Source organism: Rattus norvegicus, chromosome 11 (assembly GCF_021556685.1).
Source record: "Rattus norvegicus strain SHRSP/BbbUtx chromosome 11, alternate assembly SHRSP_T2T, whole genome shotgun sequence".
Taxonomy (NCBI): domain Eukaryota; kingdom Metazoa; phylum Chordata; class Mammalia; order Rodentia; family Muridae; genus Rattus; species Rattus norvegicus.
The window spans coordinates 52,929,226-53,001,314 of record NC_141544.1 but is presented as its reverse complement, the minus strand read 5'-3'; the positions used below and the strand labels follow the sequence as shown (position 1 = coordinate 53,001,314).

The 72,089-nt window shown below is 36.5% G+C and overlaps 1 non-coding gene across 1 annotated transcript; it reads left to right on the top strand.

Annotated features, from left to right (window-relative positions):
* The first annotated feature begins 33,206 nt into the window (after nucleotides 1-33,206).
* Snord19b (small nucleolar RNA, C/D box 19B) lies at nucleotides 33,207-33,277 on the top strand. Its single transcript, XR_015633833.1, has one exon. It is a non-coding gene; the product is annotated as a small nucleolar RNA SNORD19B (small nucleolar RNA).
* Nucleotides 33,278-72,089: the final 38,812 nt, after the last annotated feature.

Here is a 72,089-nt window from a genome sequence, read left to right as displayed (position 1 = left end):
CAAGACAAATTTGTGACTCCCACATTCATCATGCTAGAGACAATAGTATTTGCAGGGAGGAATACACAGTGGTTATCCATTATCAAATGCTAATCCCTAAAATCATGCAGAAAAGTCACATTGCATAGAATAGCACATAGCATGTTTGTACATGTGTGTATACATAAATATATATTTACATAATATATGTACATAAATATAAATACATAAATACCTAGTTACAACTAATTATATACCCAATATATCTTAGGTCCCCCAATATAATTATATACTTAAACAACTTGTCTTAGTTAGGGTTTCAGTTGCTAAGAGGTGACACTATGACCAAGGTAACTCTTATAAAGGACAACATTTAAATGAGGCTAGCTTACAGGTTCAGAGGTTCAATCCATTATCATTAATTTGGGAAGCATGGTAGTTCCCTGGCAAGCTAGGTTCTAGAAAAGGAGCTGAATGTTCTACATCTTGTCATAAAGGAAAACAGGAGAAGATTGGCACCCAAGAAACTAAGAAAAAGGTTTTAAAGCCCACCCACACAGTGACACACTTCTTCCAACAAGACCATCCCTATTTTAACAAGCCCACATCTTCTAATAGTGCTTTCTTGGGTGAAGCATATTCAAAACATCATACAATTAATATTTAAAATAATTAACTGTAAGGGAATTTTATTCAAGCAACATGGCTTCTCTGGCAAGGAATCATATCTAAAAGACTTTCTATGTTGTTGTGATCTACCTGGAATGCAGAAAACCACATTTAAGCTCTCTGGCTAGAATACAGACATGCCCTTAGCACACAGAGTTAATCCCAAACAATACGTGAGAGTATAGTTTGTTGTAGGAAATAGCCGTGTGTGAATGTTACATCAACTGAGGTGAGACAGAATAATGAATGAGGGAATGATTCGATAGAATAAGTCAGAGATAGAATACGCCCAATTTTCATAAGAATAGATAGGAAATAGATGCTACTTAAGGGCATGGTAGAGAGAGAGTCTTTAGGGAAGTTCAGTGCAGCTGAATTGAGGCAGTTTTGTGCAGTTCAGAGTGGAGCACGGTTGAGTTCTACTTAGTCATTGCAGAGAACATGAGTTGTTGTAAGTATGGGCAGTTATCTCCAGGTCAGCAGAAGCAATTTTACCAGGACAGTTTTACAGAGACAGGTTTCAGATAAGGATAGAATGAGACAGAATGAAAAGGACCTCAAATATTTGGACCAATTGCCAGAGTTAGTTTGAGGTTGGGCAGAGCAATGAGAAGCCAAGGTAGCGAGATTGAATCCGTCAAACATGAGAGGAGTATGAGACAGAAAAGCTGAGTTGAACCAGCTATTCAGAGTTCAGAAATAACTAGAAAGGGTGAACTTACTCAGTGATAACCATCCAAGACAACAATTATATCTGGCAAATAGAAATTATGTTTACAGTTGAAATTTAAAATACATATTTATAAATATACATACATACACATATACATACATACACACACAGGCATACACACATATTTAATTTAATCTTAGATATCTTTAGAAATGTCTAATTCTTGATTAAAAAGTGGGAAAAGTTGGATAAAAATACAAAAATACTAGTCTATTTTAATTAAAATTGTTTTGAATAAATTATTGTAAAATTTTCGGTTAAGGGAACAATATATTTGAGTATTAATATGTATTACATTCTGATTTTCCTTAAAATTACAGAATATTTTTGGTTATATCTATGCTAGTTTTCTCATTTTGCAATTCGCCTTGCTTTAGATTAATATTTACCTTTTACAGCTTCCATAACTATAACACATGTATTATGTATATTATATGAAATGGTACCAATATTATGACACTTTAAATTGTATTTAATTATTTCATACATAATTCAGGAACGTTTGTATGGTTTTTGTACGGATTGAAATTAAAGAAACAGCATCATAACATAAATTGATACTTTTTACTAATGAGTTATATTTAGTAAAAAGATTGAATAGTAGAACTCAATATACTATTACAAAGTTAGGATTAAGTAAAGGTATTGTGTTGATAAGGAATTTATGACCATATAAGATCCTAGTGTATTAAGTAAGATGCTATGCTAGAATTGTAAACATATGACAAGGACATGGCACAGCTGTTATAAATACCTACTGTCCTATCAGTAGACTGGGTTCATATCTCAGCACTAACATTGTGTACAAATTCAGTTCCACAAATTCTCATGCTACTTTTCAGCATCTATGAGTCTTCATGAACGTACATGTATGCATACACAGAAAAATAAAATTTATAAAAATAATGTTGGGCTGGAGTACAAAGAAACTATTTTAAAAATGATTTTTTATACTAATATTTGAAGAATAATCAAAACAGGTAGTTTTCAGGTTACTCAACAGAGAATACTGATTTTAGTGGTCTAAGTATTCTTATTTTTTAGAACATGAAGTTAGGGGGTAGAGGGGTAGGAAGGATCTGGGATTAGCTTGGGAACAGAAAAAAAATGACGAAATACTTTTTATGAATTTTTAAAGTAAATTAAAGTTTGAAAGAATCTGCAACAAAATAAAATGTACAAATTATGATATTCAATAACTTCCTAATTTTTAATATAGGACCCAGAGATGGAGTTATTAGTATATAATATTAAGAGAAAAAATCATTTATTAGCTGTCATTAGCAATAAATAAAATAATAAGAGTAAATGCTCTCACATTTTTAGTTCTGACTTTGATGTGCATGTGTGTGTGTATATATATATATATATATATACACATACATATACACATGCTATTCTATAATAAATGATGTTATAGAATACTAGAACACAGAAAAGTCTGTAAATTAAAGTGTACATCTTTTTGTTTCATTTTGGTGGATTGGAATATAATAGTTTGTTATCCAAAATAACAAAATTAACCATTCAGCCTTTAAGGAATTATGAACCCACACAATGTGAGTACAAGAGAAGACTATTCTTGCCATTATCAGGATGACTTATTGAATTGGTTGTTTTCAGCTGAGATTAAAGGAAACTGTAAATTAGGTCCTTGTTCTTTCAAAGCCAGGTACTATGTTGTTTATTGTGTTTTGTCTAAGAAGAAACAACATCTTATTTATTTGAAGCATGTGGTGGTTTGAATACATTGGGCCCCTAGAGATTCATTTCAATGCTTGGCATTAGTAAGCAGCACTGTTGGGGGGTATGACCTTATTGGAGGAGGTGTGGCCTTGTGAGAGGAAGGGTGTCACTATTGAGGTGTGCCTTTGAGGACTTTAATGGAGGAGTTAGAGAAAGGACTGAAGGAGCTGAATGGGTTTGCAACTCCATGGGAAGAACAACAATATCAACCAAGCAGAACCCCCAGAGCTTCCAGGGACTAAACCACCAACCAAGAGTACACATGGAGGAACCCATGGCTCCAACAGCATGTGTAGCAGAGTATGGCATTGTTGGGCATCAATAGGAAGAAAAGCCCTTGGTCCTGTGAAGGTTCATTTTCCCAGAATAGGGGAATGCCAGGGTGTTGAGCGGGGCATGGGTGGGTGGAAGTGGGTGGGTGGGAGTGGAAATGTCTGCATGGTATCAGGGAGAGGGTGGAGGGATGATGTGAGAGGGGGAGAAAGGGGGTAATATTTGAAATACATACATAAAATATCCAATAAAATATTTTAAAAATGATCAATGTATGCCCAGTATCTGATTCCATTTTCCTCTTGACTGTCTTCTATTCAAGATATAGAACTTTGTGTTTCTTCTCCAACACCATGTCTGCCTGCATGCTGCTATGCTTCCCTGAAAGTGCTAATGGCCCCAAATAAACATTGTCCTTTATAAGATTTACTTTGGTCCTGATGTCTTCCACAACAGTAAAACCCAAACTACTTTAATAGGTATTTCATTATTATTCTAATATTTAAATTAGTTGACACGTTTAAAGATGCATAATAAACTAGGAGACAGAACCACTAGTAGTAGAAACATGGGCTAAACTACCAACCCGACCATTACTAAGTTAGGATGAAAGAAGTGAAATTGTTTAAATGGAAAAGGCATGAATTTAAACTGAGTATACTGGATTTTTTTGGATAAAAAGTAAATGTCAGTAGATATGATGTTTTGTATATCCATAGGCCATGGAGTAGCACTATTAGGAGATGTAGTCTTTTTGGAGTAGGTATGACATTGTGAATATGGGCTTTAATACCCTAGCTCTAGCTAGGAATTAGCTGGAAGTGAGTATTCTGCTAGCAGCCTTCAGAGAAAGATATAGAACTCTCAGCTCCTCCTGAACCATGGATGCGGCCATGTTCCTACCTTGATAATAGACTGAACCTCTGCACCGGTAAGCCAGCCCCAATTAAATGTTGTCCTTATAAGAGTTGATTTTGTCATGGTGTCTGCTCACAGCAGTAAAACCCTAAGACAGGAGAGAAGAATTGAACAGTAAAATATAATTAATCAGGTTTCAGGGGTTTATTGCTGTGAAGAGACACAATGACCACTATAAATCTATAAAGGAAAATATTTAACGACACGTGCATTACAGTTCCAGGGTTTAGTCTATTTTCACCGTGGTGGGAAACATGGCAGCATGCTAGCAGACATGATGCCTGAAATGTAGCTGAGAATTGTACATCTGGATCAACAGGCCACAGGAAAAGAGAAATGCTGGACCTGGCTTGAGAATATGAGACTTCAGAGTCCACTCAGTAGTGACATACTATTCCAACATGGCCACATGTTCTAATAATGCCACTCTGTACAAGCCTATGCCAGCTATTTTAATTCAAACCACCACAAATTATTTCTGCATAATTGTTCTTTGTAAATAGATTTTGCAATGTGCATTAGACAAGTGTGAAGAATCTGGAGAGCTTTTTGTACCTGTTGTTAAATTATAAGGGGTCAAATATTCAGAATGTATCAACAATGTAAGAATGAACTACAGAGTAACAACTACAATTTGAATTTTCTCACTTTTGTAAAATCAACTGCAGATTTGTTATGATTCCTTGTATAATGAAGAAGAACTCTGCCTTTTTCATGGATAAATCATAAGTGCCACTAAGATCCTTAAGAATATGTATGAATACATATTCATATGTATGAATACAAACAAAAAATGGACAACAAAAAGGTGACTGGATTTTGAAAAGTTTCAATCAAAATTACCTTTCTCAATGATTCCTATACTCAGAATTATTATGTTTTTAACTCACAGAAGATCAATTATCTATAAATAGTGTTTGAAAGAACCTAGCATCTATTGGAGTAATCTTATGATTTAAATAAAAGTAATCACTTAATGCTTTAGATCCAGTGGATCATGAGAGGAAAATATTATATCAGATGACTTTTTTAAAGTAAATTTATCTTACCAATAATATAATTCCTGTGAATTAGTTTGTACTGGGAAATACTTCCACAATATTGTAAATAGTGAAAATATCTGAGATGCCCTGACAAAGGTATGTTGCTAGCTCAAAGGAACCTTCTGAGCCTACATGGTATGTCTTCATTCACTGCTGACAGCCAGGAAAAAGAGAGGTATCACTAACTTACGGCTGTAAGAGCAAGTTCTTCAAGTATTAACTGCTGCTATCAGAACAAGGTGTACAGGAAACTCTCCTACCATGGATTTCAGATAAGTGTGAATTTCTAAGAGAAGTAGTAGTTAATCCTCACTTATAGCTAGCACACCATAGTAACTGACAATATAAATATACTTAAAGAAATAGTTCAAACAACAGAAACACACACACACACACACACACACACACACACACACACACACACACACACGGAAAATTACCAGAACACACTAAATAGGAAAAATAGGAATTTTTTGGGAAGAATGTTCATAAATTAATAATGCTTATTTCAACATTGAATGGGATATAAAAACTACAAAGTAATTCAGTGAAGTTAATGCAGGATTTTTTGATTAATTTTGAGTCAATTTTATGCTCGTTTAGTGAACAGATGAGTTAAATAAAGGACATTTAATTCTGTACCTAATAAAATGTCACTTATATGTTACAAGCATATAACAACCAGTACAGTCTAAAACAGTTAGTATTGTACAGAAGCCAATCAATAGGGTTCTATGACAAGATTTTCCCCTATTGATCATAAACGGGGTAGTTTAGCATTAAAGGCTAACGTTAATGAGCAAATGAAATTTATATGATCAGCTCTGTGTAATTAAACCTACAGCCAGATGTTGATTTGCAGTTCATTTGGAGTGGAATCAAAGTTATAGGATACACTGCTGCTTTCATTATGTGTATATTTATGCCTTAGGATGCTTTGATATTTATGTTTATAGAATTTTATATTATGCTTCAACATGAATTACTGAATAAATTGATTTTAGTATTATAAACACTACATCTAATGTTAATATAACCAAAAAGTAAAATGGCACCTAAAAGGAACGCTATCATCTAGTAATTAATATCCTGAAAATTATTAATGAACATGATTATTTATAGACTTTCCCCAGAGGGTATAGCCATTGATAGGTAATTATTAAGTCATTTGTTTCCACAATAATTATAAATCTGTAGAACTACATGTTACTGCAAATATAAATATATGTCACCTTTTAAGACATTTTCTTTCTACCAATGAGTTCCATAATGAAAAATATTTTCAGAATGTAGGTTCATACATTTATGCTCAAAATTGCTTTCAATAATTTCTTTCACCTTTAAAATAACATTTTGTAAACAAAAAAGAGTTCGTCATTGTATAAATTTTTAATTGAAAAATCAGTAAAGGACAGATATCTCCCACATTTGGTACATTCTTTTATTTTCTTTTAACTTTTATTTGTCGGAAAGCTAGAATTCTTGACAGTTTTTAAAAGTAAACTAGATTATTTGGTAACGTTCTGTAAGTAATTTAACTATATACAACTTTTAAATGTTTTACCAGTCTAAAAACTGAAATATACTCTATTACATCAGTAAATTAAAAAGTCTATTATATCTTTAAATAGGCTCTAACACTTAAATTTGAAAAATAGATATATGTATATATTTATATATTTATAGGCATTCATATATATATGAGTCAATGCTATTATAATATTTTAAATTGAGTGTTATATAAAATTGATTCTTTACCATGATCTCCTCTCAAAATAGATTGAATTCATAGTTTGATATAAAACTTACTGTTATTTAATCTCATTTCTCTTCCATTGTTTCTGAATTGTCCTGGATTAGGTGGAGCAATCTCAAAAGACACTACTCGTACAAATGCGAGCAATTACCATCAGGAAAAGAACCCTGATAGACCAAACCAAACAATATAAAACGTCAGCTCTAACCCTTTAAGCAAAACAGAAAAAAAAACCTATACATTTTTATTTATTGATAAACACACACAATGCCATAATGTGAATATGGATTAAATAAGAGATTGTTATTTTGATAATAGGAAGGAATTGAAGAGAGAAGAGAGATGGGGAGGATGATATAAATACTTACATGAAATTCTCAACAAGTAAATATATTTTTGTGTATGTGGAGAAGCTTTGAAAATTGATCCATATTTATGAACTTTTACAGAGCTCAAGTGCAAGTGGATGAAGGATCTCTACATAAAACCAGATACACTGAATCTAATAGAAGAGAAAGTGGAAAAGAGACTTGAACAATGGCACAGGGGGAAATTTCCTAAACAGCATACTAATAGCTCAGGCTCTAAGATTAACAATTGATAGATGGGACCTCATGTGTCTGAAAAGTTTCTGTAAGGAAACGGACACTATCAATAGGACAATGAGATACTATTCAGCTATTAAAAAATCAAAACAAATAAAAAACATCTTGAAATTTGCAAGTAAATGAATGGAAATCTAGAATTCCATCCTGTAGAAGGTAAACCAGACCCAAAAGCATATGCATGGTATGTTCTCACTGATAAATGCATATTAGTCAACAAGTACAGAATATTTAGGATACAACAGACTATAAGGAGTGTAACAAGCAGAAAAGTTCAAGAGAGGATGATGCAATGTCACCTAGAAGGGGAAACAAAATAATCATGGGAGGCAGAGGAAGGGAGAAACCTAGGTGGGATAGGAGAGGAAAGTGAAAGGGAGGGCAGGATCAGGTATGGAGGGGAGACAAGAGAAAGTCCAGAGGGCCAGGAGAATGACTAGGAATATGCAGCTGTGGAAGTGAAAGGCAGAGAGAACCTCTAGAATGTCCCAGAGACCTGTGATGTGGGAACAATGGTGAGGACCTTAGTCAAAATGCCCAACAATGGGGAGATAGAACCTGAAGATATCATCACTAGTAGATAGATAGAACCCTCAGTGGAGGGATTGTGTCATCAAACTACCTTTAAAATTGGTGACCCAGAGTTGTTCCTGTCCAGAAGAAATGCAGGCACAAAAATGGAGCAGAAATTGAGGGAAGGTCATCCAGTGACTGGCCAACCTTGGGGTCTCTCCCACTGGTGAGCACAAAACCCTCACACTCCTACTGAGGGTATATGGTGCTTCCAGACAGGAGCCTAGTGTTACTGTCCTCTGAGACTCTCTTCCAGCAGCTGATTGAGATATAGATGCAAATATTTACAGCCAACCATTAGACTCAGATCAGGGACCGCTATGGATGAGTTAGGGGAAGGATTGAAGGAGCTAAAGGGGACAGCAGTTCCATAGGAACACCAACGGTATCAACAGATGGTTCACCAGGCAGGTCGCTTGCAGCAGGAAGGTTTGTCTTACCTGTGGTCGGGAGGCTCAAGTTTGCTCGTGGGGTGTTGCTTACGAGCTCTCTGCGGCGGTAGCAACCAGGAAGCTTGCTTGAAATTATTAATACATTTTGGTAAACTGGAACTTGTTTTATTTGACAGGCTAAACTTTAGAACAAATTGTGTGACTAGATTAAAGAAAGGATTAGAAGTTTCTTCTTATTAGACAATCTAAAAGTAGGATCAAGAAGACGATTTGGTGGGCAAAAACACCTGCTGCCAAGACTGATGATCTGAGATGTACACTTGGTAGAAAACTGACAACTTGAAGTCATCTTTTGATATCTACATGAAAGCCATGCTGAATGCTGAATGTGTTAGCATTTTTGTCTAAGCTCAGCCCCACAGCTACCTGGCAACAGCCAAGTAGTTTTGACTCACTATAAAAGGGGCTGCTTGCCCCCTCCTCACTCTCTTGCTCCCACTCTCTCCTCTTTCCCTCCCCTCTATCTCCATGTGCCTATTCTTCTCTTCTCTTCTCTTCTCTTCTCTTCTCTTCTCTTCTCTTCTCTTCCCTTCCCTTCTTTTCCCTTCCCTTCCCTTCCCTTCCCTTCCCTTCCCTTCTCTACTCTTCTCTTGTCTCTCTCTTTCTCTGCCTTTCTCTGCCTCTATTACCCTTTCAGTTCTCCTCCCCATACCCCAAATAAATTCTATTCTCTACTATACTATCCTTTGGCTTGCACCTCAAGGGGAAGTGATGCCTCAGCATAGGCCTGCAGAGGCAGCCCCTTAGCTCATACCTCACCACACATCCACCAAAACATATAACCCCCTCTCTTTATCTTTATGTAAACTGATCAGCATGTGTGTATGTGTGTGTATGTACACAGGAAAATATGTAACACACTAAAAAATATAATGAAATTTGCAAATAATGTTTTAAAATGCTTAATTTACGTCTGAAGACATTACACTGGCTTGAAACTGTATTCATAAAGACAGGTATTAAGGATTTCTAGTTTTTCTGTGAAAGATTTCATAGTTTAGACTTTGTCCAATTGCTTGCTGTAAGAAAAGTTTGGAACAGGGTGGAAATAATTGACATTTTTGTAATAAAATCCATTTGTGCTGTTGTGGGATTTTTCTGGTCTGTTGATTTCTATAATAGTTGGTGTACTCTACTTCCTCTCAGTTTGATCCACTCTTCCTTGGATGATTCTGGGATGACTAGATGCTATTAGAGCAGGCCCATGGACAAAATAATGGAGGCTCAGAGGAGATCCAGCCAGAGAGCTACATGACACACTAGAGTCGGGAAATAGATCCAGAGGAAGAGAAGTCCTGAAAATGCAAAAACAATAGGAATGTTTGAATCATTATAGAATTCTGTAGCAGCAAGAGGAAAGAGTGATAGCATTTTAATATCTAGGATGGATCTGAATAGCAGTCATAGAGCTAGTTAAGATAATGGAAATAATTTGACATTACTCGGTAATTTGCATTAGAATATAATGGAACTACTCTTCTTAGGCTCAAATGACTCCTTGTCAGAAAGCTAAGTACACATACAGGGATGCTTCATTAACTCATATACACTAATGAGCCAACCCAAACCCCGAGAGTTTCTCTTCAATATGAAGTTATATTTTCAAAATATGACCTAGTGTATTTAGATGTAATAACCATATGATTCAAAAACTCTCTAAAGTAAATCAATTTCATATCATTTATTTATAATAAAGTTTTCACATATAAAGATACCTTTTAATCCTTCAAAGTATTCTCAGGTTTCTTAACTTCAGAATGGCAAAACCATACCTTTCACAGAAATCAACTTGCAAAGCAGTATGCCTTTAAAACTCTTATTTAGATTATCTTGCAAAAGAGCATTCAGTTACTAATAAATACATGTGATAATCAAAATAAGTTCATGAATTTATGATAAATGTCTACAATTTATATATGATTATTAGTGAGAAAATCAAGGCAGCAAAAAAAATGGATATGGGCATAAATATTTTTGTAGGGTAAAGTTGAGAATACATTGCAGGGTATTGATATCTGTACAGTTCCAAATTGTTCTAATCCTTTCTTTAATCTAGTCACACAATTTGTTCTAAAGTTTAGCCTGTCAAATAAAACAAGTTCCAGTTTACCAAAATGTATTAATAATTTCAAGCAAGCTTCCTGGTTGCTACCGCCGCAGAGAGCTCGTAAGCAGCACCCCACGAGCAAACTTGAGCCTCCCGACCACAGGTAAGACAAACATTCCTGCTGCAAGCGACCTGCCTGGTGAACTCAGGACACACAGAGGCAAAATTCCTCTAGGACCAGGCACTCCCGGTGTTTTCCTGGAGTCCCAAACCCGCAGATCCCTGCCCACAGCAGCTCTCTGCTCCCAAACCTCGTGGGAGAGAGCCCTCACTGCCTGGACAGGTGGGCACTCCTGAAATTGCAGAGCAGAAGAGACCACCAACACTGCCCACCCCTGCCCACATCCCCGGCCCAAGAGGAAACTGTATATGGCCTCTGGGTTCCCGCAGAGGAGAGCCGAGGAGCAACGGGTCCCCTGCATCTGAGACACCACCGGAACCTGAAGGGACCGACCGGAAAAACAGTTCTCTGCACCCAAATCCCGTGGGAGGGAGAGCTAAACCTTCAGAGAGGCAGACACGCCTGGGAAACCAGAAGAGACTGCACTCTGCTCACATCTCTGACTCCATAGGAAAACACCAAGCACCATATGGAACCCTGGTGCACGGAAGCTCCCTGAAAGGGCTGCACAGATCTTCCTGGTTGCTGCGGCCACGGAGAGCTCCTAAGCAACACCCCACGAGCAAACTTGAGCCTCGGGACCACAGGTAAGACAAACCTTCCTACTCCAAGCGACCTGCCTAGTGAACTCAGGACACAGGCCTACAGGAACTGTGTTACAGCTGAAGACCTGTAATAGGAAAAACTACACGCCTGAAAGCAGAAAACTCTGTTCCTATAACTGGCTGAAAGAAAACAGGAAAACAGGTTGACAGTACCCCTGACACACAGATTATAGGACAGACTAGCCACTGTCCTCTAGTAACACTAGAGATAATCTGATGGCGAGAGGCAAACGCAGGAATCCAGGTAACAGAAACCAAGACTACATGGCATCATTGGAGCCCAATTCTCCCACCAAAGAAAACACTGAATATCCAAACACACCAGAAAAGCAAGATCTAGTTTCAAAATCATATTTGATCATGATGCTGGAGGACTTCAAGAAAGACATGAAGAACTCCCTTAGAGAAACACAGGAAAACATAAATAAACAAGTAGAAGCCTACAGAGAGGAATCACAAAAATCCCTGAAAGAATTCCAGGAAAACACAATCAAACAGTTGAAGGAATTAAAAATGGAAATAGAAGCAATCAAGAAAGAACACATGGAAACAGCCCTGGATATATAAAACCAAAAGAAGAGACAAGGAGCCGTAGATACAAGCTTCACCAACAGAATACAAGAGATAGAAGAGAGAATCTCTGGAGCAGAAGATTCCATAGAAATCATCGACTCAACTGTCAAAGATAATGTAAATCAGAAAAAGCTACTGGTCCAAAACATACAGGAAATCCAGGATTCAATGAGGAGATCAAACCTAAGGATAATAGGTATAGAAGAGAGTGAAGACTCCCAGCTCAAAGGACCAGTAAATATCTTCAAAAAAATCATAGAAGAAAACTTCCCTAACCTAAAAAAAGAGATACGCATAAGCATACAAGAAGCCTAAAGAACTCCAAATAGATTGGACCAGAAAAGAAACACCTCCCGTCACATAATAGTCAAAACACCAAATGCACAAAATAAAGAAAGAATATTAAAAGCAATAAGGGAAAAAGGTCAAGTAACATATAAAGGCAGACCTATCAGAATCAAATCAGACTTTTCGCCAGAGACTATGAAAGCCAGAAGATACTGGAGAGATGTCATACAGACCCTAAGAGAACACAAATGCCAGCCCAGGTTACTGTATCCTGCAAAACTCTCAATTAACATAGAGGGAGAAACCAAGATATTCCATGACAAAAACAAATTTACACAATATCTTTCTACAAATCCAGCACTACAAAGGATAATAAATGGTAAAGCCCAACATAAGGAGGCAAGCTATACCCTAGAAGAAGCAAGAAACTAATCGTCTTGGCAACAAAACAAAGAGAATGAAAGCACACAAACATAACCTCACATCCAAATATGAATATAAAGGGAAACAATAATCACTATTCCTTAATATCTCTCAATATCAATGGCCTCAACTCCCCAATAAAAAGACATAGATTAACAAACTGGATACGCAACGAGGACCCTGCATTCTGCTGCCTACAGGAAACACACCTCAGAGACAAAGACAGACACTACCTCAGAGTGAAAGGCTGGAAAACAACTTTCCAAGAAAATGGTTGGAAGAAGGAAGCTGGAGTAGCCATTCTAATATCAAATAAAATCAATTTTCAACTGAAAGTCATCAAAAAAGATAAGGAAGGACACTTCATATTCATCAAAGGAAAAAATCCACCAAGATGAACTCTCAATCCTAAATATCTATGCCCCAAATACAAGGGCACCTACATATGTAAAAGAAACCTTACTAAAGCTCAAAACACACATTGCACCTCACACAATAATAGTAGGAGATTTCAACACCCCACTCTCATTAATGGACAGATCATGGAAACAGAAATTAAACAGAGAAGTAGACAGACTAAGAGAAGTCATGACCCAAATGGACTTAACAGATATTTATAGAACATTCTATCCTAAAGTAAAAGGATATACCTTCTTCTTAGTTCCTCATGGTACTTTCTCCAAAATTGACCATATAATTGGTCAAAAAATGGGCCTCAACAGGTACAGAAAGATAGAAATAATCCCATGCGTGCTATCGGACCACCACGGCCTAAAACTGGTCTTCAATAACAATAAGGGAAGAATGCCCACATATACGTGGAAATTGAACAATGCTCTACTCAAGGATAACCTGGTCAAAGAAGAAATAAAGAAAGAAATTAAAAACTTTTTAGAATTTAATGAAAATGAAGGTACAACATACCCAAACTTATGGGACACAATGAAAGCTGTGCTAAGAGGAAAACTCATAGCTCTGAGTACCTGCAGAAAGAAACAGGAAAGACCAAATGTCAGCAGCTTGACAGCACACCTAAAATCTCTAGAACAAAAAGAAGCAAATACACCTAGGAGGAGTAGAAGGCAGGAAATAATCAAACTCAGAGCTGAAATCAACCAAGTAGAAACACAAAGGACCATAGAAAGAATCAACAGAGCCAAAAGTTGGTTCTTTTTGAAAATCAATAAGATAGATAAACCCTTAGCCAGACTAACGAGAGGACACAGAGAGTGCGTCCAAATTAACAAAATCAGAAATGAAAAGGGAGACATAACTACAGATTCAGAGGAAATTCAAAAAATCATCAGATCTTACTATAAAAGCCTATATTCAACGAAACTTGAAAATCTGCAGGAAATGGACAATTTCCTAGACAGATACCAGGTACGGAAGTTAAATCAGGAATAGATAAACCAATTAAACAACCCCATAACTCCCAAGGAAATAGAAGCAGTCATTAAAGGTCTCCCAACCAAAAAGAGCCCAGGTCCAGATGGGTTTAGTGCAGAATTCTATCATACCTTCATAGAAGACCTCATACCAATATTATCCAAACTATTCCACTAAATTGAAACAGATGGAGCACTACCGAATTCCTTCTATGAAGCCACAATTACTCTTATACCTAAACCACACAAAGACACAACAAAGAAAGAGAACTTCAGACCAATTTCCCTTATGAATATCGATGCAAAAATACTCAATAAAATTCTGGCAAACTGAATCCAAGAGTACATCAAAACAATCATCCTCCATGATCAAGTAGGCTTCATCCCAGGCATGCAGGGATGGTTTAATATACGGAAAACCATCAACGTGATCCATTATATAAACAAACTGAAAGAACAAAACCACATGATCACTTCATTAGATGCTGAGAAAGCATTTGAAAAAATTCAACACCCCTTCATGATAAAAGTCCTGGAAATAATAGGAATTCAAGGCCCATACCTAAACATAGTAAAAGCCATATACAGCAAACCAGTTGCTAACATTAAACTAAATGGAGAGAAACTTGAAGCAATCCCACTAAAATCAGGGACTAGACAAGGCTGCCCACTCTCTCCCTACTTACTCAATATAGTTCTTGAAGTTCTATCCAGAGCAATCAGACAACAAAAGGAGTTCAAGGGGATACAGATCAGAAAAGAAGAAGTAAAAATATCACTATTTGCAGACAATATGATAGTATATTTAAGTGATCCCAAAAGTCCACCAGAGAACTACTAAAGCTGATAAACAACTTCAGCAAAGTGGCTGGGTATAAAATTAACTCAAATAAATCAGTTGCCTTCCTCTACACAAAAGAGAAACAAGCCGAGAAAGAAATTAGGGAAACAACACCCTTCATAATAGACCCAAATAATATAAAGTACCTCGGTGTGACTTTAACCAAGCAAGTAAAAGATGTGTACAATAAGAACTTCAAGACACTGAAGAAAGAAATTGAAGAAGACCTCAGAAGATGGAAAGATCTCCCATGCTCATGGACTGGCAGGATTAATATAGTAAAAATGGCCATTTTACCAAAAGCAATCTACAGATTCAATGCAATCCCCATCAAAATACCAATCCGATTCTTCAAAGAGTTAGAACAATTTGCAAATTCATCTGGAATAACAATAAACCAAGGATAGCTAAAACTATCCTCAACAATAAAATGACTTCAGGGGGAATCACTATCCCTGAGCTCAAGCAGTATTACAGAGCAATAGTGATCAAACCTGCATGGTATTGGTACAGAGACAGACAGAGAGACCAATGGAATAGAACTGAAGACCCAGAAATGAACCCACACACCTATGGTCACTTGATTTTTGACAAAGGAGCCAAAACCATCAAATGGAAAAAAGATAGCATTTTCAGCAAATGGTGCTAGTTCAACTGGAGGGCAACATGTAGAAGAATGCAGACCGATCCATGCTTATCCCCCTGTACAAAGCTTAAGTCCAAGTGGATCAAGGACCTCCACATCAAACCAGACACACTCAAACTAATAGAAGAAAAACTAGGGAAGCATCTGGAACACATGGGCACTGGAAAAATTTTCCTGAACAAAACACCAATGGCTTATGCTCTAAGATCAAGAATCAACAAATGGGATCTCATAAAACTGCAAAGCTTCTGTAAGGCAAAGGACACTGTGGTTAGGACAAAACGGCAACCAACAGATTGGGAAAAGATCTTTACCAATCCTACAACAGATAGAGGCCTTATATCCAAAATATACAAAGAACTCAAGAAGTTAGACCGCAGGGAAACAACTAACCCTATTAAAAAATTGGGTTCAGAGCTAAACAAAGAATTCACAGCTGAGGAATGCCGAATGGCTGAGAAACACCTAAAGAAATGTTCAACATCTTTAGTCATAAGGGAAATGCAAATCAAAGCAACCCTGAGATTTCACCTCACACCAGTGAGAATGGCTACGATAAAAAACTCAGGGGACAGCAGATGCTGGCGAGGATGTGGAGAAAGAGGAACACTCCTCCATTGTTGGTGGGATTGCAGACTGGTACAACAATTCTGGAAATCAGTCTGGAGGTTCCTCAGAAAATTGGAAATTGAACTGCCTGAGGATCCAGCTATATCTCTCTTGGGCATATACCCAAAGGATGCCCCAACATATAAAAGAGACACGTGCTCCACTATGTTCATCACAGCCTTATTTATAAGAGCCAGAAGCTGGAAAGAACCCAGATGCCCTTCAACAGAGGAATGGATACAGAAAATGTGGTACATCTACACAATGGAATATTACTCAGCTATCAAAAACAACGAGTTTATGAAATTCGTAGGCAAATGGTTGGAACTGGAACATATCATCCTGAGTGAGGTAACCCAATCACAGAAAGACATACATGGTATGCACTCATTGTTAAGTGGCTATTAGCCCAAATGCTTGAATTACCCTAGATGCCTAGAAAAAATGAAACTCAAGACGGATGATCAAAATGTGAATGTTTCACTCCTTCTTTAAAAGGGGAACAAGAATACCCTTGGCAGGGAAGAGAGAGGCAAAGATTAAAACAGAGACTGAAGGAACACCCATTCAGAGCCTGCCCCACATGTGGCCCATACATATACAGCCACCCAATTAGACAAGATGGATGAAGCAAAGACGTGCAGACCGACAGGAGCCGGATGTAGATCTCTCCTGAGAGACACAGCCACAATACAGCAAATACAGAGGCGAATGCCAGCAGCAAACCACTGAACTGAGAACGGGATCCCCTTGAAGGAATCAGAGAAAGAAGTGGAAGAGCTTGAAGGGGCTCGAGACCCCATATGTACAACAATGCCAAGCAACCAGAGCTTCCATGGACTAAGCCACTACCTAAGGGTATACATGGACTGACCCTGGACTCTGACCTCATAGGTAGCATTGAATATCCTAGTAAGATCATCAGTGTAAGGGGAAGCCCTGGGTCCTGCTTAGACTGAATGTGATTGTTGGGGGGAGGGCGGCAATGTGGGGAGGATGGGGAGGGGAACACCCATAATGAAGGGAGGGGGAGGGACTAGGGGGATGTTGGCTCATAAACCAGGAAAGGGAATAACACTCGAAATGTAAATAAGAAATACTCAAGTTAAAAAATAAAATAAAATAAAAAAAATAATTTCTAGCAAAACACATAACACTAAAAGAAAGCAAATCCTACACAATATCTAAACCAATCAAAATTTCTTAGATAAATTAAAAGAACCTCAAACTTTTGAGTCTTAAGAATGTATTTGGATTAATAATTTTGACTGCAACCTCTTTTCAGCCATGTGTGATAGTTCCCTTCAAACTGTTGTCAACAAAATATATATCTGTGTTTTTTTACCCTCTTTGTTTGACTAAATTAAGAGACAATACTTTTCAATATTATTCTTCAGGACAAATAATCAGAAATCAAAATGGAAATGCCATTGTGGCGTTTATTGGAAAAAGTAATTCATCCCATAATATTGGTGAGAATTTATATTAGTGCAGGTATTGTGAAAATAAAATGAGGAATTTTAAAATTTATAGTGTTACACTGCAATCCTACCCCAGTAGATTGTTGGTTATTTCCTGTAATAGTGCCACCATTGTATAGTCACATCTTACCCAGTGTTGTGAATGTATAGAGTATACACTCAAAGACAATAAAATTAGTCTGTCCAAGTGACATCTGTACTTCCCACCTCTATGTCAGCATAGATTTAATATTTAAGGAAAACAAATAAGCTATGTCTTTACCACTTAACCAATTCAGAAAGATTATGTGATGTGCAACCAAGAACTACTTACCTTTGAAAAGAGAAAAGAATTAGTTATTTATAAGAACAAGATACAAGATTAATTCATATTCTTCATCTTAGGTGAAGAAACCAGGACCTAGAAGATATAAACAAAGAGACAGGGAGAGACCAAATAGTCTAAGAAAATGACACTTTCACGGCAGTTGAGAGATAAGTAGTTATGGAGAGTAGAGAGGAATGGTAGAATTGGGGACGTTGGTTCTATGTACCCTACATTACAATTAAGTAGAATGATGACAATATGCATCATCCTATAGGGAAATGATGTATAAACTCTGTGCTTAAAGAAGGCAATATTAAATGTTCTAGGGATGATTCTTAATATATTTCGATAAAGACATAGCAAGTGTTTGAAAAGGAAAATGAATTTTCTTATTTTAAACATTGCATTTGCATCTAAACATAAATTAGTGACCTAGAAAGATGCAATATTTTATGCTTTTATGTATTATTTATAAAAAAATTTAATTTAAAAATAGTGAAAGAAAACCAATTTTAATTATTTGTCTTCGATTTATTACTTTGAGTATCTTAAGTACTACTTAAAATGACTAAATTGTGTTTAGTAACTGTTGTTAGCACTCTCCAAATAGGCACTAAGCAATTAATAACTATGTTAGTTAACATTCATTAAATTGTTTTTAAGACTTATTTTAGAAATCTTATTATGGAGATATGCTCATAGAATCCAGGCTATGGTAGTGTTAAGATGTGTTAAGAGAGGCTTTCATAGCTAGTGCTCAAGAGGCAGTTAATAAACTTTAAAACATATTTTGAGAGAATGATGTATTTTAGTTAAATAACAATACAAAAACTTGATTTGTATTTCTTACTTCTTAAAAGACAGGATTAAAGAAATGGTTTTCAAAACAGAGGGTCTTAAATAAAGGGTTTTTAAAACTCTTTGTAATTAGCATATAATCTCAATGATAATATCCCTTGTAAATATAGAAATATTTTAAATGCTTTATTTAATAAATTTTCATTATACCTCATATTTATAACTTATAGCTTAACTCTGACATAGTTAAGAGAAATAGTAATGTAATGAAATGCATTAATTAACTAAATAACTGAGCACTATTAGAACTCTAAAATAAAAGAACAAATTATGCTTATGTGCAGTGAGTGTCTTTCAAATTTTGAAATGTAAAATTAGTTTTTGGGGATTTGAATTAACAGAAGAAGCAATGAAGGAGTACAGATTATCTGAATAATAATGTTTCTTGCTCAATAATATTATGCATATTTTATATGTATCTATAAAACACTGGAGACAAATTACTTACACTTAAATGTTTTATAGATAAATGTTAAATAATTTATTTTAAATAAAGTACTCAAGATTTCACATTACATAGGTTAGCTCATCTTATTTAGGGAACAGAAACCTAACACATCACACAAAACAGGTTGTTACACACACAAACACAGATGAAATGAAATTCCATCCTTTGGAACTGTCTATCATGCTCATACACAGCAGTTGTGAAATGAAATTGTAAGAAGTTAAGTTTTCTGCCCTGTCTAGTGTTTATTTTTTACTTTTCTAATTTACCAGTCAGTTAGTTATCTGTAGTACTCTTTGCATAGAATACATTTCACTCAAATGCATTTAAAATAAATTCAAAATATTTGTTTCCAGTGCACATAGAGTGTCAAAGTGATGCTTTTCTCAAGTTCAGAAGCGGCAGTCCCAATTGTGGCCTTCTTCCGTGACAAAACCCACAGACTTTTTTGATGCTAATCTAGACGGACACTTACATCTCATGAAAGAATCATCACTGCTAATCAAATCAGAGAGAAAACCCACTACTCTGCACCACCGGAGACGTTTCATGTTCTGAATATTTCATAAGAAGGGGGCTCTAGCTGCCGCGGAAATTCTCAGCAGCTTCAGATTGCGTGCAAATGTTTACTTAAAACATTCTAGCGCCGTTCAACTGGTGTGCTACAACAGCACCAGTGAGCCTGGCGTGATCTTTATAAATTATGGTAATTACTCGTGACACGACTCTTGCTAGGCCACAGCAGCTTGCTTGGTCCCTCTGGCTTTGCCAGCAATTTCTCCACTTGCAAGATTAAGTGGGCAGGGTGCCACAGGAAACTGGATGTGAACACAGTGACAAATGTCTGTTGTGACTGCTTAAAACTGAACTGAATTGTTGAGTTGCAGAAACATCCAAACACAATCAAGGCCTGATACTAAGCCCTGGAGTCAGGAGATTGCAGGCATAGCACTTGAAAGTCTTGGGAAACACTGTCATTTTGACACAATTAGCAACAACAATATTTCTCTTCATGGTGATAAGATGTCTTGCCACTGCATTCTGCATATTGAAAGGAATAATTTTGCTACTGTATGATCAGTAAAAGTCCAAAAATAAAACTATTTGTTGTTTTAAGGATTGCTCTGTGAATTCTTTGATCAATATTTGAAGTGATAATAGTTTCCAAGGTTAAAACATCAAGGTGACTATCAATAAATCTCTCTAGTGAGAAAGGTCTTTAAGTTTAATAAGAAATTAATCTACCTAAGTATGAACAAAACAAAAATATTTTGTTGATGAGCATTAGTGACTCTTTATCTTACCCCTCATAATTTTGTGTTTGATTTTCTTAGAATTAATTGTGGTGACTTCTCATGTTCAAAACATCATATTTCACAAGGAACACATGAATATGTAAATCGCATAAATCCAATTGAACTCATTTAAGTGAATATTATAATTTAAGTGGTTTTGGAACCCAGACTAGAATTATAATTTCAATTGTTAGTAAAAATCTCGTGCAGAATTAATGATTAATAGTAAGGAAAATGATATAGCCCATGTTTTATTGCTTTAAATATTTCTGGTATATGGCTGGACAGAATGCTCAGTCACCAAGAGCACTGGAAATTCTTTCAGAAGATCAATATTCTCACGCTGACATGGTAGTTCAGACGATCTGTGACTCCATTTCCATGGAGTCACACTTTCTTTTGACATTCATGGGCAGTGTATACATGAGATATAATTTTACTCATGTGGAGAAAAAAGTCAAATATGTGAAATAAATATAAAATTAATTGAATAATATAATGTAGTCGTGAGAATAGAATTTTCTCTTTAATTTTGAGGCAGATAATCACCTCTACAGTTGTGTAAATGGTACTGCTTGTTGCTTACATCAATATCCCATTATTTAGAATAGTATGATAGAATGATAATAGTATGATAGAGTGACATTGTAGAATATTAAATAAGAATTAAATTAATATACTAAAATTAATATAAAAGTACAAATCACAACAAACTCACTATATCAAAAGTTGCTAGAAAAGCTGCCAAGAGAGAAAAGCAGTTAATATTCCTAGCCAAATTGAAAACCTGTGAACTAAAATAACAAATGACCGTGAAACTATTCCCAATGGTACAGTGCTGACACTTGTATCTTGGGAGTAACTAACTTGTCTAATTGGACTTAAGGATCACGAAACAGGATTCAGACCTAGTACTATACACCTAAACAGATACTCCTGGCTGCTGAGGTCATGGATCCTAGAAGAGAATCTATTATTGTCACATACCTAAATCATTATAATTTTATATGCATTCTTAATACTTTTGTTTCCATAGAAAATCACACCTCTTACAATCAATCAAGGAAGATGCCCTTTCCACAGAGGCAGCGGTAGAGACTACTGTCTAGTCAAAATGCTGATTAAATTGAGCTGTGCCACAACTGGTACATGTCCAGTCAACACCTACACACAAAGCTCTGGGTTTTTCATTGAAGAGAGGCCAATATCATTAAAAAAGTCAGAAGATCGGATACCAGCATGGAGAAAATGTCTTCTAAAACAACAGGCATACTATACACATGAAATCTCAGCATTAAGGCTATGCGAACAAGATCTATATGATAAGTACATGTGTGAACACGCCAATTTCACACCTAGATGTAGAATAGGTCAATTGTCATTGATGAAGGAGTGTTGAAATTATAACTTCCAGTTGTGTGTCTTCATGGGCAACCTATGTGTGAGGATGAGAGGGTCTTTGTACCTTTTCTATTTCATGTACCTCTTTTGGGGGTAATTTCTTTCTGAAGGTTCATTATATCCTATTCTGATGTTCTTATTTTATTTTATTTGATTTCTTTTTTAATTGGATATTTTATTTATTTACATTTCAAATGTTATCCCCTTTCCCACTTTGTCCTCTGCAAATCCCCTCCCCCATCCCACCCTTACTCTGCTTGTATGAGGGTATTCCCCTACTCACCCACTCCCTCCTCACTGTTCTAGCATTCTTCTACTCTGGGGCATCAACCCTTCACAGGATCAAGGGCCTCCCCTCCCATTGATGCCAGATAAGGCTCCTTCAGCTCCTTCAGTCCTTCCCCTAACTCCTCCATTGGGGTCCCTGTGATCAGTCTGATTGGTTAACTTCAAGCATCCACATCTATATTGTATCAGGCTCCTGTCAGCAAGAACTTCTTGGCATCAGCAATAATGTCTGAATTTGGTGTCTGCATGTGGGATGGATCCCCAGGTGGGGCAGTCTCTGGATGGCCCTTCCTTCATTCTCTTCTCCATATCCCTTAGACTCTGTTTGTTTTCCAATGAGAGACAAAAAGCAGGTGAATCCAGATTAAAGGGGATATGGGGATATACTGGAAGGAGTAGAGGGGGGATCTTAATCAGATATATGAGAATACATACTATTTTCAAGATAAAAATAGTAGGAATGAATATATCATTTGATTTCATTTGGCATAAGACACCATTTTTTGTGGTCCCAGTCTAAAATACAATAATAATTTTCAGTTCATCAAGTTGATGTTTGAATTGACTATTTTTGTTGTAGAAGCCCATATCAACATATGTGACCTAATACATCTCTATGTTACTTAAATCTGTTTAGATATTACCTTAGTTAGGGTTTCATGTCTGTGAAGAGTCACCATAATCAAGGATGATGTCTTATAGAAACAATATTTAATTGGGGTTGACTTACAGTATCATATGTTCAGTCCATGATCATCATGGCAGGAAGCATGGCAGCATGCAGTCAGACATAGTGCTGAAGAAGGAGCTGAGAGTTCCACTTCTTGATAGGAAGACAGTCAGGAGATTGCCTTCCACAGGCAGCCAGAAGGAGACTCTCTTCCACACTGGAAGCTTAAGTACTAGGAGACCTCAAAGTCTGCCTACAGAGTGACTATTTCCTCTTACACAGCCACACCTATTCCAACAAGGCCACACCTCCTCACAGTGTCACTTCCCGTGGGCCAACTATGTTCCATCCTCCATACATATCAATACAACTATTTCTCAAGTATATCTTCCATTGTGGTTTGAATCTGTACTCTCCTAAAACATCGATCTGCTAAAGTCTTGGACTCTGCCTTGAGGTGCTATTTGCAATGATCAAGATATTTAACAGGTAGGGCTCTTGGCAGAGGGTACAGTCATTTGATCCTGTAAATAGTTTTGGATACTGAATCTCAATCTTTCTCTTTTGTCCCATTCTCTTTTGTCTCTGTCACTGTTTTCTGTAACTGTTGGGTGTCTACATCTCTGTATTTCTCTATTGATCTGTCTATCTCAAACACACACACACTTTTGACATTAGATTTTAAATGTTATTAATATTTATTTCCATTGTTTCTTACAAAGCAAGAGTATCACATTAAAATAGTTACAATATAGATTAACTCATTGTAAATAATAGTCCATTCTTAAAATTATTTAATCTGAATCATTTCATGATTAGATACCTATTATCTACATCTATCTTTCTATTTTCTATCCATCTATCTATCTATCTATCTATCTATCTATCTATCTATCTATCTATCTATCTATCTATAGTGTGTGTGTGTGTGTGTGTGTTATATCATAGAGTTTACAATAAAAAGAGAACATAGAATCACCAGGAGAGATGATTATATTTATAAGACACTTACATAAGAAAAAAAGACAATTAATTTATAGCACAAATCTTACTGGCTTCTAATATTTTCATAGTTCCTAACAGTGCTGACAATAAAGCAAAATGTCCCATGGTGACTAACACAATAAGATGAAATTCACTTATGTCATCTTTAGCAATTAATCTGTCTTGATTTTGGTATCTGAAAATGCAGATACATTCAGTCATATTTGAGATTATAATATGTGTTTCTTTCAATAAAATTTTTCATTGATTTCTTTTTCTAGGTTGATGCAGGAGGGTATTCTTTGTCTATAAGTTAGGAACAGGGTAGCACATTGTGCATCTTCACATACACACACACACAGACACACACACGCACTTACACACACACACACACACACAGAGAGAGAGAGAGAGAGAGAGAGAGAGAGAGAGAGAGAATTATGTCTTACAGGGCTGAGTTATTAATCTTAAGTATTCATTCAGTATTCTCTTGAATATTAGAACAGTGATAATTTTATAGAAGTAATAAAGCTTTTTTAGAAATGATGAGTTTATTGTTTAGTGATGTCAGTATGTGTATGTGAGAAGAGATCGTATTTGTATGTGTTTGTGTGTATCTGTATGGATGTGCTTCTCATAAAAATAAATACTTTCATATTTAATAACACATTTGCCTCACTTATTATTTCTTAGATACTGTAACCAATTCATAAGTTTAAATTTAATATCTTCTAAAAATAAAGCATTTAAGCGTTTGTCCTTAATATGGTCTTATTCAATATTTATATTAATATTAATGACTTATGTAAGGCACAAGGTAGGTGATGATGGAATACGCAGATGTCACAGAACATATGTAGCTGGGACAGGTGCAGTAAATTCTGGGGCAGCATAAAGGGGAAAGTGAAGCAAACAAACAAAGAAAATACTAAGACTACAACAAGGAAAAGCTGTCTGCATATGCACAAAAAGAAAAATATTACATTCAACTGAGATATATGAAATAGTAGTTTTAATTGAAATTAAATATTGAATATGTTTAAAAGTATGAATTGAAATGATTGAAATAGTTTTATGAAAAAATAGATGGTTCATAATGCTTTTCAGATTATGAGTTAATCATACCTTATAACTATTTTAAATTTTGCCTTTATATTTTTTTAGGATAAAATTTTCAGGTCCTCAAATCATGACAACAAAATGAAACGACTATTGCCCTGACCTTTGTTATTAATGTACTTATGACGGCCACCCTTCTCATTAATGACACTGCTTACTGTAGGGTGTATACATAGTAAGCATTTTTCTGGAAGAAATCATAGTTTATAGAAGCATGACACATTGTACATTGTCATTGTGCATTATATTGGCAAACCAAAGGAAAAAATTCAAGATTACGTTTGCTGAAAACATACAAAGAAGAATAAATTTATAATAATTATTATAAAGAAATATCTAGATGCATGCTGCAAAAAATGTTATAAATAATAATGTCAAAACAAATATAATGAATCTTAGGCCACACTGTGTCTCTATGTCCTTTCTTGAGAACATTTATTCTTTCCCAAAAGAAAAAAAATATTTGTGGAAAGTGTACAGTCCTTGTATATAGATCTTTCAGATAATTCAGGTACAATGGAAAACCCTTTTTAAAAACTGTCACACAAGAGTTTTCCTTTTAATATTAGAATGAAATTTAAGGTTTCCAAGGCTATAGTTAAGTATTATTTACTAACAATATGGTACTTATTCTGTACATTTTTTTTGTTTCCTCATATAAATTATCGTATAATACATACTCCCTAAAGCGCCAAGATAATGAGTTATGTTGTCTTTTTATGAAGTGTCTTCTACTGAGGAACACATGTTTATAGTGAACAAAAGTACAAAATAAAATGTAAGCAATATATCAAATACCTGAAACATTTTGCCTAATATTTCTCTGTTTATGTGTGTATACATATATGTATGTGATATATGCTTTAAATTTGACAACAATTTGTACTTAAAATGTAAAATGCAAAATAGAGATGATCAAAGATTCATGCTCCCATGCTTTTAACAAGATATTTATTTAGATGTGCTTTATTAATGTTAAGCCACAGAATCGGCTCAAATTAAATTAAAATAAGGGTAAACATAGTGATGTGGTTAGCCAGGTAGGGCTCTAAAACTGCGTGTATATAGAATGATACATATTATTGTTTTCAGAATGTAATTTGGATACAGAGAGTGATTTTTTTCATGCAAACAAGACTATTTTGAGCTTTTGGAATTTAGGCTGCACTGATATTTATGATTTTGATGCCTCAAGCCTTCTGAATGCAGACTTTTCAGGAGTTTGTGCCACACTGGACAATGCTGTGTTTTAGGAATAGAATACAAATGAAAATATTGATAAAAAATATCATAACATTTACATTGTATTTTGTGTTTCATATCACTTATTTTCGATGACATATTTTCAAGCATAATCCTTTATTCTTTTGACAAAACCATGATAGATAATTCAATAGTATCCCAGTTGAAAAAGTTTCCAGTGTTCTAACTAAATTTCATAGTTGCATAGCCACTGTTACTTTGAGCAACATTTGTCCAAAATCTGTATTTGTTTTAAATAGTTACTTTGATCTACTTTATGTTTTGTTTTATATTGATGTTATTTTTCCTTAGCTCTGATAGTAATGCAGTCATTCGTGTGTTTATAGCTCACTGATTTATTTTAATTCTTTATGGATCTTTGATTATGTCCTTTTCATCTCTCTCTGATTCTCTATGAAAATATTAGTGACTAATGAAGTTATTGTACATATATTACAATGAGAAATCAAACATGACCTATAAATGCAGTGGTATTCATGCTATGCAGTGAAATCCCTCTATCTAAATGTTATGACTTCCTCCGCAAAGAGTGTCTTTAAGATGACATACTAGAAATTCATTTGCAGCAAAGTAACAGGAATAAACAGCAATTTTAAATGTAATTTACAAAAGTCATTGAATCCTTATAAATTCACCAATTTCATTACTCTAAATTAGATATAATCACGGTGTAGATAACACATCAAGTAAGTTGAGGTGAAATTTGAGGGTGAGGGACAAATAATTTGTTTTGAAACTAAGACTGGTCAGCTGTTCACTCTGCAGCATTGGCTGACTTTGTTCCGTGCACACACATACCCATATATTTCATAACATTATATCAGTTTGACTTGAATATCTTGAAGACTGCTACAAAGTATTCCGGCCTACTTGTACCTTCAATATTATTTGTGAGTCATCCCTGTGTGTCATGTTCTTACATAATGAACAAAAGCATAGAAGTTTAGCAGGAAACAACTTATACAACACCAAACTATAAAATGCCCAATATAGATAAAAAATGTAAGGGTAGTGGAATGAATTTCAAGGGCAGTTGAAAGCATTTGAGCTTCATTTTATCACAATACATTGTCATGTTTATTTTCTAGGTTTTATGTCAGTTTAAACAACATTATTTTCTGTGTAAACTCTAAGGTCAATTTTCCTATTGAGGCTTTCACTAATCAAATGTGATTATTGAAAGGTCAGTTTAAAAGTAACCACTGTTTGTCTTTGATATGATTTTGTTTGTAAAATGTAGTCTGAATTAGATGTTTTGGATAGGGTAATGACAGAAAATTTTCCAGCCTCATTGTAAGGCAACGTTTGGAAAGATTATACTATTTTAATCACCACGACAAAAGCATATTTGTTAGTTTTCTGGAAGCAGATATGGGACGTAAATAAACAGTCCCCATTTATCTTCAATTTGAGTACAACGCTGAAAGTTGGACATTTTCTCTATATAGTTTTAGTACAAGGTTGAACGCACCCATCACACTTCATTGGTTGCACATTTTATACTTAGAAAAAGTGTTAAGAGTCCTTTTTATTGATTCACAGGCTAAGCAATTTCATTTTTTTGTTTTCATACTTTGACCTACAACCCCAGCATCCATTAGGCACTACGATAGCAAGGTGTAGACACATCAACTACAAAGAAATAGAACGAAAATGACACTGTCTCCAGCTAGGGATGCATTAATAGACCTGAGAATTCAAACATAGAGAAGGCAATTTTTTCCTGCTGGGAAGTGCAGTTCTCTGGAGAGCCATCTCAGACTGAAGAACATGATATGAAAATCAATAAAGGCCCTATTGTGCTACTGATGTGTCCGGTAAGTGTCATTTTATATCTTGCTAGCGGATATCTAAAGGAAGTTAAAACTACTTTACTCATAGTAATTGGATAAATCCTCTTTCATCAGTGGTCTATATTGCTGCTCAGTGGAAAAATAAAATATACTGCAGGGTCCAGTTGGAGAAGAGATCTCATGGAAATGAACGTGAGAGTGTTGAGGCTTCCCACAGCTGTGTTAACAGGTTTGCTGATGCTTTCCCCTCTCTGAATTCCTATACTTACGTGGGAATTTAAGGAGCTAACTGTAAATACTGTGCTAAATGACAGGAATTGTGGTTAGGGAGACATCAAATTGGTTAACCAAGGAAAGCAACTTAAAAGACAGCATTACAAATGCCAGGATGATTTGCAGGAGTTGAGCAGCTGAATCAAATGATTTAATTTCCTCAGTAGGTATTTCATTTGCCTGGAAAAAATTTCATGTTTGAAAATTACATATATGATATATAATATATATATATAGTAATTTCTCACATCTTTATTGTATGTGCTGCTATGTGAAATATTTTTCAGTTTTCTGACATTTAAATTTGTTTTCCAAAACAAACGATACAACAGCAGATTTTTTAACTTTGTTATCATTTTATGCAATGAATTATATGTTTTTGGATAAAAGTTCTTCTATTATGTGTTTACTGACACAAATATGTGAACTACAGTCTGTTAAGGGATATTAGTTCTTGCAACTTGAGGCTTTCATTTGAAATTCCTTTTTTCTTCTTTTTGCAATTTTAGCCTTTGCTGTCCCAAATGTAAAACAGTCTAGGTTATTTAATTTACATTTATATATCTTGAAAATATTTTAAATTTATAAGTTTATGTGCTTACTTAATCTAAATTAGTTTCAGTATTCATGAATGCAAATTTCTCAGTTCAGCAATTAGTGACATACACAATGAAAACATTTCAAGAGTTGCTGTGGAATCATTGCATATTAGACCATAAGATAAGTGCACACACCAAAGATAATATTATTATGGTAAAGTCTACAGGTTTGACAAAATAAGGACATTGATAATTCCTAGAAAAGAAATAAAGATTTTAGTATTTTAATGATAAACGTATGCACCATGATTCTCAGTCTATCTCAGAATGACTTTTATTTGAAAACTTGTGATATATCTCAATCATCTTAGCATTCGTTTAAAAAGTCTTTACATCTTCATGGGTATATTTAGTTTTGTAACTTTGATACCATAAAGACCATGTCCAAAATATAGAGCACATTTCTAAAACTCAACAGTAACAAGAACCAAATGGCATATATATATATATGTATGTATATATATATATATATATAATAGCATTCATGTATATTAGCTAAATGGAAAATTGAGAGTCCATGATTCTACCTCCTACCACTATGATATCAATATCATCAACAGCAATGATGCCAGTTGAAAATAACAATGGAGAGAAGGACTAGTATCCAACACTATGGAACATTAACAGAGATATAAATGATAGGACTACTGTAGAACGGATAATAATATAAAGGAAAAGTGTTCCATGCCAGTGCACAACCATGGTAATGTTCAGGAAAATGTATTAAGTATAAAATCACAAATAGATGTATGTCGATTAATTTGCTCAGTATGTTATAGTTACTTCAGTGAAGTTTAACATGGTTCAAATCAGAGACACTGGAAATAGAAAAGTAGTTTCCGCTAATGCTGGGGAAATGAACATGAGAAGGATTTTTGATGGTACTAAATTTTTATTTATTTACTTTTTCATACAATGTATGAAATGTATTTGGATCATCCTTCATCCCTTTATCCTTTTCACCACCTTTACCACTCAATGTCTTTCTGTATCTCCATTCCTTTCTCTCTCTTCCTCCCTCCCTTCTTTCCTCCCTTCCTATCTTTCCCCCTTCCCGCCCTCCCTTCCTCCCTCCCTTCCCCCTTTCTTCCCCCCTCTCTTTCCCTCTCTTTCTTTATCTCCCACCATGTGCACGATTTCAAAATAAAAAGCTGTATACAAAGAATTTCCATGGTTTGCTGCCTGCATTTTGAAATATAAAAGAGTTCTGTTATAAATGGTGGAGATGGTTGGAAAACATTCTTTGACTTTGTGGTTAGAGAGATGGCTCAATTGTTAGAAGCATTACTGCTTTTGTAGCAGACCCAGGTTCCCATTTCAGCATTCTTTTATTCCTATGATAAACCCTGTATTGTATGCAATATATTATATAACCATTCTAATACTGTGACAAAAAGCATGAAATTATAGAGCTACAACATGTTAATTTCACTGGGAATTGGTTAAAGATACCCACATACACGGGTGCGCGCACACACACACACACACACACACACACACACACACACTGCATTGTATCAGGCTGTGTCTCTATTGTCTTATTTAGAGATGATATTCCTGAAATAATTTTCATATGATTATGCTTTTATTGGTTTCTTCTATTTCTTTTAGAAGAATGGCTACTCTGTTTTCAATTTCATTTCATACATAAATTTGACAAAAAAATACTAGGAAAATTCATTAGCTTCATTCACATTTACAAAGGAGAAACACATGTATTTTACCCTAATTTCAAGCCAACAGAAAAAAAGATGAGGCGTAGTATAATAAACAGACAGCAATATTTGTAAGATTTGTCAGTAGGCTAGATCAGCAACTTACATATTGGGCAAAAATAATCTTCACTGACTCTTCATCAGAAAGAGGGCTAAGATCCAAAGCATGTGAAGGTTGGATATGTTTGACTGGGAAAAGGACCACAGTTTATGAGATGGATAATAATTATTACAAGTATTACTGAAGGATATTTTGCAACAATTGAAAAAAAACTGAAATTTGTATAGATCCACAAAAGATGGCTATAGTCAATTTAATCTTGAGGAAGAACTCAACTGCAGGCAGCAGATATTTTTAAATGGAATATATATTACCAAGCTACATAATGAAATAAACTTAATTTTTATTTATTTATTTATTTATTTATTTATTTATTTATTTATTTATTTATTTATTTATTTATTATATATAAGTACACTGTAGCTGTCTTCAGATACACCAGAAGAGGGCATCGGATCTCCTTACAGATGGTTGTGAGCCACCATGTGGTTGCTGGGAATTGAACTCATGACCTCTGGAAGAGCAGTCAGGTGCTCTTAACCACTGAGCCATCTCTCCAGCCCCTTAATTTTTTTTTAAACAGTTGCCTTCTTTGTAGTCATTTGAGTTTGGGAAAGGAGAGATTACATTTCTTTTTTTTTTTATTTTTTTTAAATAACTTGAGTATTTCTTATTAACATTTTGAATGTTATTCCCTTTTCCGGTTTCCGGGCAAACATCCCCCTAATCTCTCTCCCTCCCCTTCTATATGGGTGTTCCCCTCCCCATCCTCCCCCCATTACCGCCCTCCCCCCCAACAATCACGTTCACTGGGGGTTCAGTCTTAGCAGGACCAAGGGCTTCCCCTTCCACTGGTGCTCTTACTAGGCTATTCATTGCTACCTATGAGGTCAGAGTCCAGGGTCAGTCCATGTATAGTCTTTGGGTAGTGGCTTAGTCCCTGGAAGCTCTGGTTGGTTGGCATTGTTGTTCATATGGGGTCTCGAGCCCCTTCAAGCTCTTCCAGTCCTTTCTCTGATTCCTTCAACGGGGGTCCCGTTCTCAGTTCAGTGGTTTGCTGCTGGCAATCGCCTATGTATTTGCTGTGTTCTGACTGTGTCTCTCAGGAGAGATCTACATCCGGTTCCTGTTGGCCTGCACTTCTTTGCTTCATTGAATGATATAATAATACGTTCTATTATAAAGAAACCTCTAGGAATTAAAAAAAAAACATAAAATATCAGAAGTGACATAAAATTAAAACCGATTGTAAATAAGGGTTAAAACTATCAGATATGTTGATACTCTTTGAGGTAATCAATATGTACGTTTGTGAGTCAAAGCTGATTGCTACATGGGCTGCTACACCTGGGTGTCCAGGTGTGGAGCGTCACCCATGCCCTGTAGTGTCATAAAGGTCCATACATGGGCTAGTCTGAGGCTCCAGACACATATATAGCAAGGACTGCTTTGTCTGGCCTCAGTCGGAGAAGATGTGTTCAATCTTCGAGAGACTTGAGGCCCCAGGGAAGAGTGAGGTCTGGTCAGGGGTAGGAGTACCCTCTTGGGGGAAAAGGGGAGGACAAATGGGATGACAAACAGTGGAGGGAGAAATGAGGAAAGGGTAACTACTGGAATGTAAATATAGAAAGTACAATTTGGAATAGTTTCTATCTATCTATCTATCTATCTATCTATCTATCTATCTATCTAATCTATCACCTATCTTCTATTTATCTCTACATACCACCTGGTACGTATGTATGTATGTATGTATGTATGTATGTATGTATGTATGTATGTATGTATGTTATTGTTACCAACGTCCTTATTCAAATAGAAACAACTAATAACTTTCAGGGTTTAGGTAGGTTTCCTATGAGGCTTCCCATGAAGCTTTCTCCAAAAGCATTTTCTGTATAGGGAACTTGCTTTTGTTTTTGCTTTAGTTTTATACAGAGAGTCAAAAAAATTGTGTTATAAACTTGCTACAAGGTAAATAAGATTCTTTAAAAATATTCTTAATATGCTTTCTTTGTGTCTGTGAATGAATGTATTGTCTAATCTATCTATAGAGATAGGAGACCAAGTTGAATGAGTTTGCTCTTTTCTTTTATACAATTGATCAATTTCAAGTTGTCAGGCTTGAAAGCAACTGCCTTTTCTCACTGGATCATCTTTTGTCCCAAAGATAGACCATTAAATACTACACTATAACAAATTTTGGAAGTATCCTTTCTTCATTATTAACACAGATTTTGGATTTAAGGAAAACAAAACTCATACCTACACTTAGAGAATGGTTACATAGAACCATTAAAACCAAATAGGAGGAGTACACAAAATGCTGATCCAAGTGAAAAACAGTAAGATCCAACTCTGGTTTCATCTAAAGATAAAAACAAACAAAACAAAACCATATCAAAATACCACCATTAATACCACCAAAAACATTAATACCACCAGAAGTTGGCATTACCTTAGCAATGGGCCACCGCAATTCTAAAATCCAAGAGCAAAGAAAGAAAATCTTTTCCTCATTTGTCAAATAGATGCTGAAATAAAGGACCTTTTACAAACAAAACCCTGCCTGATGCCCCAGAGCAGTGGTGCAAATCAGGGCTTCCAGGATCTCAGAGAGCCTGAGACTGCCTTTAAAACATTCTTCAACCGCACACACTTGATTCCACTTCCAAGTTCATTTTATCAGCATAAGATTCCAAACTCCACAAAAATAAACCCAAAGGTTTTGCACACAATGTGGTTTGAATATGTGGTGTTGAATCCTAGAACAAATCTACTTTAAGAAGTATACAAAAGTCAATGCAAAATATGTTTCATTTCCGGGTTGGGGATTTAGCTCAGCGGTAGAGCGCTTGCCTAGCAGGCGCAAGGCCCTGGGTTCGATCCCTAGCTCCGGAAAAAAAAATATGTTTAATTTTATCAAAATTTAATTTGCTTTATAAGAAAAATTATTAACAGCAAGATTTGTGTCTTTAGGAATTAATTACTCAAATTTTGATTGATTCACTTTATTTTTTTCCTCAGTGTACACTGTTTTCTGAATTAGCCAGCAAATGGTGTTACTTATATTGCATAAATGTTATTATGATATTCATGCACATATAGTTTTAAAATATAAATAATTTCAAATACTAATATTTAATTAAAGTACATTTAGAACTGCTCACCACCTTCCCCAAAGCAAACTTATTTGACATTTATTTACTGATACATCAAGAATGATTCTTAGATTCTATCAAATGGCAGTAGACTAATGCATAATAAATAAATATTTTAAACTTAATAAGCAAATGTGTATTAAGAGCCATTATAGTAAATGTCTCCTCCATAGAACTTTGTGATTATGATGTGATAACCTGGGAGAAGCTAGTCAACAATCCCATCTGTCATTCTGCACTCAGGGAATGAGCAAGGGGGGAGACATTGGGTCTGCAATTCCCATCGAAATTCCCGTCTCAGCACTGCTATGATATCTCAATTTCTTTGGAAGACTATTTGTTTCCTATTACAGATTGGCTTGGAGGCAGGCTATCAGCAGTTATAATTTATACCACTTAACTATGATATTTAGTGACTATGGAATTGTGGTAATTCTTTCATTATCTTAGAAAAAATAATACTTCAAAAACATTCATAAGTTATCTAAGTTTATACATTACTATCAAGAAATTTACTTAATTGTATTTTCCCACATTGGAAATGATATGACAATATCTTATTAAATACTCATTGACATAAGAACTAAAGTCATTCACTTGAATGACTTTTTTTTTTTAATTTAGAGTGGAAACTTAAACCATTAAACCATTATGTCTTGTGTGTATATTTTCACAAGACATAAAATTTGAGCATAGTGAAATGTAAAGAAAAATTTTAGGTCAATCCTGTAGTTATAACTTAAATAGACAAAACCTTCATAAATTAGAATCATTTGGGTGAGTTTTTTTTTTAGTTTTTATGCTCAATCAACCCTTAATTTTTCACTATTCTTTAAAACATAAATATTAGAAATCAAAAGAAAACCTTAAAAATTAAAAATGTAAATTTGAAACCTTTCTTTACAGATTAACAGTATGAATTCCATATTTGCTATAATAAGCACAACTACACACATGGAACTAAATATTCACAATATTAAAAATATGAAATTTTAGATAAATCATATTGCATGATTTCTAATTATCTTATATACTGCTGCCAGACAAACAAGATGCTCTAATAAACAAATCAGTGCCATGAAGTTAGATATGACTAACTTTATCTAAGATGTACAATTTCCATCAAAGGGAGCTTAAGGCACATGATAGAATATACTTTATTTTTTATCAATAATAATACAAATTTCGATTAACAAGTGGTATTCTTTGTTTGCTTGGTTTGGTTTGTTTGTTTTTAAAGACAGAATTTCTCTATGAAGCCCTAGCTGTCCTGGAATTCACTCTATAGACCAGGCCTGCCTCTAACTCAGAGATCCATTTCCCTTTACTTCTTAAGTGCTTGGATTAGAGGGCTGTACCACAAACACCCAGTTATACTTGGTATTTTTATATGCTTGTGGACTCATTAACATGATCAGATGACTTTAAAAAATGTCTGTTATTTTAATGCTGATTTCTATCTTAGCTTTAAATTATTTCACATTTATCTTTTTAAACTACTCTGTAATGGCTTGAACCATTTTTAAAAACAGCATGACCACGAGAAATGGAATATTCTTCTTTTTCTCTATTTTCATACATTTTATTGAAAAATAATATTTTTCAAACAATATATTCTGACTTAATGTGTATAAATAAACTCACCTAATTACTTTCTGATTATACATATCTCCCCACCCATCTAAATCCATGTTATTTCTTTCTGTTTCTCTGTTTCTTCCGAAAAGCAGAGGCAAAACAAACATGAAACAAGACAAATCAGAATGAAGAAAAGAGAGAAAAAGGAATAGACTACACACAGATGAACATACATATGTAAACACACACACACACACACACACACACAAGACTAATATACTCAGACACTATAATGCACAAGAACAATAATACAAAAGCATGTCCCCTCCCCCCCAAAAATGTAAAGAGAGACAAAATAGTCTACAAAACAAAACTCAACAAACACTAAATTAAGTTGTGCTTGCCTTCTACCGATGTGCAAGTGATCTACCCTTTAAGTGTGGTTAATACACCCAATGAGATTACATTTCAGTAAACTAATTTCTCTTTTGCAAGCAGGCAGCCATTGCAGAGAGTTTCCTAGATAGTTTGGGAGTCTGTTTTCTTTTTTTTTTTTTTCTTTTTTTTTTTTTTCAGGAGCTGGGGACCGAACCCAGGGCCTTGCGCTCGCTAGGCAAGCGCTCTACCGCTGAGCTAAATCCCCAACCCCGGGAGTCTGTTTTCTATCCCTCTTCTTAACGTGGGAATCCTGTTATGCTTGAAGTTATGAAGGTCCTGGCCTCCTGCCAGAGTCCATAAACGCATTATGTGTATGTGCCCTATTGCGTATTGTAGTCACTACTTCCTGGTAGTCTTCCAAGCCTGATACCTCTGAAATTTTGTGGCCTCTTCTTCCTCATATCTCACTGAGCCTTAAAGAATGGAGTTTGATGTAGGCAACTCATTTAGGAGTAGGTGTTCTGAGCCTCTCACTCTCTCTACCATTTCAGTAGTGGGTCTGGGTTCGTTTCCATCTATTGTAAGAGGGAGTTTCTCTGATGATGGCTAAGTGAGACACTGGATTACGGATATAACAAGATATCTTTAGGCATCATTGATTTACTGCCTGTGCCAATAGGGGGTAAGGGAAATGGCTCTTTCAAAGGGGTCTCATATTCTCATATCATACATTTACATTACAACTCATAACAGCAAAATTACACATATGAAGTACCAACAGAAATAACTTGATGGTTGGGTGAGGATCACCACAATATTAAGAACTGTATTGACGGCAAACAGCATTAGGAAGGTAGAAAACCACTGCTTTAGCTAAACAACGGTTTTGGTTTCTTTCTTTTTTATGGCAAAATAGGTAACCGTTTAATTTCTATATTAATCAAACTCAGTGTTGGGTATATGCATGTTCTAACCAACTGATAAAGACACAAACATCAGGTTTGCATTTGGTAATACAAATTTTACTAATGAGTAAATATGAGTGTATTGCTCAACATTAAAAAGTATTTAATTATCAACAGGTAATTTCATGCCATAATCTTAATCATTCTGAGGTTATTCGATTACTTAGAACATAGCATTTTAAATATAAAACTACTAACTGAAATATTCAAGAGCCACTTCTAGAAAATACTCATTTAATTTTATTGGTCAAGTACATAAAGGAGGTAGGGATAGGAGGAAGAGAGTTTTAGGTTTCTTATGAACATTTGTGCTTCTCTTACTATATCAGTGGAAGAGATATATGCTACCAAATTATAAAAGGAAATCTGGAAATTAAAAAAAATAGTACCAAAAATTTTAAAGTGTCAATTAAATCAGCTCTATGGTGAATTCTCTAAAGCCACTATACAAGTCAAATGAACTCAAGCCAAAAAAAAAAAAAAAAAAAAAAAAAAAAAAAAAAAACCACACACACACACACACACACAAACAAACAAAAACAAAAAAACAAAAACAAAACAAAACAAAAAAACTTGTGTGTCTTCAGAATGCAAAGGTGATCTTGTAAACCTTATATTTTATTAAGACAGTAATCCCAGATTTTGCAAGTTTATTAAATTGTCAGTAAGAAAGGATTACATGAGACATTGAAATATAAGATAAAAACTCTCTGAGGCATGTGCATTTTACAACCTGAAATTCTGATAATATTGTTAAAATGTGTTACAAAGAACAGTAACCTTTATGCAGCTGGTATGGTTTTACATCACCAAAAGAAAGTCTCATGCTTTCCCAAATACTTCAAGATCCGTAGTTTAACAAAGATAAATGATACCACGGCAGAAGCATTTCTTTCTGCTTCACACTTCAGCACTCACATCTTCTTCAATTTCATTGCTTTATTAATTTAAAAAGAGATACTTTAGCACCCTACTTTGATGGTGCTAAAAATATAGTCCCCAAAGTATTTAAACATTTGGGTTTAAGTAAAGAAAAATGAGTTTCTACTGAAAAGGGAAAGTAGATAATAGGGAAATTGCAATTAATTTACTTTTAAATTTAAATTCAAAATATAATATACCTCTAATATACTTCTATTCTGTGTATTACTGAAGTTAATAAAATCAACAGTCCCTGATTATTTCTATTTGTATTAGTAAGCAGGGTCAAAATATGTTAGCTCATTGTGTCATTTGATATTGCAGTTTTTCTCAATTTTATGAATGCTGCTATTATGAAACATTTTAAAAGCTTTCATCAATTTTATTGACTTTGTGTCAAACTTGCATATGTTCAACTTTTCCCTATTATTGGACTTCATTGAGTGAGTTGAAAGAAAAAATAGAATTGTATCTAATTAGGATTACCAGAAAAGTGTAAATAATTCCATTGACTGTACTAGGTGTGCCAATAAGTTCTAGATATTTGGAATTTTATGAACTCTTTAGGATGTTATGAAAAGGGAGCTTTATTTAAAAGCAAATTTTGTCAAAGGAGCATAGCTTCTGTGATCATCATCAAGAGTGTGAACTTTTCTTTTATAAAATTAATTTATTCTCTCATGTATTACATCCACAGTTTCCTCTTGCAAATCATATCACCATCCCGCACACTCCACCTCCCCATGCACTCTTCCCCAGTTTCACTTTAGAAAAGGGCAGTCAGGTCTCCCAGGTGTCAACCAAACATGACATGCTAAGTTGTAATAACATTAACTCCCTTAATATGGAGTAACTTCCATTCATATTAAAGCTTTGCAAAGCAAACCAGTAGGATGACAAGGGTCCTCCAATGTAGGAATAGTGTCAGATTCAACAACCCCCCCATGCCATCTCTGAGGAGTTCCAAGCTATGCATTGTAACATATATACTGAGGGCCTGGATTAGAACTCATATAGGCTTCCCAATTGTCAGTTCAGTCCCTGCCCCATTAGGTTCAGGTTTGTTGATTCCGTGAGCTTAGTATGAATTATTTTTAAGATAAAAATTTAAATTGTTTACTGTCATATTTAATATATAGAATGAAAACCATGATGTTTGTGGAGCTAAGAGGAGAGAGTAAAACGCAATTTATATTTATATATTATGTGTGGAAGTCATATAAAATAAATTTTTGCAACTGTTAATAACATAGTTTTAATCTGCTCCTTTTACATACTTCCAAATATTTTGAAAACTAATTTTGTGTTTACTGTATTTATAGAACTAGAATAAATGTATAAGTAGCATTTGCTCAATTATTTTATGGTTATAACTGTGCAGATTGTCTATGGGAAACAAAACATATATGATACATTTACTGGAGAATTATTGTGACAAATGCTCCGTGGAATACTACATTTTGAAGTGATTAGAATTTCATTCAGATGTAGAAATTATGTAATTTTAATGAATATTATAATGGTTTGGAAATAATATTTTAAGCACATAGAATTTCCAACCTCATGACTAAATCATAAGCATCAATTTAAAATAAAAATCTGCTCCTAACCATCCCACAATGGTACTTTAGATAATTAATGTTTAATATAATTGATGGCAGCACTTACTATGAATAAATAAACAGAAACAGTTTATTTGATTGCAGCTTATAACTATGGATTCCTTTGATATATCTTCTTGATTCTTGACATCAATTTGGTGGTAAACAACTGTAGTGAAACAGTAGCTTTCAAGCTAATATTATTTTGTGTTTAGGAATGCATTATACTTATTTACTGAATAGGAAAAATTTACTGAATGCTCACAAAACTTCGAAAATTGCTTTTATATTATCATAGACCTGCTTAAATTATATTGTCATTTAAAAAATTAATAGAAAATTTTAAGAACTCACACAAAGTATATTAACTTAACTATAGTATTTTGTACTTACTGTTTTAATATTTAAAAATTACATACCATAAGAGTGATAAAAATTAAAGTAGAATAGAGCTGAAATCATGTGTTTCCCTTCTGCATTAATTTCAAATCCTTCTTACTTTGCTAGTTTTAGTATACTATTTTTTAATTTTGTTTTGATTCAGAACAAAACTAATAAATATGCAGAATAACCTTTGTCTCGGAAACTTATTCGTTCATAGTTGTCATATTATAAGCATTATCCTGCAAGAGCAACAGCCTTATAGCAACTGAGAGAGTTATAATGACAAATTTTTTTAGTTACAGTCCTACTCGGATGGTATAAGAAAATAATTTCTGTGAAGTAGGAGGAGAGAGGGATATAGGCGGGAGAGAGTACTGGGAGGGAAAAGGAGGTAGATGATATAGGAGGAGATGGGGGAGAAATCCAGAAGTGTCTGAATTCAAAAGTAGGTATGTGGCAGTGGGAGAGGGGTAACTGGTAGTAACCATTAGAAAGTCCCAGATGTCAGGGAACCCAGCAGGGAGGACATTAGCAGAAATACACAACAAAGGGAAAATAGAACCTGTAAAGACCATATCCAGTGGATGGGCACAGCTCCGTTTGAGGGATGGAGATTTCGCCCATATCAAACATAATAATCCAGAATTCCTCCTGTCAAATGGAAATGCATGGACAAAGATTGGAATAGAGACTGAGGAACAACAGTCCAGAGACTGCCCCCACCTAGGGATCCATTCCGACTGCAGCCACCAAACCCAGACAGTATTGCTGTTTCCAAGAAGCCCTTATGGACAGGAACTTGGTATATAGCTGTCCCCTGAGAGACTCTGCCAGAACTTACCAATACAGATGAGGATGTATGCAGTCAAACATCGGACTGAGTACAGGGACTCCAAAGGAGAAGTTTGGGCAAGGACTGAAAGAGCTGAAAGGGTTTGCAACTCCATAGGAAGAACAAGAATATCAACCAACCAAATGCCCCAGAGCTCTCAGGAACTAAAACACCAACTGAAGAGTACACATAGGGGAACCTATGGCTCCAGCTGGATATGTAGTAGAGAATTGTCTTATCGGTCATCACTGGGAGGGGAGTCCCTTAGTCCTGTGGAGGTTTGACGACCCAGGGTAGGAGAAGGTCAGGGCCCTGAGGCAGGAGTAGGTGGGCGAGTAGGGGAGCACCCTCATATGGGGATGGGGAAGGGAGAGTATCAGAGGTTTGTGGAGGAAAAACTGGGAAGGGGATAAGATTTGAAATGTAAATAAATAAAATAACCAATAATAATTAATAACTATGCTCTCTAGGGAGGGTTTTTCTAAGTACAGCATCTTTCTGCTTTCCCATCAGGCACAATGGATTCTTAAAAATAGTTTTGTGAAAAGTATTTTTTAATGTTAATAAATGTATAAATGATTTTTTAATAATTGAGAGCATGAGATGAATAGAATGATAATTTTATCTTCAAATGTATCAAGTATCTATTATAAGGTTATTTCCTAAACCATTTACCACAATATACCTCTCATTCATTTTAATAAAATGTATATTTACACACATACACACATTGTACAGTTGTATATTTATCTTTGTAATGATTTATAAAATGAAAACTCCAGATCATTTTCAACTATGCAAAAAACAAACTTTTTTATCCATTAAACCTTTTTTTAAAAATTACTTCTTTCAGGCTTATAAGACAATTTTTGATTACATTTGTCCACTGCTATTAAAAGATACTACTGTCGGGTTGGGGATTTAGCTCAGTGGTAGAGCGCTTGCCTAGCAAGTGCAAGGCCCTGGGTTCGGTCCCCAACTCCTAAAAAAGAAAAGAAAAAAAAAGATACTACTGTCTATATATCCTGAGTGAAGTTTTAGTAAGTGGTTCAATCTTTTTAAAATTATCTTCTTTTAGCATTATATTCATTGGGCAATTTGAGCATAAGACTTATCTTAATATAGTATTACACAGATATTATGTATGTATTGATGAGGTTCCTGATATTTGTCCAAATAAAGAGAATATCTTAATCGCTTATAATTATTAATTATAAATGAACATTTTGGGTGTTTTTTGTTAGAATTGGAAAATGATAAAATGTTAAAACTGATCAATTATCAAGAAAATAATAAAGACTTCTGAAATTTGATTTATATATATTTATGAACAACACAAAGGCCAGATAAAATATCTTTGCATCAAGAAATCAATCAAGAGAAATTAAAGATAATATATTATTAATGTGTTTTCAATTAGTTAGTAGACAATAACAGGATACAAGTGATCAGATCAGGGAAATGGGAAAGAGGGTATTATGGAGAAGGAGGGCAGTAAAAACAGGAGAAGAAGGGAAATGAATTTAATAACAATAAATATATCTGGAAAAACCACAAGGAGTCATATCATTAATTATTTATATAAAAATAGTACATGAAATTCTACGTATAAATATACATAAACACTGTCTATGCTGACAATGCTCCAATCAAGAGATAAGGATTATCTAACAAACCCCTATATCAGACAGGAGAATTCCTCTTTAGAGCTGTTGGCAAAGGCTATCAAAAGTACTCTCAGAACATTTAGTCTATGGCTTTGCCCTTGACTTTCCTTCAGAAGTGGAAGACAAATCTTTATTCCTGAAAGCCACGAACTTCTGTTATTTGGACTAAAGACCCGTGAGCTGTAATCAAACCCAATGCTCTCTCGAAGAACTAGCTTTTATGGTACCAGAAGCACCATGTGAGCTTTCAGAGGAGAAAGGCAACAAAAATTTCTAACAATCTTTAATGACTATGGACCATATTAATGAACAGCATAATGTGTTAACCCTAGGGTACAGTATTGACACACATAGTTTGGTGGTAAACAACAGTTTTCTAATTGAACAAAACTCACTTACCAATAGAAAACCAAGTCTTTGTTCTATAAAGCTAACTACTCAGTTTAGTAAATTTATAGTTATTGGAGGAAAATCCACAACTGCTAATTACTTGCACTGCTTGACTTTATAGCCACAGATAAGGCAACTGTTTTCCATTTATCGGATAAACTTCTCTTTGCAGCATATGAAGACCACTAAATTAAAACACAAGCAATGGAATTGCAGGCTTGTGGGTCCTAGTCTCAGTGGATACATCTATAAAAAACTCTTAGACCTAAGGCTTAGGGAGCATTACAGAAAATGGTAGAGATATTATAAGAGTCAGAAAATAAAGAGGTCTGGTGTGATATGTTGTCTCTTATTATTATCATAAGCTATATCTGAAATATCTCACCAAAATGACTACCCATACAGAAATTGAACAAAGCTCATATTGATGAGCATGAAAAGTGAATGAAAAGTCAGAACGCATGGGTCCTACACAAAGAACTAAACTGAGGAAGGAGAGTAGAGGTCGTCTTTCTCATGGCTGTGTTCTCTGTGCCAAATGATCAACTCAACATAAAAACATAAAAACAAGTAACACACAGACGGAACAGGTTATATTTAGTAATATTTGTGTATGTACTTTTACATATATGCATGTGCGGAGAACCATGAATTTGACTTGGCCCATCTGCCTTCAGAGGCATTTGTCATAGGTTTGTCCCATTAGAATACATGACTCCTAGGTTACATTGTGCCTTCCAGTTTCCAAAAGAACAACACTGTCAGGCCGTGAAAGACAAAGGCCACTTTGCATTCCTCTGTGTCTTCCCTTATAAGTTATGTGTCTCTGTTTGGCTTTCAGTGCTGTGAAGAAACACTGTGACCAAGATAACTCTTAAAGGACAACATTGGGGTTGGTTTACAGTTTCACAAGTTCAGTCCATTATCATCATAACAAGGAGCAGGGAAGCAATCATGGCAGCATTGAGGCAGACATAGTGCTAAAGACAGAACTGAGTGTTCTATATCCTGATTCAAAGGCAGTGAGGAAAAGACTACCTTGTATAGACAGCCATGAGGGGACTGATTCTACATCTGGTGAAGCTTGAGCATAGAGTTCTCAAGCCTCCTAATTGTGCTACTTCCCATGGGCCAAGCATTCAAACACATGAGTGTATGGGGGACCAATCTATTTAAACCACTTCATCATGAGAGCATGGAGACATGGCAGGAAATGGTTCTCAGATGATAATCTGTAAAGTTTGCAAATATCTTTGTATCCAGACAACTATACTTGTATTGGTCATTCTCAATAAAATTGTTATAGCCCAATCTTGCTGTTGCTAACAAGACTCTGGTGGTCATATTGGATAGCCTTTGCTTGGTAAGTGCTAATGCTCACATGCATGCAATAACAATAGTTTTAGAGGAAAGCCCATTAACGAAGAAAAGCGGGAAGAAATATAATGGGATGGTTTTGTGGAGGTCCTGATCCACTTGGACTTGAGCTTTGTACAAGAAGATAAGCGTGGATCAATTTGCATTCTTCTACACACCAATAGCCAGTTGAACCAGTGCCATTTGTTGGAAACACTGTTATTTTTTTCACTGGATAATTTTGGATTCTTTGTCAAGGATCAGGTGACCTTAGGTGTGTGGGTTCATTTCTGGGTCTTCAATTTAATTCCATTGATCTACCTGCCTGTCTCTGTACCAATACCATTCAGTTCTTTTCTCACTATTGCTCTGTATTACACCTTGAGATCAGGGATGGTGATTCCCCCAGAAGTTCTTTTATTTTTGAGAATAGTTTTCCCTATCTTTTTTTGAGAATGCTTTATAATTTCAGATTTCTCTTCCAATACCCCTTTTTAATTATGGATATGTTTCATCATGCCATGATATCATTTTTCTTTATATAGTCAGTATTTTGTGTGTATACTGTGATCTGCTGTTCAAAGTTACTATAAACACTCAGTGTGGGGGAAAAAGTATAGTAAATATGATGTAAATGTCTCTTTGATGATCAAAGAAATGGTGTATAAATTATTTATTTGCTTATTTTCTTTTCTTTTAGGACTGTTATGCTTGAATGTATGTTTGTGTTCCTCACAGAAGATGTGGAGGGCTTTGGGTCCCTTTGAACTAGCGTAAGCTACAATTTGGGATCTAGGAATTGAGCCTGAATCAGAGCAAGTGAGCTATATTCTAGCTCCTAAACTTTCTTTTTTCTAATGGAAACACTGAACTGAATGATTTTTAAGAAAAAAGAAAACCTTTGAAACATTTCAAAGCCATTTTACTTTTACGACGATGCAGCATGGTGGATTTGTGTGTGGGTTACTAACTGTGTAACCACACAAAAAAATTCAGAAAAATTCACTTATTTAAAGTCATTAAAAAAAGTTAGGCATTTGATCTTTCAAATGTTTTATGAGGCATATGAAACACAATGGATTGATGAATTTCTATGTAGACATATCACTCATGGGATTCAAAATTCAAGATGTGTAGAACAAATAACTAAATAATTATTATCAATTCAATGCATTTGTGCATGCAAAGTGTGTGTGTTTGTATGTGTGTGTGTGTGTGTGTGTGTGTGTGTGTGTGTGTGTGTTTGCATAAATGCCACATGTGTCAGGGTGCCTGTGGAGGGACTTATAGGACTCTAGCTGTCTTAGAGTCCTATAAAAACAGTTGTGAGCCACTGACGTGAGTTGTGGAACACAAACAGTTCTGGAGACTGCATCTAAGACTCTGTAATAAGAAAGTATTCTAATGTGTTCATAGCACTTACAAGCTATTTAAGAAAAGATTTAGGAAATACATAAAACCTACAGTTAGTTCTCTAGTTAGTTAAGGTGTTATTGTTGAGTGAAGTTCTCAATTAGACCCTAGACATACCACCAGTATACTGAGAAGTAAGTTATCATCTTTCTATTACTAAGAAAGAACAATACAAAACTAAAGATAGTGTTATATATGGGTTAAATTATTAATTATGGACATTATTCTCTCTGAATAAATCTGTAAATTCTTTATGAAGAAGTATAATCAGTCAAATATAAAATGAGCAATACCTAAACCAAATATTGAATGTTACAGAAATTAGGTGATTTAAATTATAGGTAATTTACTTATTCATTAATTACTAGCCTATTTTATAGGTCTAAATCACCTCGAATTTCCATCCACAATAGCTGTTATCATACTGTCAACACTGGGTTGGAAGTGTAAGGTACTTAACCTTGAAAATCACTAATTACCATTCAATTGCCCTCACTTGGCTTCAGTGTAATTGAAATCACATAGTTCTCTTTATAGGTGAATATATTATTGAACGCTTATTTTGTTACATCAAGTTGAAAATGTTAAATGTTAAGCCAAGAGCTTCCTGAATCAATAGAGGGCATAGCTTAATTTTCAGTAGTGTGACTTTTCGAATTGTGTTTTGTTGTTGTTTTTTTTTATTCAACGTGACTGTTCTGTGAATTAATGTATAAAAAAAGCAAAAAGAAAAAAGGAAAAAAAACAAATCTACCTAGAATGTAAGCTTGCAAGGAATAGTCACATTTTATAAGACATGTTAATTATAATGGAATTAAATATTTATTTTGGGACATATAGTCTAGTGGATAAAATTTTGAGAGAAAACTCCTGACTGTTATTATCACCAATGTAGTACAATAATCTATATTATAGAACATATAAATTCAAGAGTTTGAAGAATGTGACATAATTTTCATTTATTCTTTTTAATATACATTGCGAGATGAGTGAAATGCATACTTTTACCCACAGTAGTTTCTTTTTTCCCTAATATAATATTTTTACTAATTCTTTGAGAATTTCAGACAATATACCCCAATCACATTCACTTTCTGTTCCTCTTATGTTCACCCTCCCACTCTTGAAATAAAGAGAAAATTACATCCAAAAGAGAAAAATACATCAATCCAGCATATGTAGCCTACATACACATTGGAGAACGGCTAAATCTGAGAAGTTATTCCATTAAAGACAAAGTTCCTTCCCAATCTTCCTACCTCTGCCAGAAGCCATTGACTTCAAAGAGGTACACTTAGCATCTTTATTACATTTTTAAAAATTCTATTCAACAGCTTCCTATCCAGACTTTTCCTCTCCTAACAGTTTTTCTCGTTTGAAGGGAGGAAGCATTGTTGCCATAGAAGCCTTCAAGTTTCTCATTCTCAGCCGTGAAGCCACAATCAATCACAATCAATGATTTCACAGGAAAAGAAACTTTCTTGTCCATATCAGCCAGCCTTAGCACAAATCCTGGACTCCACATGGTTTCTGACTGCAGCATGGACCAAGATCATCAACATGGCTTCAGGGAGCAGTCCTGATCTTAAATGTAAATAGTACATTTTTGAATATTTCTAATTTTTAAAGAAATGATAATATACCACAATGACTTTCGGTTAGACTATTCTTAGTAAAAATATATTTTTAGATTTTATTTATATTATTTATTTATTAATTGATTGACAAGATTCATTCAATGTTAAATTTATAAAATTTCTTGGCTATTCAAGAGCTATGAAAATGTAATGCTAGTATATAAAGTTTTCCTCCAACACATGCACTCAAAACACACAAAACAAACATACACACACACACACACACACACACACACACACACACACCTATATTAAAAGAATATAACCAGTCAGTAACAATAACTGTTCAATCAACTCACTGACCACCATATTATCCCGGGTGTACTATGTTTTCTGGCTTCACTTTTTTTATTCTGGTTATTTCATTTCATTGACTCATAGAGAGCTGCATAAGTGTTTTGATAGATTTGTGTTACTTAGCATAATTTCTTCAAGGGGAATCATGTTGGAGCAACTATCAGTACGTTTTCCAAGTGAATGATCCTCCATGGAAAGGCTATATATGCGACACTCAGAACCTAGGTCATTATGTGAACATTTGGTTTACATGAGGGATTTAAACTACATGGATAACCCAGCTCCATAGCATTCTTAGTTATCTTCCCTGCTATAATCATTTAAGAGATTCCCTGAATGTAAGAACAGCAGGACATTGACCTTTCTACATTTTTATGTCAATATTGTATCATAGATCAAATAGATGATAAATCATCTATAATAAATAAAAAGATTTATATCAATTTTGGTGATTTTTAACAAACATGTATAGTTTGGTAAACATTCATGATATCAATGGACAATTGTAAAAGTTGTAAATTATGTTAGCAATAATTTTTCACTTTCGTTCTCCCATTTATTTATTTATTCATTTATTTTTTTATTTATTTATGTTTATCAAGACAGGATTTCTCTTTGTAGCCCTGACAGTCCTGGACCTCACTCTGTAGACCACCCTAGCCTTGAACTTTGAACTCAGAGGTCTGCCTTTGTTCCTCTGCCTCCAGAATGCTGGCATTAAAGGAATATATCACCACCACTCAGAAAAGAATCTTTATAAAAGAATACTAATTTATGTAGGTAAATATTTGCAAAATTTAGAAGTGTTAAATTTTAAAATTTTACAATTTTTTTACACTTTCTATGGCCTATTTTGATAAACACCTGAGAGTCAGGTTAAAATAAATATGCCATCATATTCTCTCATCTAGTGCTTTCAGGGTTATTTTGACTTCCTAGGATGAATGAGTACAAAAGCCAATTGTGGTATGAAATCAATTGCAGCAGTAAATTATAAAGTAGATGTGTAAATCAATCAAGTAAGCATTATTTTACTTCACTTTTTAGGCAAAAGGAAGAGAAGCAAGTGACAGAAGTTGAATAATGCTTTAGAAGATCTCCTATCTTTGGGCTGAAAAAATAGCTCAGAAGTTAAGGATGCTTGCGGTTTTTGCTGCAAATTAGGATTTGGTTCTCAGAATCCACCTTCCTTGACTCCAATTCCTGGAGCTATGGCACTCTTCTTGCCTTTCTGAGCCTCGTACAAACATACATGCAAGCAAAAAGCTAACACACATAAAAAAGTCCTTGACAGATCATCTTCCACCTTTTACTGGAACAATCTTTGTAGTGCAATGATTTAATAGTACTTTAACTGCAAGAGAAGAATTAAAGTAAAATTGCGAACCCTTAGATCTCTCTTTTTAATGTTTAAATGCCTTCAAAATTTACTCAGTGTATGGCAATGATTGAATATGTTATACTATTTTCTATTTGTCTTTAATTAAAAAGTAGATTTTTTTCATGTAATACATTTATTATGTTTTCCCTCCCCCCCCCTTTCAGATCATCCATGACTCCTCTCCCATCTGAATCCACAGTCTGTTTATCTCTCCTTGGGAAAGAAGTGGGTATTTAAATAATATTAATGAAATGAAATAAAATAAATTGCAAAACATACTTCTCTTTCTGGGTGTGGAATATCTCCATTGGGAATGACACTGTCTAATTTTATCCATTTATCTGTACGTTTCATGACTTTGTGTTGTTTCATTGTATAAATGTAACATGTCTTTCCTTTATCATTCATACATTAATGGACAAATAGTTTTATACAAGGTTGAGCAACTATCTTTGCAGTAGGATGAAGCATCCCTTAAGTATTTGTCCAATAGTTGTATAGATGAATCGAGGTATGCTGACTCCCATCTTCCTGAGGATCCACCATGTTGATGTGAATTGTTGGTGTAGACGTTTACAATCCCTTCAGCAATTGATAAGTGACATGTTTACTCTACTTGTTTGCCAATCTGAGCAGTTATTTTAAAAACTGATCTTTGCTATTCTGACACGTGTAAGAGGAAATCTCAAAATATCCTTTTGATTCACATATCCCTGATATTTGTTGGAGCACCCTATATTAAGCTGGAGATGCTTGGGACACCTGATGACAAGGTACCATGTTTCAGAACTTGAGGCTGTGGCCTCTTGTGGGCTCCAGTGTGAGTACCAAGAGGTTCCAAGACCTGCTTCCTTGGCGCAAGCACTTCATGATGTCATTTCTGCAATTATTCTTAGTACTTATCATTCTTTTTATCCATTTACTGTTCCTTCTCTATCTTCCTGCCTTGATAAAACCAATATTTGGTGACCTGGCAAGACCTTGTAAGAGTCTGCTTGATATCCATAAATTAGATGTTAGGAATGATTTAACAGTGAAGGCTGTTCATGAATTCAAGAAAACGTATGTTACAGTCACTTGCTCAATGTGGAAATGAAAGGAACCTAGAGCCACCGGCAGAGATTAGTAAGTCTGTAGTTGTTTTCCCAGTCTTCGTCTCAATTCTGCATAATAAAAGCAGGACATTTTTTATTAAAAATTTTAAGAAGGAATATCAAATGGATATTTCTCAACAAGTTAGCAATGGGTTCCTTGGGTTCTAGGACAATGGTTGCAGCCACCTAGAAATTCTCCATACAGGTTAAGTGAGGATGTTTTTGTCGACAGACTGATGGGGTCCAAAAATTATAAAGACTGCAGGGTCAGCAGTATGACCTTATGTTTGCCCTTTTATGAAACCATACTGATACTGACTTTGTAGTCGCAATACTGCTGCCTATGAGCTCACCGGAAACTCATGGTCAGGATATATATAAAACCATGCTTGCTGTAAAACTTTTATGTTTGAGATTGTTTAGTTAACTTTTTTTTTTCTGTTCCAAATCTGGGTCTGATTGGCACAGGGAAATAGAGAAGCATTTACCCACCCCCTTTGGGACTTTGTAATCCAACTTTCTTCTATGATTTTATAAAAGACTGGTGTTGAATCCAGTCTAGGTGGAGGACCCTGACTCCTGAGTTCAAGGGTTCACACAACAAAAAGAGCAGCCTGTCAGTATTATACCTCAGTTGTGTATTTTCCTATTCTCCTACCAGGTATCTGCTACTCTTGTCGAGGCTGGAATTGGGCAGAGGTTGAACATATCTTTAAATGATTCTTGGCCAATTATTTTTCCTCTTTGGAGAATTTACTGTTAGAGTCGAAAGAGCCTCTAACGCATGGGCACAGGGGAAAATTTACTGAACAGAGACCAATGGCTTGTGCTCTAAGATCAAGAATTGACAAAAGTGACTTCATAAAATTGCAAAGCTTCTGTAAGTCAAAGAAACTGTCAGTAGGACAAAATGGTCACCAACAGATTGGGAAAGATCTTTACCAATCTTGCATCTGATAGAGGGCTAATATCTAATATATACAAAGAACTTAAGAAGTTAGTACTCCATTTATTAACTTGCTTGTTTGTTTTTGATGTCCAAGATTTTAAAGAACTTTTTATGTTTAGATTTAAATCAGAGGCTCATTTGGTAAAAATATTTTTTTCATGCTGTAGTCTGTCACTTGGTTTGAAGGAAGTCCTTTGCCACAACAGATTCTGCCATAGTATCTTCAGCTGTAGGTCAAGTGAACATATATTTCTCAATTTAAGAAATTTAAGATAAATTAAGAAAATATTATTACAGAACAATTTACATATCCCAAGTTGCATGAGCATACACAGACCTTTTAGGGAAACAGCACAATTCACAGAGGAGTTAGAGACAGCAATCTCCTTTAATTTCAAATAACATTGATATAAGTAAATAACACATTTTTTTATACCACTGGACTTGACACTATGTTATATTGTGGCTCCTATTGGAAAATAGTAGATCAATGACACCATATATTCAAAAATTCATCAATTGGAATGTATATAATTCAGATAGATATGAGATATAATATTTACATAGTTTTTTCTGAATTCTTCTGTAGCACTGTTTTGTTTTGTTTTTTAATTTTATGTTTAATTTGTTACTCTAATTTTTTGGCTTTTTATTTGTTATTTGCATATTATTTTAACCACTCTTTTGTTATAAAAGAAATGATAAAAATTACATTTATTAAAACAAATGAATTTAAGTTGTTCAAGAAAGTTGGTGAGACCTATACACGTTGTTTAACCGCTGTGATGATGTGTCTGTGTGAGAGATGATTTGCTCATCACTTCTATCAGTTTTAATTTTTAATTTTTTAAGTTATCATGCAAAAATACTGTACTTACATTGTTTTTAACTTTCTCTTGGCTCCCTTAAACTTCTCCTCTTCCCACTTCCATTTTTTCTAAAGTTCATAAATTCTTTTATTCTAATTATTATTGTTTAATACATACATCCATACATCCATACATATGTATATCTTTACAAATTGAACCTCCTAAGTTCACTTTCTGTTTTTTATATGTATATGTATTTAGGACAGACCTCCTGAGCTTAGATTACACCAGGAAAATGATTGACTCTTAGTTATTCTTTCTCACTCAGAGGCCACTGATTGGAGTGCTGCAGTAGGAGCGGGGCTACGTGATCACCTAATCATATTGGCAGGTAACTGGTAGTTTAGTTCTTCAGATCTATTTTTTCCTTTTAAAAATTCTTCTTCCTGTCTGTTGATCCCTTTTTTAACCAATGTACAGGATTCATAATCATTTAAAACTGGAGCAACCACATGACTTGATCATACCTTTGCCGGACCTCTACCCAATACTCTATAGACATTTATTTAACTATATCATCATCACTCTATTCACAATCACTAAAAAATGGGAATAAAAACTAAACGTCACTCAATTAATTAAAGTATAATGGATTTTTTTCCTATAAACACTGTGGAACAGTATATAGTTGTCAAGAAAATGAAATGATAAAATTGTAGTAAAGGAGCAGAACTAGAAAATATTATTGATGGAAATAATCCAGACTAAGCAAAGTGCCACAAATTCTACATTTTAAATAATAAGTAAATATAAGTGGCAATGTACTTTAGGAGTATAGGTCTAAAATTTCCAAAGTCAATGTCATTTTTATAAACCAAACATTCTCTTAATGCTTTCAAATGTTTATAAATAAGCTTTTCACTACTTTTTCTTTTTATTCTTGTCAAGGTTTTTCTGTGCTTTCTGTGTACTTTCTCCCCAGACAATTTAATTTACTTATAAAATATTTTGCTGTGTTTAAGTAAATTAAAACTGACAGTAAAGAAAATAATCATTGTTTTCTGTTAGAAAACAGGATTTCAAATTCAGTTTACTTAAAATTCACAAAGTCCCTGCACTATAAATGAATTTTTGATTTTATATGATTATATTTTACCTAATCGATGGTGTTGAATAAATGATAAATTAGAGTTGAGATTGGATTTGATTTAATTCCCTTTATAGTGAAAATTAAGAGTTTCACTTGACTTAATCAAGATAATAATGTATTTTCTCTGCATCATAGTCTTACTCTTAGTTTTAAGTGAATGTTAATTGTGTTTAGGAAACCAATGTGCATTGTGTAATGCAGAATGCCTACATAAGATTAATATAATTTTAACATAAAAACAAACACTTTCGACATCTTTGTTTATATTGTTAAATTATTTTTCTTTTTAATTCACATTCAAGAAAGAGAAAGGCCATGTCCTAATTAAGTGAAAATGAGAAATAATGTAAATTATTTATTTATATTTTGAAATATTTTACATTATGTAAATTAATTATGTAATATTTATTTTAAATATTATGGAAGAAAATAAGAATTCCTAAAACAATATAGCAAATCACTTAAACATGTTTCTTACTACTGAATTATCTTGATACTAATCATATAAGTGTACCTAGATTCTCTAAGACCAAAGGTTGCACATTAAGCAACATAAACTGTTCCCTCAGAGTTTTAGAGGTCAAAGATGCAATCTCAAAGGACCAGGAGACCTCAATTATAGTTTTTTATTCTTTCCTGTTTGGAAAATATCTACCTCTAATGCCCTTATTTGGCCTCTGACTGTTTCAAAGATCACTTCCTCTCATTATAGGAACACTAAACAAGGTGAATTCCACTGCACATTTCTATGACTTTACCTAACAGAAATTACTTCTTTAAATCCATATTGGCAAATATGTTCACTTTTTTCTTATTGGATACTTTTTATTTACTTTTCAAATGTTATCCTCTTTCCCTCACCCAACCACTCACCACTTTCTGCCTCCCCACCCTTTTATTCCCCTACACTGGGGGGTCTAGCCTTGGCAGGACCAAGGGTTTCTTCTCCTTTTGGTGCCCAACAAGGCCATACTCTGCTGCATGTGCAGCTTGAGCCATGGGTCTGTCCATGTGGACTCTTTTGATGATGGTTTAGTCACTTGGAGCTCTGGCTGGTTGGTATTGTTCTTATGGGGTTGTAAACTCTTTCAGCTCCTTCAAATCATTTCCTAACTCCTCCAATGGGAACCCTGTTCTCAGTTCAATGGTTAACTGCAAGCATTTGTCTCTGTTTTTGTCATTCTCTGGCAGAGCCTCTCAGGAGATCCAGCCCATTTGCATACAGTCACCAAACCCAGGCAATATTGCTGATGCCAAGAATTGCATGCTGACAGCAGCCTGATATATGTTCACTTTTGAATATAGAATACCAATATTAAAATTAATGTGGTTCTTCTTATTGAGTAGCAAACTCCTTCAAAGATTATCAACCAATCAGACCCTCCAGAGTACCCAGAGACTAAACTATCATCCCAAGGGAACACGGGGATGAACCTATGGCTCCTTCTGCATATGCAGCAGAGGATGGCCTTGTTGGGCATCAATGGGAAGAGAGACTCTTGGTCCTGTCAAAACTAAATTCCCAAATGGAGGAGAAGGCCAGGTCATAAAGCTGGGAGGGAGTGGGTGGATGGGTAAGAGAGCACAGTCATAGAAGCAGAGGCTTTGGGGCTGGGATAGTGGGTTTCTGGAGGGGAAAGGGGATAAAATGTAAATAAAAATCCAATAAAAAGTAATAAAAATAATGTGGTCAAATCAGTATGTATATTATGTAAAGAAAAATTTTAAAATGAAGATAATTCTAGTTTGATATTTCTCTAAAAATAAATACGTGTGGTGAAAGGCATATGGGTGGATTGGAAGGAAGAAGGGATCAGGAGAAATAATGTCATTATATTATAAGTCACAAAAGTAAGAGAAAAAGTGGCCTCTAAGCCCATCTTACCCAGTGGTAATCCTGTTTCATGAGGTTGTCCAACATGTAGAAATTCCTCTTGCTGCTTTTAAATCTCAAAAGTTCTCAGTTACAAGTGAGTCATCATTAATAGAGTATCTTGACCTCCACCAGGAAACTTTGGGAAGCTGAACTAAATTCATATCCATTGATCTAGGCATTGGGATCCACAAATAAACCATTCCTACATACCCTTAAAGAACCAGAGTATAATGCTAAAAATGAATGCAAATATATCTCACCAATAGTGTCAAGTGTTAAATGCTTTGTCCCTTAAGAGTGGCCCTGTTATGGGAGATAATATACTTTAGGAAAAATAACCTACCTAGAGACTACAGGTGGTACTTTGTCCTCTCTTTGTTTCCTGGTCTTCTGTCCAGGCAGGTTGGTTGGATTAAGCTACCATGGTTTAAACCCACAGAAATGATGAGTCAAAGTAAATTCTCCACCCTTAAAAGTGTACACACACACACACACACACACACACACACACTGGATTTTACATTGCCAAGGAAGTATTTAATGACTCTAAATTGTTCTGCTCTTAAAATAGTTACTCTAGAACTAAAGGAGTTCCTGGCCTCAAATATTGTTCAATATTTATAGAACCAATGTATATATTAGCGTGCATGCATATATGTGTGTAGTTTTACATGCAAACTATATTATAGCAAACAAATATTCAAAGGAAATAATTCTACAGTAGATATTTAACAAGTCTTTATGTTTCTTTTTTAATTTATATAGATATATCTGTATAATTGTAGAGCAGAGATTTTGTTCTAAGTTTACCACTCCTTAGAATAATTATTACATTTCCCACTCTCATGAACACCATTTATGATGATACTATTCCTCTGTAACTGTCAATAAACCATGTGACTATGTGAGGAAGAAGATGAAATAGTGTGATGTTTTTAACATGAGAGAAATAAATTGTTTGTGAAAATGCTTCTAACCCGATTCACATTCTATTTGAAAATAAACAGGAAGAAATAATCATATTCCTTGCTCATGATTGATATTTCTATTTTAATCGTTTTCCTTTCATTAACTGCTCAAGTACAAATATCAAATCTTTACTATGTCGGAAAAGTAACTCCTTTCCTTTCTTTGCTATTTTTCTCAATTTGTCAGCTAACGGGATATTCTGCAAAACCAGAAATGCTTTCCAACATCAGATAATATGTTATCGCCATTTTCTCCTGAAAATATAAGAAGGGTTTATCCTTGCCTTGCAAGTCATGAGCTGTGTAATTCGAGTTGAACACGTTTGTCTCTTTAGTAAGAGCTTACCTGAGTAGTCTCCCTGCTTGTGTTCATTTTCTGCCTCTGCAAGTGAGCTGCTGATGCTCTCTACTTAAGCTTTTGATACCAATAGGTACTTTCTATCCCAGTGTAAGTGCTTATTGCAAAGATAAATTCAGCTTTAAACTATCTTGAAGACATGAAAAGGAGATCACAAGTAGATTTGTTGAAAGCAGCCATTTTATTTTTTGTCAAGTATCCATATTCAGCGAACTGTTTCCTTCAGGGGTGTTTCACAATCACAAAATATTATCTCCTACAGGCAGAACAATATTTCTCAATATATGATAATATAAATCCTTATTCTTGTAGTTTAGCAACAAAGACCACATTATGTTGTATATATAGATCTACTTTGAAAAGAGAAATAGGACTTTATGACATTTACATATTGAATCAGTATGAATATCTATAATTATAATTTCTGTAGGTGAAACTCAAATTTGGTTTCAGGATTTAAGATAGAAAATTTGTAATCAAATAATAAGCCATAATAAATAAATTTATATATGTGTATATTATTAAGGTTGAGATGTAGTCACTGGGAGGTACTCATAAGTATATGCACATCAAAAGAAAATGGAGTGAATTGAACATGAATGAAGGCTTTGAACAATTGCAAATGCACAAGAAAATATAGACAATACTAAGAAGCTCTAATTCTAGGCATTCATGTCATGTTTGAAATCAATCTATTTTGCTGTGTATCATTTTTATCAGGGAAGTTCATTATATTCAGGGATCCCCATAACTTACACACTGCTAACACATGCAATAGATTTCAATTAAATGTCCAGTTCACTCTGATATTAGTTAACAATCTTGGATGCACTTGGTAGTTTCTGGAATCTATGCTTTACTGTCCCCAAAACATGCACTGGAGTTATCAATGTCTGTCAAACTCGTACAAACTCCATTTTGATGCCAGCTGTGGACTTCTGATTTTGGACAAAGGATCCAATCATAGAAATTGCCATTTAGCTCGTGGTTTTACCACCTCAGTAATCCTACATCTATAAATCTATTTGTAGCTTCAGAAATCATTGAGAAATTTATGGGCCATATGGCTGTATTAAAGTTTATACAAACAAAAATGACAAACTAATAAACACCTGAAAAGGAACAAGTAATTGCTTCCCTGAAAATATGTAAGTATTTAAAAATAAAGTCAAAAACGAGTTGATGTTCTTTAACATTTTCGTTAGAAGATCGCAAACCCTACAAAACTAGGTGGGTCTTCTATGAAGGTCTGATAAAATTCTGCACTAAACCCAACTGATCCTGGGCTTGTTTTAGTTAGGAGACTTTTAAAAGCTGTTTCTATTTCTTTAGCAGTTATGCAACTGTTTAGATGGTTTACCTGAACCTGATTTAACTTTAGTACCTGGTATCTGTCTAGAAAATTTTTCATTTCATCTAGATTTTTCCAGTTTTGTTGAGTATATGCTTCTGTAGTAGGATCTGATGATTTTTTTGAACTTCCTCAGATTCTATTGATATATCTCCTTTTTCATTTCGGATTTTGGGAATTTGGATACTCTCTCTTTGCCCTCTGGTTAGTCTGGCTAAGTGTTTATTTATCTTGTTGATTTTCTCAAAGAATCATCTCCTAGTTTTGTTAATTCTTTGTATAGTTCTTTTGTTTCAACTTAGTTAATTTCAGCCCTGAGTTTGGTTATTTCCTACTGTTTACTCCTCTTGGTGCATTTGCTTCTTTCTGTTCTAGAGCTCTTAGGTGTGCTGTCAAACTGCTAATGTATGCTCTCCCAGTTTTCTTTTGGAGGCACTCAGAGATAAGAGTTTCCTCTTAGCACTGCTTGCAGTATTTCCCATAAGTTGGATTATGCAATCCCTTCATTTTCATTAAATTCTGAAAAGTTTTTAATTTGTTCTTTATTTCTTCCTTGATAAATTATCATATAATAGAGCATTGTATAGCTTCCATGTGTATGTGGGCTTTCTGTGGTTTTTGTTGTTATTGAAGACCAGCCTTAGTCCATGGTGATCTGATAGAATGAATGGGATTATTTCTATATTCTTGTAGATGCTAAGGCTTGTTTTGTGACAATTATATGGTCAATTTTAGAGAAGTTACCAAGAGGTGCTGAGAAGAAAGTATATTCTTCTGGGTTAGGATGAAATATTTTATAGATATCTGCTAAGTCCATTTGGTTCATAACTTCTATGAGTTTCTCTATGTCTCTGTTTGGTTTCTGTTTCCATGATCTTTCCATTGATGAGAGAGAGGTGTTGAAGGCTATCATTATTATTGTGTTGGGTGCAATGTAATTATTGTTCTTGACCTTACTAAGGATTTTTTTGAATGCAGGTGCCATTGCACTTGCAGCATATATATTCACTTCATCTTCGTAGACTTTTCCTTTGATCAATATGAAGTGATTTCCTTATCTTTTTTAATAACTTTCAGCTTAAAGTTGGTTTTATTTGATATTAGAGTGGTACTCCAACTTGTTTCTTGGGACTATTTGCTTGGAAAATTATTTTCTAGCCTTTTACTCTGAGGTAGTGTCTTTGAAACTGAAGTGTTACCTGTAGGCAGCAAATTGCTGGGTCCTCTTTACATTTCCAATCTGTTAGCCTATGTCTTTTTATTGGGAATTTAGTACACTGATATTAATGAACTCATACCTGATATTCAGACCTAATAACAATATTGTCAAACTATTCCACAAAATGGAAACAGGAGCACTATCTAATTCTGTCTATGAAGCCACAATTATGCATATATTTAAACTACACAAAGACCCAACAAAGAGGATATCAGACCAATTAGCTTTATGAAAATCAGTGCAAAAATACACAATAAAATTCTCACAAACTGAAACAAAGAACACATCAAAACAATCATCCATCATGATCAAATAGGCTTTAATGCAGGGATATTCAATATAAGGAAATCCATCAACATAATTCACTATATAAACAAACACAGAGAAAAAACATATGATCATCTTATTAGATGCTGAGGAAGCATTTAGCAAAATTCAACACACCTTCATGTTAAAAGCCTGGGAAGATCAGGAATTAAAGGCCCAAACCTAAACATTGTAAAAGCAATATAGAGCAAACAAGGAGCTAATGTTAAAGTACTGGAGAGAAAATTGAAGCAATCCCACCAAAATCAGGAACTAGAAAAGGCTGTTCACTCTCTTCCTACCTATTCAATATAGTACTCAAAGTCCTAACCTGAGCAATCACACAGCAAAAGGAGTTTAAAGGGATACAAATTGGAGAGGAAGAAGATGATATTGATAGTATAATTAAGTGATCCCAAAATTCAACCAAAGAACTACTAACTCTGATAAAAAATTTCAGCAAAGGGGTTGGATATAAAATTAACAACAACAAAAAAACAATCAGTAGCCTTCCTCTACTCAAAGGATAAAAAGGGTGAGAAAGAAATTAGGGAAATGACATCCTTCAGAATCTCCACAAATTACATGGAAAACCTTGGTGTGACTCTAACAAAGCAAGTGAAAAATCTGTATAACAAGAAGTTTGAGATTCTGAAGAAAGAAATTGAAGATCCCAGAAGGTAGAAAGATCTCCCATGCTCATGGATTGACAGAATTAATAGTTTAAAAATGGCCATCTTGCCTAAAGCAATCTACAGATTCAATGCAATCCCAATCAAAATTCCAACTCAATTCTTCACAGAGTTAGAAAGGGAAATTTGCAAATGCATTGGCAATAACAAGATCCACAGAAGAGTGAAAGCTATGTTCAACAATAAAAGAACTTCTGGGGGAGCAATAGTGATAAAAAATTGTTTGGTATTGGTACAGAACCAAGCATATAGAGTGAAGGAATAGAACTTAAGTCTCAGAAATGATCCCAAATACCTATAGTCACTTGATATTCAACAAGGAGCAAAAAACATCCAGTGGAAAGAAGATAACATTTTCAACAAATGGTGCTGGTTCAACTGGAGTTCAGCATGTAGAAGAATGCAGATCGATCCATGCTTATCACCCTGTACAAAGTTTAAGTCCCAGTGGATCAAGGACCTCCACATCAAACCAGATACACTCAAACTAATAGAAGAAAAAGTGGGGAAGAATCTTGATCAAATGGGCACTGGAGAAAATTTTCTAGACAAAACACCAATGGCTTATGCTCTAAGATCAAGAATCGACAAATGGGATCTCATAAAGCTGCAAAGCTTATGTAAGACAAAGGACACTGTTGTTAGGACAAAATGGCAACCAACAGATTGGGAAAAGATATTTACCAATCCTACACCTGATACAGGTATAATATTCAATATATACAAAAAACTCAAGAAGTTTGACTCCTGAGACTCAAATATCTCTATTAAAAAATATGGTACAGAGCTAAACAAAGAGTTCTCAGCAGAGGAATATTGAATGACTGAAAAGTACCTAAAGAAATGTTCAACATTCTCAGTCATCAGAGAAATGCAAATCAAAACAAACCTGAGATTCTACCTTACACCAGTCAGAATAGCTAAGATAAAAAACTCAGGTGACAGCAGATACTGGCAAGGATGTGGAGAAGAGGAAGACTCCTCCATTGTTGGTAGGATTTCAAGCTGCTAAAACCAGTCTGGAAATTATAGTGGCGGTTCCTCAGAAGTTTGGACATAGTACTAACTGAGGACCTAGCTGTACCATTCCTGGGCATATACCCAAAAGATATTCCAATGTATAACAAGGATACATTCTACACTATATTCATAGTAACCTTACTTATAACAGCCAGAAGCTGTTAACAGCCCAGGTCCCCTTCTATAGAGGAATAGATACAGAAAATGTGGTACATCTAAACAATGGTGTACTACTGAGCTATTAAAAATAATGAGTTCATGAAATTTACATGCAAATTGATGGAACTAGAAAATATCATCCTGCATGAGGTAACCCAAACCCAAACACACACACACACACACACACACACACACACACACACACACACACACACACAGTATACACTCACTGATAAGTGGATTTTAGCCCTGAATCTCGAATTATCCAACATACAATCTACAGACACATGAAGCTCTAGAAGAGCTCATCCTTCAGTCATTCTTAAAGGGGGAATAAAAATTTTCATAGGAGATACGGAGACAAAGTTTGGAGCAGAGACTAAAGGAATGGCCATTTTCTTTTTTATTTTATTGAGTATTTTTGTATAGATATTCATAAGGGAAATTAGTATGAAGTTTTCTTTCTTTGTTGCATCTTTGTGTGGTTTAGGTGTAAGTGCAATTGTGGCTTCATAGAAGGAATTTGGTAGTGGTGTCTGTTTCTATTTTATGGAATAGTTTGGACAGTATTGGTATGAGGACTTCTATGATGGTCTGATAGAATTCTGTGCTAAAACATTTGGGTCTTGGTTCTATTTGGTTGGGAGACCTTTTTTCCCTCCATCTTTATTAAATTGGGTATTTCTTTTTTTTTTTTTTTTTTTCGGAGCTGGGGACCGAACCCAGGGCCTTGCGCTTCCTAGGCAAGCGCTCTACCACTGAGCTAAATCCCCAACCCCAAATTGGGTATTTCTTATTTACATTGCAATTATTATTTCCTTTCCCTGTTTCCAGACCAACATCCCCCTAACGCCTTCCCCTTCCCTTCTATATGGGTGTTTCCCTCCCCATCCTCCCCCCATTACCGCCCTTCCCCCAACAATCCCATTCACTGGGGGTTCAGTCGTGGCAGGACCAAGGTCTTCCCCCTCCACTGGTTCCTTTACTAGGCTATTCATTGCTACCTATGCAGTTGGAGCCCCTAGTTAGCACCTGTATAGTCTTTGGGTAGTGGCTTAGTCCCTGGAAGCCCTGGTTGTATGGCATTGTTGTTCAAATGGGGTCTCAAGCCCCTTCAAGCTCTTTCAGCCCTTTTTCTGATTCCTTCAATGGGGGTCCTGTTCTCAGTTCAGTGGTTTGCTGCTGGCATTTGCCTATGTATTTGCCATATGCTGGCTGTGTCTCTCAGGAGAGATCGACATCCGGTTCCTGTCAGCTGCACTTCTTTGCTTCATCCATCTTCTCTAGTTTGGTGGCTGTATATGTATGGGCCACATGTGAGGCAGACTCTGAATTGGCGTTCCTTCAGTCTTTGTTCTAAACTTTGCCTCCCTATCCCCTCCCAAGGGTATTCTTGCTCCCCTTTTAAAGAAGGAATGAAGCATCCGCATTTTGGTCATCCTTCCTGAGTTTCACGTGTTCTGTACATTTAAGGTAATTAGAGCATTTGGGGTAATATCCAATTATCAAAACAACCCTGAGATTCCACCTCACACCAGTTAGAATGGCTAAGATCAAAAACTCAGGTGACAGCAGATGCTGTCGAGCATGTAGAGAAAGAGGAATACTCCTCCATTGTTGGTGGGATTGCAGACTGGTACAACCATCCTGGAAATCAGTCTGGAGCTTCTTAGAAAATTGGACATTGCACTACCTGAGGACCCAGCTATACCTCTCTTGGGCATATACCCAAAAGATGCCTCAACATATAACAAAGACACATGTTCCACTATGTTCATAGCAGCCTTATTTATAATAGCCAGAAGCTGGAAAGAACCCAGATGCCCTTCAACAGAGGAATGGATACAGAAAATGTGGTACATCTACACAATGGAATACTACTCAGCTATAAAAAGCAATGACTTTATGAAATTCATAGGCAAATGGATGGAAGTGGAAAATATCATGAGTGAGGTAACCCAATAACAGAAAAACACACACGGTATGGTTGGGAGACTTTTAATAGCTGCTTCTATATCTTTAGGAGTTATGGGGTTGTTTAGATGGTTTTCTGTTCCTGATTTAACTTTGTTACCCAGTATTTGTCTAGAAAATTTTTCATTTCCTCCAGATTATCGAGTTTTGTTGAATATAGGCCTTTGTAGTAAGATCTGATTTTTTTTTTTTTGCATTTCCTCAATCCTATTGTAATGTCTTCCATTTCATTCTGAGTTTGCTACTTTGGAAAAACTCTCTGTGCCCTCTGGTTAGTCTAGCTAAGTGTTTATCTATCTTCCTGATCTTTTTCATAGAACCAGCTCCATGTTTTGTTGATCCTTTATATAGTTCTTTTTGTTTCTACTTGGTTGATTTCAGTCCTGAGTTTGATTATTTCCTCCATTCTACTCCTCTTGTTTGTATTTGCTTCTTTTTGTTTTAGAGCTTTTAGGTGTGCTATCAAGCTGTCTATGTATGCTCATGCCTGTTTCTTTTTGCAGGCACTCAGAGCCATGAGTTTTCCTCTTAGCACTGCTTTCATTGTGTCCCATCAGTTTGTGTATCAGTTTGTTTTTATTAAATTCTAAGATGTCTTTAATTTCTTTCTTTCTCGACCAACTTATCATAGAGTGTTGTTCAACTTCCACTTATATGTAGGCTTTCTGTCATTTTTGTTATTGAAGATCAGTCTTAGTCTCTGGTGACCTCATAAGATGCATGAGATTATGTCTATCTTCCTCTATCTGTTGAGGCCTGTTTTGTGACCAATTACATGGTCAATTTTGGAGAAGTTTCCATGAGGTGCTGAGACAAAGGAGTGTCTTTTGGTTTTAGAATGAAATGTTCTACAAATATCTGTTAAGTCCATTTGGTTCACAGTTTTTATTACTTTCTCTATGTCTCTGTTTCATTTCTCTGTCCATTGATGAGAGTGGGGTGTTCAAATCTTCTACTATTATTGTGTAAGGTTCAATACGTGATTTGAGCTTTAGTAAGGTTTCTTTTATGAATGTAGGTGCCCTTGCATTTGGAGCATAAATATTTAGGATTGAGATTTCATCTTGGTGGATTTATCCTTTGATGAATATGAAGTGTCTTTCTTCATCTTTTTTTGATGACTTTTGGTTGTAAGTCAAATTTATTCCATAATAGAATGACTACTCCAGGTTTTTTCATCGAACCATTTGCCTGGAAAAATTGTTTTCCAGCCATTTCTATGAGATAGTGTCTGTCTTTGTCTCTGAGGTGTGGTTCCTGTATGCAGCAAAATACTGGGTACTCTTTAGGTATCCAGTCTGTTAGTCTACGTCTTTTTATTGGGGAATTGAGTCCATGGATGTTAAGAGATATTAAGGAATAAAGATTGTTGTTTCCTGTTATTTTCATCATTAGAGGTGGAATTATGTTTGTATGTCTCTCTTCTTTTGGTTTCCTTAAAAGGAGATTACTTTCTCGCTTTTTCTAGGGTGTAGTTTCCCTCCTTGTGTTGGAGTTTTCCATCTATTATCCTTTGTATGGCTGGATTTGTAGAAAGATATTATTGTGTAAATCATTTATTGTGTAAAGATATTGTGGAATATCATGGTTTCTCCATCTATGTTAATTGAGAGTTTTGGTGGATATAGTAGCCTGGTCTGGCATTTGTGTTCTCTTAGGGTCGTATGACATCTGGCCAGGATCTTCTGCCTTTCGTAGACTCTGGTGAGAAGTCTGGTGTAATTCTGATAGGTCTGTCTTTATATGTCACTTGACATTTTTCCCTTACTGCTTTGAATATTCTTTGTTTTGTGCATTTCGTGTTTTAACTATTATGTGATGGGAGGAATTTCTTTTCTGGTCCTATCTATTTGGAGTTCTGTATGCTTCTTGTATGTTTATGGGCAGTTTTTTCTTTAGGTTAGGGAAGTTTTCTTCTATACTTTTGTGGAAGATACTTAGTAGCTCTTTAAGTTGGGAGTCTTCCCTCTCTTCTATACCTATTATCCTTAGGTTTGGTCTTCTCATTTTGTCCTGGATTTCCTGGATGTTTTTGGTTAGGAGCTTTTTGCATTTTGCATTTTCTTTGATGGTTGTGACAATGTTTTCTGTGGTACCTTCTGCCTCTGAGATTCTCTCTTCTACCTCTTGTATTCTGTTGGCAATGCTTGCATCTATGTCTCCTGATCTCTTCCTTAGGTTTTTATCTCAAGGGCTGTCCCCTTTGTCCTTTTTTTCAATGTTTTTACTTTTATTTTTAAATCATGGACGGTTTTGTTCAATTCCTTCCCCTGTGTGGTTGTATTTTCCTGTAATTCTTTCAGGAACTTTTCTGTTTCCTCTTTAAGGGCTTCTATTTGTTTTGTATTGTCTTGTATTTTTTAAAGGATGTTATTTATATCCTTCTTAAAATACTTCATCATCATCATCATCATCAAGTGTCATTTTAAATTTAAATATTGCTTTTCTGGAGTGTTTGCATATCCATTATTTGCTTTGGTGGGAGAGCTGGGCTCTGATGATTCTGGGTAGATTCTTTTGGTTAAGTTCCTGTGCTTGCCTCTTGCCATCAGGTTGTCTCTGGTTGTTAGCTTGTCTTGCTGTCTCTAACAGTGGTTTGACCCTCCTGTAAACCTGAGTGTCAGCCATCTTGTAGACCTGTTTTCTTTCAGCTGGATCTGGGAACTGAGAGCTCTGGAACTGGCTTTCAGCACTAGGCATAGGCAGAAACCTGAAAGGTCCTACCCCTGACTGCTCCTAGATCCCTGTGCCCAGAGGGCACAGATGACCCTGGGCTATTTCCTCTAGGGTTGGGAATGTGGACATAGATTAGTCTACTGTGAGTTCTTAGGAGTGTTTGCACTTCTGAGGGTCCAGCTCTCTCTGCCATGGGATTTGGGTACAGAGAGCTGTGTGATCAGTTCAGTTCAGTGCACAGGCCAGACCCTGGAAGTTCTGAAAAGCTCGCAGGGAGAACTTTCCCTCGGGATGGAGACCCTCCAACTCCAAAGACCAGACCGAGACACCACAGGATGCAATCAGCAAGAGGATTTGGTTTATTGTCGGGATACACAGGCACAGGCACCTGCGGGCGCTTCAGTCACTGGGGGGACTGGCGCGCCCCACGGAACCAAGGATGGGCTTTTATAGGATTTTGGGGAGCAGAAGCAAGCATACAGAAGCAGATGCATGGTTACAGGGATATAATTGGTGGATTCTAATGTGGCAAGGGTTCAGCCCGGGGGCAAGTTTCCTAGCTACCTTCCTGAAACATAACGGCTGACTCGGCCCCCCAAGGGTTCAGCCCGGGGGCAAGTTTCTTAGCTACCTTCTTGGAACATAACGACTAACTCGGCCCCCCACCAGGGTGTGGGACCTCTCCCGGGGCTTTTTTCATTGTCAGGTGCTCAACCGCAGTCGTCCTGTTGCCAGGCCTTCAACCAAACACATCCTGCTTGGCAGCCGCTTTGTACTCAGTGTTTTCTTAAGTACAGCCTTGCAAAATGGCGTTACTGCTGCTAAGCTGGGGTCTTTCATTCCCCCATTTTTTTTTGCTAACTTTGAGTGAAATCTTTCACTCGACTTGGTCAAGAAATTTCTGTCTGTTGGGGGCTTATTCCCCCACTGACTCTAGGCCACAAAAGGACTAGGAGGAGCCACGTAGGAGTTTTAACTTTAAGGGGTTTGGAGTGTGCTGAACTCTCCATGTCTGGGGTGTAGTGTTGTGATTAGTCAATTCCTCAGACCGGACTGTCTTGACGTGTGGTGCGTGGATCTAAGCCGAGACTCCGTCTACCTTTAGGGCGGTCGGGGTAGTCAGGAGGACGGTGTAGGGTCCTTTCTACCGTGGCTCGAGATTCTTGGTCTGGTGTCTGTGCACCCACACGGTATCTCCAATCTGGAACGGGTGTAGCACCACCGGATGCTCAAGCTTGTCCTGGTAAGCAGCGGCCAAAGGTCTCCAGACGTCTCTCTGCACAATCTGTAGGGCCTGTAAATGGGCCCTCAGAGAAGGGCTGTCAGCAAAATCAGCAATGTTTGAATCAAAGAAATGGACAAATGGGGGTGGTGTTCCATATATTATTTCAAAAGGAGTTAGACCATGGGGGCCCGGGGTATTCTAGGCCCGATATAGAACTAGGGGAAGGAGGGCCACCCAATCCTTTGAGCCAGTTGTAAGCGTAAGTTTGGATAAAGTCTCCTTAATTGTTCTATTTATATGTTCTACCTGACCTGAACTCTGGGGTCTATAGGCACAATGTAATTTCTAATCAATCCCCAACAATTTGGCCACCAACTGACTTACTTGGGAGACGAAAGCGGGCCCGTTGTCCGACCCCAACGCTTGAGGCATGTCATACCTGGGAAAGATTTCCTCGAGGAGCTTCTCAGTGACCATTTTTGTAGTCTCGTGTTTTGTGGGGAAGGCTTTGACCCATCCTGAGAAGGTGTCTACAAACACTAGGAGATACTTGTATCCATATATACCTGGTTTAATTTTAGTAAAATCAATTTCCCAATGGATGTCGGGACGTTGTCCCCTAGGACGAACTCCTTGTCCAATCATGGTCTTTCCCAGGTTAACCTGAGTGCACGCTTTGTAACTCTCAGTCACCTTTTGTATCGCTTTGTCTCAATTCAAAAAAAAAAAAAAAAAAACACAGATTTATCTCTTCTCGATCTAGTAAGGTTTTTATCTTCTTATGTAAAAAGGAGATCAATTCAAAAGTCCTTTGTAGACCCACTGTTTTAGTTGAGGGTGGTAGATGGCCCCCATTTTTTTTCTAGGAGCTCTATGTCCTCATGGGCATAAACCCAACTAGTTTGTCCCACTGGTGGGGGCGTGGGTTGGTCTGGGCTATTTAAGGGCAAGATTTATTTGCTCATGGCCGCTTCTTGAGCCGTGGCATCGGCCAGCCGGTTTCTTCGTGCCTCTGGGTTGTGCCCTTTCTGGTGTCCTGGACAATATATAATACTCAGTCTTTTGGGCAAGAATAGGGCTTCTAAGAGGGCCAGAATTTTAGCCTTATTTTTAATATCTTTACCCTCAGATGTGAGCAGCTCCCGCCTCTGGTAGATCTCCCCGTGGATGTGTGCCGTGGCAAAGGCATAACGGCTGTCTGTATATATATTTAGCCTCTTACCTTTTGCCATCTTGAGCGCCTGAGTCAAGGCGATGAGTTCAGCCCGTTGTGTGGAGGTACCAGCAGGCAGGGCTTTCGCCCAAATCACTTTGTCCTCCGTAGTGACCGCAGCTCCAGCCTTTCGCTCTCCCTCTGCCAAGAAGCTGTTGTCATCCGTGTACCATGTGTGGTCAGCATTCTGAAGAGGCTGGTCCGATAGGTCCGGCCTGGTTCCATGTACTTCTGCGAGGATTTGTAGGCAGTCATGCTGTTCTGCCTCCTCTGGTAGAGGAAGCAAGGTGGCAGGATTGAGGGCGACTACGGGCCCAAACTGAACCCATTCTGTATCCAGTTAACAAGGCTTGGTACGAGAATTAGAGAGCCAGCGGTCTGGGGGCTGCTTTACCAAGGCCTCCACTGTGTGGGGTGCTAGGATGGTGAGTGGCTGTCCCAAAGTCAATTTTCCAGCATCCTTGATCAGGACAGCAATAGCAGCCACCATCTTTAGGCACGGTGGCCAGCCGGAGGCCACAGGGTCTAATTTCTTAGACAGGTAGGCCACAGGGCGTTTTCAGGGTCCCAACCTTTGTGTTAGGACCCCTTTAGCATACCCCTGTTTCTCATCGATGAACAGTTACTGAGCAAATTGTAAGGGTTTGGAACAGTTGGATGAATATCTTTTATGCTCTTGTTGACCTTTCTCAAGTCTTGTATTGGCCTATGATCTCCAGTGCCGGGTTTCTTAACAGGCAGAAGAGGCGTATTCCAAGGCGACCGGCAGGGGATTAGGATGCCTTGATCTAGAAGCCTCGTAATGTGAGGCCTTATACCTTGATAAGCTTCATGTGACAGGGGGTATTGTTTTATGGAGACTGGAGTTGTAGTTAAGGGGGGCTGTTGGAGCGCCAACCCCATCCCACCATTCTCTGTCCAAGCCAGTGTCCTATCCCGGTTCATAGGGTTAGAACTTGAAGGGGAGTTCCGTGGGGGCCAGTTATTTGGGCCCCTCCTTCCTCAAAATGAATTTGTGCTTTTAGTTTGGTGAGCAGGTCACGGCCCAGCAGAGGGTACGGGCAGTCCGGAACATGTAAGAAGGAATGGGTCACCTTACCAGTAGCCAGCTGAACCCGGCGGTCCGTAGTCCATCAGTATTGTTTCTCACCAGTAGCTCCTTGTACCCAGGCCGTCCGGTCGCTGAGTTGTCCTGAAGCTTGAGTGAGGACTGAATGCTGGGCTCCTGTGTCTATCAGGAAAGCAACCGGCTGCCCCCCCCAACTTCAAGCGTTACCCTGGGCTCAGGGGGGGGCTCCTGGCCCTGACCTCTCTAATCTTTATCTAGAGCCAAGAGGGAGGTTCGTGGTCGAGGCTTTCGGGGTCCGCCAGGCTTCTTGGGGCACTCTCTGGCCCAGTGCCCTTTCTCTTTGTAATAGGCACATTGATCTTTATCCAGCTTCAGCCCCTTTCGAGCTCCCCCCTATCTCCCTTCCTTTTTTTGGCCCTGAACTACGGCGGCCAAGATTCGACTCAATTCTTTGTTTCTTTTTTTATCTCTTTCTTATTAAAAATCTTTTCAGCTTCTTTAAGTAAATCCTGTAATGTATAGCCCTGCAAATTTTCTAACCTCTGTAACTTAGTCCTGATATCTGGAGCAGTCTGCCAGATGAAGGACATAGAGACACTCGTCATTTGTCCTGGGTCATCTGGGTCATAGGGAGTGTACATACGGTAGGCCTCCTTAAGTCTCTCTAGAAAGGCGGAGGGAGTTTCCCCTGCTTCCTGTAATACCTGTTTTACCTGAGCCAAATTAGTAGGGCGTCGTATAGCCCCTCGGAGACCCGCTAGAAGCAACTGGCGATAAAGGCGTAGGTGTCCCTTACCTTCAGCTGTATTAAAATCCCAGTTTGGTCTCTTAAGTGGGAATGCAGCATCAATTTTCTCAGGCAGCTGGGTGGGACGCCCATCATCTCCCAGAACATGCTTTCTGGCCTCTAGGAACACTCTTTGTTTTTTTTCTGAGGTTAAGAGGGCCTGTAAGAGCTGTTGGCAGTCATCCCAAGTAGGCTGGTGGGTAAGTAAAACAGATTCTATTAGGTCGGTGAGTGCCACCGGATCTTTGGAGAAAGAAGGGTTGTGTTGTTTCCAATTGTAAATGTCAGCTGCTGAAAACGACCAGTATTGGGTCTGGCCACCGGTTCCCTGTCTAAGTGGGAAAGCCTGGGAGGTTGAATCTGGCATCACCTCGCGCTTATTGTGCAATCTCCCTGCGACAGGGGAGAAACCCTTATCAGACTGTGGCCCGGCAACTGATCTGGCCGGCGGCTCTGCCTCCTCCGTTTCAGCCGGGCCTGTCAGAGAGAAGATCTATGAGAGGGGAGTTTGGGTCTGCCGGGAGGACAGGTTTCTTAGAAGGCTCTGATTTCACAAAGAGGAAGACGTGGCCGGCGGACCGGGCGGGGCCGAGGGGACAGGCTGGGGGTTGAGGGGAGGCCAATTCGGGTCCACGAAGGGTTCCGCCCGGGGGGGGGGCGTTTAAGGCGAGACTCTCTCAAGTGATAATATAAGAAACCTGGTCAGGATGTCCGTGGACGGCCCGATCTTTAACCTGTAAAATAATGATCTTATTAAATGTGTCATTCACTGGCCATCCCGCTCCAAAAGTGGGCCACTCAGATGTGCAGATAGTCTGCCATTTTCCTTTTTTTTTAACCTCGACGGACTGGTTGTGTGCCTGGTCGTGGACGTCTTTCTAATGATCAAGAGTGAGACTTAGGGGCATTGTTAGGGACTGTCCCATGTTAGTTCTAAGGAAGATTAGAACACAGAGAAAACAAACAACACCAACAGTCAAACAAACAACAGACAGGCGTGCTGCATGGCTTTGGTACCAAACTGAAAGCAAAAGTCAGATGGAGGTGGCAAAGGTCCGGGGCCCTCTGAAAGCCAAAAATACAGACAGAGGTGCCGTTAGTCCGGATCTTTCTCCTCTCCCAGATTGGGCCCCGAAAAGTCGGGCCCCTAACACCCTTGGAACGTCTTCCAGGGCTTCGGGGCGAGAAGTCCGAGCTCGTCAGCTCCTTCTTCGTCCCACCCAAATTCCAAACAACCTGGCTGAGCGCTCACAGAACAGACCTGGCTGAGCGCTCACAGAACAGACCTGGCTGAGTGCTCACAGAACCTGGCTGAGCGCTCACAGAACAGACCTGGCTGAGCGCTCACAGAACAGACAGAATAAGGCAGAACGAGACAGAATCAGACAGACGCCGGCCGGCTTACCTCCCAGTGGGTGGTCGGTGGTCCCTGGGTGGAGAATCTCCTTTCCCGGCCAACACACCAAATGAAAAGCTCTCAGGGAGAACTTTCCCTCGGGATGGAGACCCTCCAACTCCAAAGACCAGACCAAGACACCACAGGATGCAATCAGCAAGAGGATTTGGTTTATTGTCGGGATACACAGGCACAGGCACCTGCGGGCGCTTCAGTCACTGGGGGGACTGGCGCGCCCCACGGAACCAAGGATGGGCTTTTATAGGATTTTGGGGAGCAGAAGCAAGCATACAGAAGCAGATGCATGGTTACAGGGATATAATTGGTGGATTCTAATGTGGCAAGGGTTCAGCCCGGGGGCAAGTTTCCTAGCTACCTTCCTGAAACATAACGGCTGACTCGGCCCCCCAAGGGTTCAGCCCGGGGGCAAGTTTCTTAGCTACCTTCTTGGAACATAACGACTAACTCGGCCCCCCACCAGGGTGTGGGACCTCTCCCGGGGCTTTTTTCATTGTCAGGTGCTCAACCGCAGTCGTCCTGTTGCCAGGCCTTCAACCAAACACATCCTGCTTGGCAGCCGCTTTGTACTCAGTGTTTTCTTAAGTACAGCCTTGCAAAATGGCGTTACTGCTGCTAAGCTGGGGTCTTTCAGTTCCTGCTTCTGACTGCTCCTCTATTCCTGTATCCAGAGGCACTATGCAGTTTCCTCTTGAACAAGAGATGTGGGAGAGGTGGGCAGAAGTGGTGAACTGTCCTTTGGTTTCAGGATTGTCCAAACTTCTGGGTGTTTAGCTCCCTCCTCAACTGGAATTTGGTGCAGGGAGCCATTGGATCAGGTCAGATCAGTTCCTCTCACAGCCAGAAACTAGAAGTTCCCTTTCCCAGAGGACTTCTGCCTTTGTGTATACTGAGTGCAGGCAGGCCACTTGGAGCG